This window comes from Bidens hawaiensis, unplaced genomic scaffold (assembly GCF_021521415.1).
Source record: "Bidens hawaiensis isolate Kalapana, Puna unplaced genomic scaffold, B.hawaiensis_p1.1 tig00009361_1, whole genome shotgun sequence".
NCBI lineage: Eukaryota > Viridiplantae > Streptophyta > Magnoliopsida > Asterales > Asteraceae > Bidens > Bidens hawaiensis.
The window spans coordinates 669,798-741,886 of NW_027491690.1; the positions used below are offsets into that span (position 1 = coordinate 669,798).

The window sequence follows — 72,089 nt, forward strand, 5'->3', positions numbered from 1 at the left end:
ATCATTTTCGGAGATACTGCCCCAAGCTGAACCAGGGTGCAGTGAGAAGGCAGAACCAAGCACAAGCATCAACCTCCAACTCAGCTACGGGATACGCATTTGTATTAGGATCGGGTGAAGCGCGTCATGATCCGAATGTGGTGACAGGTATATTCTTAGTTTCCGGTCAGTATGCTTCAGTTTTGTTTGATACGGGCGCCGATAGAAGTTTCGTATCTGTTAACTTCTTACCTTTAGAAAATATGCCGGTTAGTGAACTAACAAAACCATATACTATAGAACTCGCTAAAGGTAAGTCTATACTTGTTAACCGAATAGTCCGAAACTGTTCCCTTATCCTAAACGACCACCCGTTCCTTATTGATTTACTTCCAGTGGAATTGGGAAGTTTCGATGTTATAGTCGGTATGGACTGGCTATCTATGTATAAAGCTGAAATTGTCTGTAAGGATAAGACTGTTAGGATACTTCTTCTGAATGATGAGGCTATGAATGTTCAAGGTGAGAAATCTGGTACTATGTTGCCTCTCGTATCCCAACTCTTAAGGCTTTAAAGTATTTGCGCCAAGGTTGCACATTATACTTGGCGAGCGTAGCAGTCAAAGACCCCGATGAAAAGCGAATAGAAGACATCCCAGTGGTACACGAGTATTCAGATGTATTTCCCGACGAGTTGCCTGGTTTACCACCGATCCGACAAGTTGAATTCCGTACTGATCTGATACCAGGAGCAGCTCCCATTGCTAAGGAACTTTACCGACTTGCACCTTCTGAAATGCAAGAACTATCTAACCAATTGCAAGAATTATTAGACAGGGGCTTTATCCGACCAAGTTATTCACCATGGGGAGCACCGGTGTTATTTGTGAAAAAGAAAGACGGAAGTTTTCGGATGTGTATTGATTCTCAGGAATTGAATAAGGTGACTATAAAGAATAGATACCCCTTACCCCGAATTGATGACTTGTTTGATCAGCTCCAGGGTGCGAAGTATTTTTCGAAAATTGATCTCAGATCGGGTTACCATCAAGTAAGAATTCAAGAAGAAGATATCCCAAAAATAGCCTTCCGAACTCGGTATGGTCACTATGAATTTTTGGTTATGCCGTTTGGATTGACAAATGCACCTGCAGTGTTTATGGATCTTATGAACCGAGTTTGCAAACCCTACCTTGACAAGTTCGTGATAGTGTTTATCGATGACATTTTGATATGTTCGAGAAGTAAGGAGGAACACGAACAACATTTGCGGGAAATCTTAGAATTATTGAGGCAAGAAAAGTTATACGCCAAACTGTCCAAATGTGAATTCTGGCTACAAGAAATTCAATTTTTAGGACATATTTTGAATCAACAAGGAATCCAAGTCGACCCCGGTAAAATTGAGGCCATTAAGAATTGGGAAGTCCCTAAATCGCCGAAAGAAATTCGCCAATTTTTGGGATTAGCCGAGTACTACCGACAATTTATTGAAAACTTTTCAAGTATTGCCCAACCTTTAACCCTCCTAACTCAGAAAGATCAAACGTATGAATGGGGAGAAGAACAAGAAATGGCCTTTCAAACATTAAAACAAAAGTTGTGTGAAGCTCCAATATTAAGTCTTCCAGATGGAACTGATGAATTGGTGGTCTATTGTGACGCATCTTGTAAAGGTTTAGGATGCATACTGATGCAAAGAAAGAAAGTAATAGCATATGTTTCCCGACAATTAAAAGTACATGAAAAGAATTATACGACCCACGATTTGGAATTGGGAGCAGTTATATTTGCATTGAAGATTTGGAGACATTACTTGTATGGCACCAAATTTACCATCTATACTGATCACAAAAGCCTACAACACATATTTGATCAGAAGGAGCTGAATATGAGACAAAGAAGATGGGTAGAACTGTTAAATGATTACGATTGTGAAATTAAATACCATCCGGGTAAGGCCAATATAGTAGCTGATGCTTTAAGCCGAAAAGATAGAGTTAAACCGTTGAGGGTACGAGCACTTGGAATGATTGTCCAAAGTAGCCTAATCGAACAAGTTCGTGTTGCACAAGACGAAGCCTTAAAAGCAGATCACTTAGAGAAGGAAGAACTACATGGGAACGAAAAGAATTTTGAGAAGAAAATTGATGAAATATTCTATTATAAAAACCGGGTGTGGATTCCTACACTTCATGAACTCCGCGAACTGATTCTTGATGAAGCACACAAATCCAAATATTCTATTCATCCAGGTACTGATAAGATGTATAAAGATGTTAAGGAATTTTACTGGTGGCCTGGTATGAAAAAGGATACAGCCGTGTATGTAAGTAAGTGTGCAACATGTGCAAGGGTGAAGGCTGAATATCAAAAACCTTCGGGAATGGTACAACAACCCGAAATCCCACAGTGGAAATGGAAACAAATAACCATGAATTTCGTAACACATCTACCCCAAACCTCCCGAGGATATAATGCAATTTGGGTAATTGTGGATCGATTAACCAAATCCGCACACTTTATCCCAATCCGTAACAATTACTCTATCGAAAAACTCGCCCAAATTTACATCGATGAAATTGTATCTCGACACGGAGTACCTCTTTCGATTATTTCCGATCAAGATAGTCACTTTACTTCACATTTCTGGCAAGCAGTACAAGAAGCTTTGGGAACCCGAATCGACTTAAGTACGGCTTATCATCCCCAAACCGATGGTCAATCCGAACAAACCATCCAAACCTTAGAAGATTTATTTCGTGCTTGTGTACTGGACTTCAAAGGGAATTGGGATCAACACCTCCCGCTCATTGAATTCTCTTACAATAATAGTTACCATAGCAGTATACGAGCAGCACCTTACGAAGCCTTATAGGGGCGAAAATGTATATCACCACTTTGTTGGACAAAGGTGGGTGATACTCAAATATCAAGATCCGATTTGATTCAAGAAACAACCAATAAAATTTATAAGATTAAACGAAAGTTGAAAGCCGCCCGGGACCGACAAAAGAGTTATGCCGATATTCGTAGAAAACCGTTATCTTTTGAAATAGGCGACAAGGTGTTTTTAAAAGTATCGTCGTGGAAAAGAGTTATAAGGTTTGGAAAGACCGGTAAATTAGCCTCGAGATACTTGGTCCTTTTGAGATTATTGAAAAAATTGGTCCCGTAGCTTACCGATTAAAACTACCCTTAGAACTGAGCACTAATCACGATGTGTTTCACGTATCGAATCTAAAAAAGTGTTTGACTGATGAAACGGCAATAGTACCACCGGAAGATATTCAGATCATTGAAAAGCTCAACTTCGTAGAGGAACCGGTAGAAATTGTGGACGGGAAAACCAAACAGTTACGACACAACAAAATATCTCTGGTAAAAGTTCGGTAGAATTCAAAACAAGGACCCGAATATACTTGGGAACGAAAGGACGAATTCCGAAAGAAATAACCACACCTGTTCCCTAAAAAGAAAACCGATGACACATTAAATTTCGAGGACGAAATTTCTTAACGGGGGGAGAATGTGACATTCGTGACAAAACGAGGTATACTATATTCACTACGTAACAGGTAAACGATAAATCGGTTAATTCGTAGTGCTTAAACGAGTAATCGACCGATACTAATTATGACCCGTATATATACTGAGGGGTCATATACGAGTTATATATATATTATAGTGTCTAACATATTGATATTTAGGCCCAGTACGTTTAAAACTCTTTAAACGAAAAAGGTTTCGTTTATTGAAACGCTATAAGTTTAAACGCAATCGTTAACATCAAAACGAGCATTGTAGCATCCGTTAAGCCGAAAAAGATTTATAAAACACTTATATGACATGTTCAAGGCAATCTGTGAAAATATTTTGGATTTTTACAACGAGTCAGTACGTTTTTTTTATTTTACAAAAATATGCTGAAAAACACTCGTTTTCGCGCTGTTTTTCGCACTCGAACTAGTTTTCTTGCGAAAAACCAAATCCAAATTAAATTTTGGACCGATATTTACGTATGGCACGGAAACCGAGGCATTACTGGGCCAAAAGGAGGCCCAATGGGCCCCTTTATGGGCCGACCACAAAAAAAATGGGGTGGGACCCCTTGTATAAGGCTTGTTACTTGATATTTTGCACATTAACCAAACTAAGATCAAGATCAGCTGAGTTCTGCATCATCCCTTCCAAAACCCCAAAGGTAAACATTAAATTCATGAAGATTTCAAGCTTGTTTAGTAAGATTTAAACATAGAAAATTAGTTCTTGATTAGTATTAAACATGTTCAACCATCCAAAAACCATAAAAATCAAGTAAAATCATGTTTTGATGTTAAAAATGTATACAAAGCAGAAACATATTGATTTTTGGTCAAAAACACGGATTAGAACATGAATACAACGTTTTTACGGTTTGAAAGTTCGGTTTGATACCAAAACCGAAACCCTAGTCAAAAAGGCTGTTCAATGGATGATTTATGCTTGGTTTGATGTTATATGATATGTAGATACACTGAGTTTGCAACCCGAGACCCGGAAAGTCGTTTAAGGTAAACCCGTAACACTCGTTTAAGGGTTGTTTAGTATTAGGTTGTGACATGCTTGTTGTTAGCTTGTGAAAATTTTCAGGGACATTAGGGATCATATAAATGAGTCTCTGTTCAAATTTGGTAATTTTTCGATAAACGGAGAATATTTGGTGAATTTATTTCCGTTTATGAGCGTTTATTTGGGAAAAATAGCTAAACATATTGAAATATTATGAAATTTGGTTTTGGAGATTAATATGTGATGGTAAGATCACTGGTAAAGTTTGGGGATCATTGGAAATGCCTAAGTATGTTTTGTGCAATTATGATTTAACCGAATTTTAACAGCCGAAAAACGCACAAAAAGGCATTTTGTCAAAAGAGTTAGGTTCTGAAGATTTTTCAGGGGCTATGTAATAACATTGAGGCCATTTTTAAAAATTATCGGATTTTTCGGAGGTCGTTTGATATAAACGGGCCATTTATTACACGATTATAACCTATTAAATGAATTTTTATAAATAAATAATTATTCATAAAATTTCTGAAAATATTTTTATTAAATTCTCCATATTTTAATGTATTTTTACAAAAAGTTACATAATTTATATATAAGTACATATTTAGTTATGATTAATCAAAGATTTAAATTATTATTGTTTTAACGAAACCGGCAGTTTGATGTTTAACGGACTGACTGGTACGTCAAAATATCAAAAGTGGTCAAATATCATAGTTTTAGATGAATTTGATAAAAACGAACTTTTTACGAGAATTCCGAACCATGCGGATTGGTTGTACGCGTTTTGTATAATCAAATCCGTGTGAAAACGGAAACGAACCCTGCGATCAAATCATATATCGAAACTTCAAAATTCTTTCATAAATTAAATCATTTTATCAATAAATATGTTTACTTAAGTTTATGTGATCATACCTAATCCCGAAACACATAAACGATAAACTTGGCTAGGCCTGGGAAAACGGTGAAACTGAGCCAAATCTGGTTTTAAACATTTCATAGTATACAACGTCACAATCTAAGACTATGGTCATGTTCTGGGCCTAACAGCTATAACCAGACTAGTTATACAACCCAATTTGGTTTAAACATTGTACTAGTATTAACAGTACGATACCGATTATAGGATACGAGTTATAATCGAGGCATAACACTTATTGACGTATATTACCTGCTCAAACTATGATAAGGTGAGTTTCTCGACCCCACTTTCTAAACTGTTTTACGAACTTTTGGGGTGGAAAACATGTTTGCATATACTTATATACTTGAAAACGTGTGATGATGTGAATTATCTATGTACTAACACTTGAAAGTCCCCACAAACACAAGTGATTAACTTCGTGCCGGTGACGTGTGGATAGTACTATCGGTTTGACAAACCCAACTGACAGGGCCGGTGGGGTATGCCGGAACATGTTAACCCAGTTGCACATTGTCATTTAAACTTATTACATACTGCTATGTGGTGTTAGACATAGTACATACTTGGGGCAAAGTGGCTGTTAAATGCCAACGGGAGTGCATGGGCAGGGGTGGCCATGTGTTTTAGCTCGTTTCGGTTTCACTTGTGGCTTAGTATAATACATCATACACATACATGTATACATACACACTGTAAACTTTACGAACTCGTATACTGATTTCGTTGATACTCGTGAAACTTGAAACTCACCAACTAGACGTAGTTGACCCATTTTAACATGCTTTTCAGGTAAGCTGAAGTTGGAATGATTTGCTTACGTGCTTGGTGTTTGAAGGAAAGTTGAATAACTGTGAATAGATGCAAATATGTTGTAATGAATAAGAAGCCCGTGAACTGGTTATGTGATTTTCATCTAGTTTGTAAACTTAGTACCTACCTATGTAATATGATGTAAATTAGTTTTTTGAATCTCTTTATAAACAATGTGGTTGGTACCAGTGTTATCTGTTACATTCCCGTATTACGCTTCCGCAACTACCTAGTCGGGGTGTGACAAATAAGCAAAGAAGTAACCTTTTTAATATATAAATATATAAATAACTTAATTATATACTTTTTATTATGAATGTATTTTTGTTTTTATTGATTTTATTTTTCAATATAGTTTTTTATTTATTGTTATTACCTGTGTATTTCTTAATTAGTGTTTTAGTAAGTTTTTTAAGATTTACTAATTTTTAATTAGTATCATATAATGCATTTTAGTTAATATTGTGTAATACTTTTAATTATTATATAATGTATTTAGTTTTTATTATTAAAACGTAAATTCGGTTCAAGGAGTGGTAAGGAAGAGACTAGATGTTCTATGTAACCCAAGTTCGACTCATGCCTACAACCATTATTTTCAGAGGCATCTGGATGATGATGGAAGACTAAGCGAGTAGGTGACTTTCACTAATTGGATCCTTGAACTGAACGAGTTTTATCTTACCGCACTGTTGTGCCTTCGGGCGAGTGTGCATGGGCGTTGGCCTTAGGTGAGGGTTTTTCCCGGATCGAAATTTAGCCAGTAGTACATTTGAAGGATTCGTTAGGCATTTAAATAAAATGTAAATTGGTTGCCACTCTAATGGGTGATAAAGTTATTAAGGTGTAGAAATAAAAGGTTATGAATTCAGTCTCTATTTAATCGTTATAAAAAGGTAAAATAATTAATGTTATTTAAAAAACTAAAAATGGCGTAATTGTAAAAACTCAATAAAACGTGCAACTACCCCCACTAAAATAAGAAAATAATGGCCCTAGTGGGGTATACTAATAGAGTAAAATGAGAAAAAAAAATATATTAGAGTATTATAATTTTAAAAAAGTAAAATAAAAGAAGAAATGGACAGAATACTTAAAAAGAAAAAAAGTTGTATAATTCATGACAACACACCAGCGTATGGATTTAAAAGTAAGAAACAGAAGGGGCATAATTCATGACCCCACACCCACACAAATACTATTATATAGTTTTTTTATCCTTTTTCCGCTTAAGCACTGTATTATACATTTATACTTACTTTCATTGTCGACAAAATGACAAAAGACGTCCTTTACGTTTGAACGTTTTTTCAATGGTCATTGCTAACTACGGGTGACCTTAGACTCTTAAAGTATTAAAATACTAGCTTTTGAACCCGTGTGTTACACGGGATTTGTCAAGTGATAAAAATCATAAGATCATTATTTCAATTGTGATTTTTAAAATATTTATGAATTAATTTAATGATGAATTATTTCTTTTTTCAGTTCACGATTTATGAAATGTACTTTCCATATTTCACCTCGTGTACTACATGATCGAAAATTTGAACTTAATGTAATTTCTCGTGTAACAATATTTAAAACACAATAATTAATGTGTATAAACAATAATCTAGATCATAATGTCATTAAACAATATAATACAAACCTAAATATATATTTTCTATAGTGCTGAAAAACAACCACCAACCCAATAATTGATTGTATTTAGGCATCAATTGTTTTTAAAGGTGATTATAAATGTGAAATTTACAAATCGAAGAGTTAAGTGTCATTGTTTGTTTATTTTTTTTGTTAGCAAAAGTGAATTGGTTCGTTTATTTTTGCTAAAAAAGTGGCTCGATTCATTTATTTTTGTCAAAAAAGAAGTGGTTCGGTTTATTTGCATTTTCAAGCAGTTCAATTCGTTTATTTTTGCTACAAAAAGTAGTTCAGTAAGTTTATTTTTTTGTTAAAAGTGGTCCGGTTCGTTTCTTTTTGTTAAAAAAAGGTGTGATTCGATTTTTGTTTTATTAAAGTAATTTGGCTCATTGTTTTTGACCAAATGGTTAAGTAAATGAGAGAAACAAAAACTAATTTATCCCTAATGGAAAAAACAAAAAGGTTAACAAAAAGTACTAAAATATCATGATTTCGGAAACGTCGGGTGTTTATTTGCATGAAATTTAAAAAAGGTACTAAAGTTGCATAGTTGGTCAACCCCGGGTATGAAAAGACACTTAACTCAATGATGAATAAAATCCACACTATGTTATAACCCATTGACAAAATGATTTTGGCCCATGACCCATGGATATCTAGAATGAATGAGATGAGAGATTAGAAATTAGAAGACATATAAGGTTGACACCTAAGCTTTAATATTTTCTTTTCAAGTATGACTTTATATTATGGTGATACTAAGGGCTCAAAAATGTGAATTTGTCATTTTTTTTATCTAGTAACATTCTTATAATTCTGTATTAGTAAAGAATTTTCTAAAGAGAGAGTAGAGAGAGAGAATTTCCTTGTTTTGGTAACTAGTCGTAGTCGAGACGTTTCATAAATGGTTATGTGTTAGTTGATCTCTTTTTTCATTTAGGGGTTGTTATTTTTTTTTCCTCAAAAGCTATTCCCGACCTCTTTTATCTGCGCCACACATACCATACGCAAATATTGTGGTCGGCATTGTGTTTGTTTTTCGAAAGACCTTTCATTAAAAGAGATCTGTGCGCCCTCTTTTCTTAAAAAACATGGACCTGTAACTTCTAACCTCTTATCCTCATCTTTTTTTTTCATCAGACATAAAATATTACGCTCTCTCCCCCTCTAACCCTACAAACAAGAAATTGTCTTCTCCTTCCCCTCCAACCCTAACCTTCGTTGCAGCCTCTCCCCCCGCCGGCCTCTACTCCTCCCCCCCTTGAACTGTCGCCACCGACCTCTCTCTTATCCTCTTTAATTTGTTAAGGTTTGATGTTTTATTACAATCTTGATTAAAGTGATTTTTATTTAGATTACAATATTGATTCTTGATTTTCTCTAAATTAATTTTCAAATACTTGGTTAGTAATGGCTCGAGTTATAAGTGACATTAGTGTATTAAAGTGAACCCTATGAGGATGGATTCTTGATTCTTGATTTTTGACCCGTTTTGTTTTAATTTTACTTTTTGATCCAGTTTGTTTATGTTTAGGTTTGATTTGTGCCTTGAAAAATTGTTAATGTTTAGGTTTGATTGTTGTTAATTGATTTGTTCAATTAGGTTATTAGGTTTTGTTAATTGAATTCTTGATAATTGATTTGTTCAATTATGTTCTTATTAGGTTTTTAGTTGAACAAAGTTTGTAAATATTGATTTGTTAAACTTTTATTAGTTTTTAGTTCAATTATAAGTTTGCATAATTGTTTAATTATTATTAGTTTTTAGTTGAAAAAAGTTTGTAGAAAGTTTATGCCTAATGAAGATCTTGTTGTTTGTTACTTGATTGATTATGTGTTTTAATAGAAATGTTGTGAATGTTTTTCGTCTAATGAGGCTATAGATATTAAATGTTTTAGGTTTGTTTTTGTCATATACCTATTGTTGTTTTTGTTAGTTTGTTATATTAAATGTAATCATATTATGTTTTGTTAGGCGGTTACAAAAGTTCGGGTTGCAAGAATGAAGACGTCGATTCAGGTTTAAAAAATGAAGACGTCAGCTTGGTTTGCAAGTATGAAGACGTCGGTTCGGGTTGCAAGTATGAAGACATTAGTTTGGGTTGAAATAGTGAATACGTGGGTTCGGGAAGTTATTGCATATTACTGTTATTTTTAAACATACATACATTTGTTGTACTTTGATACTTCTTTTTTATACTTGAGACATGTTTTGTATATTATTTGCATTGGAGTTTCTGGAAATTATTTTGTTTCTATAAAAATGGATTATTGAAAAATCAGTTTAGTTAAATTTTTGTTGTTTTAGCAGTTTGTAACATCTCAAAAATTTCGGTCCAAATTTGACAATTTAAATAAGATAAATGACCAAAAATATTCTTCAAAGTAAATAATGAAAATATAAAAATACGAAGATGGAAACATCCCATGTTGAAGAAATGAGAAAAATAAGTTCATTCAACATTTAAAGAAGAAAGAAAGTAAAGTCATCTCACTTGTGTATAAATAGGAAAGAGAAATTTCTTTTCACATTGATAAATTTCAAAATTTGTGAGCTCCTTATAAGGAGATTAGTTTATATGATAATATTCTAATGTGGCTACACATACTCAGTGGTCTTAGTGAGGGTGCGAAGCACCCGACGTGCACGGGCTCGGGCTATGGGCATTTTAATGGCGCATTTTGCACTTCATATTTATTTTTTAACTATGTGAATTATATGTTATGTGTTTATCGCTTTATGGTGGAACATAATACATATACTCTAAGTGGGAGGGCCCGACGAGACGTACATACGCCTCTTAGTACTTCGAATTTATGTCGAAAAGAACGACGATATCATTTTCATCTATCATTAGTAATTTGGCATTGCGTCTAAGGGAACATAAATTTTCATCTATTGGTTGTTTATTTATATTATGTGAAATGGTACATCATGGCAAGTGAATTATTTTCTTTTCATATTATATATATACAAACTTATGAATTCTCACAAACTTAATTTTTGACAAAATATATTATTTTAAATACGATGCATGTTGAAGTATGACTGAGGAACGGAAAAAATTTAGTTGGACTTTTAGGTTATTATAAACTAATAGTGTGTGTCTATTTCGACGTATTGTTATTTGATTTTGAGACAATTGTGTCCTTGTAACTTGATTAAGTAAATTAAATATTATTGTCACATTAATAATGTATGCGAGCTATGGCGGCGTACCATCCCGGCATATAATCCGTCTAATAAGGATTAAACAAAGTCAGTGATCTGTTGTTAGACAGGTATTGCTATTGATAGCCAACTTGATAGTTGGAATTACCACTTGTTAGATTTTTAGTTAGGATTAACATTGCCTAGTAAATATTTTCATTATTAAAATTCAATTTTTTAAAAGAATAATGTATATTTTGGACAAATCAAATGTAACAAACTTGTAGCGAGTTTTCAAGTTGTTTGTCAACTGATGTCCAACTTCATTATTTCTCTATTAGAAGATCTGGGAAGTAAGATTCTTTTTTAGAGGTTTATGAAGATTGAGAGTAAGAGCTTTTAACGACAGTGAGTTGGAATATTTTTGTGATATTTTGAAGTATTGTTTCATCACTCTTCTTGATTTATCTTTCATTCTTCAACTTTGATAATTCAGGATTAACTATTATACTCAATCGGTGATTATATTGTTATTCCATTGTGATTGTTTAAATCATATTTCCCGTACATTTACTTTATTATATTTGTGTCAATACTAATTTGTTACCATTCCAGAAATTTTGGACCTGCATGTCATGTTGCTGATGTTAGACCACAAGAACTAATGTATAACAACATTACCATTGATGGATAATCCTAAAGGAATAGGCATCGAGCAACGAAATCAAGTTTGTGTTTAAAAGATTTTAAATCCATGAAAGCAAATTACTATTATATGAACGTGTTAAGATGTTTATTCATGAAGATTTGTATGCATATATGCATGTATGCATGGTCGTGAATTTAGACTCGGAATATGAATGAGATTTAAACTTTTGGGATAGTTACACCAATTATGGTAATCACGCCATTTTAATGAGACGTTAAAATCATGATCACTATTATCTTAGTGAGACGTATCATCTCATTCCTTATCCTTTCACATACTTAGAATTCATATCTAACTTTAAAAACTAAAGTAAAGTTGTTTGAAGCCGAAAGAAATTCTTGGTTGGTTGCGGATTCAAGGGCAAAGGAGGGTGGGCGCATGCCCACTATCCAGCCGGTGTTCAACCCATGTTCTTAGTATAGTTAATAGACCGATCTTCCTGTTTAAACCCAAGTGGCCACCCTTCGGTTAACGTATTTGTCTCTTTCTAAGTATTAAAGTGTGAAGAGAATAGAGAAAATAACATTAGTATGACAAATTTACAGAAATTATAGAAAGAAGAAAAAGAAAGATTTTAAATGATTGATGATTAATTAGTTGCTTTATTATTATTCCATATTTAATTCTTCTTTTTTGTTTACAGTTTTCCGGGACAAACATTTTTGTGACATTTTATATTTTAATAATCAATAATACGAGCATTCATCAGATATTTTAATTAATTAAACATTATTATTATCATTAGTTAAGTTTAAAATTGTATCGGAATTAATTTTTTATATTGTTTTAAGTTATATTGTATTTGACTATATTATTTGTCATTTTTATATAATACTATTACTTAATTTATAGTTTTTTTTATTGTTTTAAATTTTATTTAATAAAAGAACACTTATCATTATAAAATTATCCTTTTAAATTGTTTTTACCATCATATAGTTGTGTTGATTTTCTTTTTGTGTAAATTAATTTTTTGATTTTCATTTAAGAACTATTAACAATTTTCTAAAAACAAAGTTTCATCTCAGATTCTTAAGATTAAAAACATAAAAAGTTTTTAAGAAACTCAAAAAAAGATCTAAAAAATTCATTTTACTTTGGACCTCCATAATAATTAAACATGTTTTGCTCTTTTTAACCAAACCCACTTTTTTTACTCGTTTCATATGTTTTGCTCTTTTTAACCCAACCACCTTTTTTACTCGTTTCATTTTTGTGTTGTTTTGCTCTTTTTAACCCAACCCACTTTTTTTTACTCGTTTCATATGTTTCGCTCTTTTTAACCCAACCCACTTTTTTTACTCGTTTCATCTTATGCCGTAGAAAAAGTTCATGGATCCGGCTCCGTCATCATTCATCAACAAATTGATTTGTATGAAGAAGACTTAACTGATTTAACTAAGGGAGCTGCTATTCATACACCCACAAAGGATTTAAAGAGGGTGTGTGTAAAAGAGAAATTGTATGTAAAAAAGGCATACGAATAGCAAAAAAGGTGTTTGAACAGACAATGACTTTAACTAATTACCTTATATAAATTTATATTATTTTATATTATATTTCCTATGCAAGCTCCTAGAATAAAATAGAGGCTCTCAGACCAGGTGTAATGGCACGTTGTGCTGGACGTTATGAGCTATAACCTCGGGGGGTACACCGCCCCCATGCGTTATGTTGAATTTTTTTTTGCGCGTTGTATCTAAAACGCGAGAATGGCACGCGGATCAAAAAAGTTACCGTTGGTTTGGAGCCATTGGAGTTTTAAAAAAAAATTTAATTATATTTATACTATATAAACAAACCAAACATATATTTTTAACACATTCCTTCCAATCTACCAATTTACACAAATATTTATATCTTTTACACTAATATTTCTACCATCATGTTTCCAAACAACAACCAAAATATTCTCGATTTCGGTCAATATGCCCGTCAAGCCAACCAAAATCCACAACCGAACCAATCTACCGCCCCGACGCCAACCGTACCCGTCCCGCAAATGTATGACCCGCAAATGGCCGCGTACTTTGCACTTCTACAAAACTCTATGCCAAATGCGGTGCCCGGTTTCCAAAACCCAATGACAAACATTTTTGCGGGTTCGGGTTCCCAACCAGCCCCGGAGACCCAACCCGAGGTCGAGTTCGTGCCGGAGACACAACTCGAGGGCGGTTCGAGCCAACGCGGACGTTCGAAAAAACACGCAAAGAAGCCCGCCGGCGAATCTCGGGTTAAAAAGACGGTGATATCGTGGAGTATCGACGAGTGCGTACTATGTGCTCGTGCTTGGTGCCAAATATCGGAAGATGCCAAATGCGGTAGGTTTTTAAAATGCATACATATTTTTTTTTAAATTTCTTATAACAAACATTAAACTTGTAATGTTTTTATTTTTTTAGCGAACTATCAAAAAATGGGGGGTATTTTGGCACAAAATTATAGAGAGGTTTCACAACCTTGGCGGGGACTCGCGTCGAGAAAAAGATTCGTTACTATCGAAATGGGGCTACATAAACACCAAATGCATGGCTTTCCATACGGTTTTCTCTCGGATGAATCGAACTAGGAGTAGCGGTGTCTCGGACGCGGAAGTCATGGATAACGCATTGGTTGAGTTTCAACATAAGGTCGACGGGACCTTCAATTACTTTGGCATTTGGAAAGACCTCTTGAGGTTTCACCCAAAATGGGGCTTGGTGTTGGATGCCGAAGCCGAAGCCGAAGGCGAAGGTGGTCCGCGTAAAAAAAAGTCTAAAACATCATCTTGGTTGATCCAGACACGCCCCGTTCCGACGCTCGAAACTTCAACTTAAGCGATAATGACCCCGTGAATGCTACCGACATGCCTCGGCCGGGGGGTAGAAGAACCAAAGGCAAAGGAAAGGGGAAAGGGGCCGGTTCGTCGTCGGCAGCGGGTTCGAATCCCGAATTGGAAAGCCAATTCCAATTAATGAACTCTCGACTCCAAGATTTACACCAACTTGGAACCCAGCGACTTCAAGTAAATTTGGACGCCGTCGACCTACTTCGAAGGAATGAGATGGACAAGGATATCGAGATTTTATCAAACGAGCTATTCGAAGACGACCCGATAGTCCAATCTCTAAAAGCCAATCGACGAGCGAAAATTTTAGAAAAATATAAATGAGTTTTAGTTTTATTAGTATTATTTATGTTTTTTTTATTTTAATTTGATGTATTTTTTTAAACGAATTATTATTTAAAAAAACAAATAAAATTATAATGACTGGGCGACACGTGGCACATAACCCCTGGATGTGGAGAGTTATGACTACAGCCTGTTTTTGTACAAAAACATAAATCTGACTGGGCGCCACGTGACGCATAACCCCTAGATGTGGAGCTTTACGACTACACATGGTCTCACCACAGTAGGACCCACTGCCACTTACCAAACTAACACGTCTCGGGACCCACCACGAGCTATAATAACTCTATATATAGAGTAGTCACTTGGCAATGCAAAAGCACAAACACATTACCAAACGCTTCTTCCCCTCTCTCGTTGTTTGTCCCCAAACAAACACTAACCTTAGAGAACATGTTTATCGAGAGCTTTAAGGTAGAAAGCCCCAACGTTAAGTACACCGATGACGAGATACACTCGCTGTACAATTACGACACCACTGAGCTCGTTCACGAGGAGAAAGACGGTGCTTATCAATGGGTTGTCAAACCCAAGACCGTCAAATACGAATTCAAGACTCAAACCCATGTTCCAAAACTCGGGTTCGTTAATCTATAATCTGTGTTAATTTTTAATTCTTAATAATTATTAATTATGTTTAATTGGTTTCTGATTTTGTTAGCGTTATGCTTGTTGGATGGGGAGGAAACAATGGATCGACCTTAACTGCCGGTGTTATCGCCAATCGGGAGTGAGTATTTTTGTTTTCGGGTTCGGATCGGACCGGGTTCGGGTTTTTGCATTGTGCATGTGTGTGCACATGTGACATGAACCTTTCATTTGGTCAAAAAACAAAGTAACTTGATAGATATGATGTTTTTGATATGTTGGTGATTTGAAGAATATATTGTTATTGACCTAAAAGCAAAACAAGTGGCAAAAGACTATTAATTTAATTAAGTTGTGATTGTTAAAAGGATCTAAAATATCACAAACAAACCGTTACTTCTATAAAATTTCATTTATAGCAGAGCTAATTGTAGGGATGAGGAGACCCCGGCTCCACAAACTTAACATAGAAAAAATGTTTGTTTTTTGAGCCGGGTCTTGGTGGGGACCGTTCTCTTTCATGAGTGGTCTCACCTAGGGCCGGTCCGAGAATTGAAAAAGTATTTTGGGCCGAAGGCGAAAAATATTTTAGGCCTAAGTATAAAAATATTTTGTTGGATTAAACAATTTAATTTTTAAATGAGCTTCCTTGGTTATGATTTAGTTGCTGTAAAAAACTTTTTTATAAAAGTAGACTTAAACATGTCTCATATGATATCAAAACCCACAACCTTTTGGTTGAGAGTTATACCCCTTCACCACTAGACCTAGCTATTGTTATGTAACTGAGTTTAAACGTTAAATATACATATTGTTTTTCATAAAAATACATATAATTTCTTTTTTTTAAAAAAAAATTCGGGCCTAGCGGGGTTTGAGCCGGGGGCGTCGACCACCCAGCCCCCTTAGGGCCGGCCATGGTCCCACTTTCGTTATAAGTGGGATTATACCGGATACTTTTTTTTAATCTTTAACATGCAAGAAAAACAAGTGAGAAGGCTCTTAATGTAAGATGAACTTTTTTGTTAGTAGTATGTTACTAGTTTGAAATAAGATGTGATCGTGAAGGGATCTAAAACGTTACATAAACAAAGCAACAAAAAGTTTTTAGAGCCTGGGTCTTGGTGGGGACCGTTCTCTCTAGCTTAGGTGGTCCCGCCTTCTCTGATCCTATCAATAGTTTTTGCTATAAGACGGATTTACTTGATATAGCCCTGCTTGCGGTGCGCACATATGATGTATATATGTGTGAACCCTCGGGTGGGCAAAAGTGAAATTGCACTAATTTTGACGTTATTTTACTAATCTCGTGAAAATAACGTTAAAAGTGACGGACGGTTAATCAGGCATCATGTAGTGGCGTTGATAGCTGAAAGATAAGGGTACATGCACCGATCAGCCGGTGTCCCGATGATTGAGTGCTATGTGCCTTATGTCCAAGGCTTGATGCAAAACTACTATCGAGCCGGGGGTCTCACCGGAAGCAGCCTCTCTATCCCTATGGGGTAGAGGTAAGGCTGCCTACATCTTACCCTCCTCAGCCCCTACCATAGCTTTGCTATTGGTGGGATATACTGAGTACGATGACGACGATGATGATGATGACGGATTTACTTGATATATTTTTTTTTAATCTTTAATATGTAAGCTAAGAGCCTAAGACTAGTGAGAAAGGGCTCTTATTTAAAGGTTGAAGTTTTTTGTTACTAGTTTGAAATTAGTTGTGATTGTAAAACAATGAAGTTTATTGTTACTAGTTTGAGCAAGTTGAAATTGTGAAAAATATGTAGAATGTTACTTATGAACAAAGGTTTTTGTTTGGCATGACATGTTGTGTCATGTCCAAGTCACCTTTATCTCCACTAGTGAGTTCTTGGTCCAAACAAGAAATGTTTTTATTCACAAGAGTTATTTAAAAGAAATATAACTTTTCTTCTGCAATCAAACAAGATTTGCTATCTTTCTTGTTTTGTCTTTTTTTTTGTTGTTGTTTAATTGAAAATTAATATTATAAATGAAACAGGGGAATATCGTGGGCAACAAAGGAAAAGGTGCAACAAGCCAACTACTTTGGTTCATTGACTCAAGCATCAACTATAAGAGTTGGGTCATTTAATGGAGAGGAGATCTATGCTCCTTTTAAAAGCCTCCTCCCAATGGTATGAATAAATATTAAAAAAGTTTGATTTAAGATCTGCCATTTGCAAGTTGCAAAATCCATCCAAATAACACACCTTTATGCTTTACTTTTCTTTGCCTGTTGTTTTAGTAAAATAATATATGAACTCGTTAAAGATTCTCACACCCTTTAGAAGTTTATAAAGAAAAAGTAACAAAAAAAGTTACTTTAAGAAAAATAATAATAAAGAAAGTTTTGTGCACGTGGTCTCATTTTGGAAAAATCTTGAACTAAGGATCATGCATGTCTGGTGACTGGTATTTGTCGGGTAATTACATATCAGATATATATATATATATCATGCATACCTAAAAAAATACATGGTTGGGATTTTCAAGTATTATACTTCATGATGATATAAGATGAGTCTAGACATGTCATAAATAACTTAAAATGAAGCATATACTACACAAGGGGTTCAATGAACTGATATGAAATAATGATGATATAGGTGAACCCAGATGACATTGTATTTGGTGGATGGGACATAAGCAGCATGAACCTGGCTGACTCAATGGCTCGAGCCAAGGTCTTAGACATTGATCTCCAGAAACAGTTAAGGCCTTACATGGAATCCATGGTCCCACTTCCTGGTATCTTTGACCCTGACTTCATTGCTGCAAACCAAGGTGCACGTGCAGACAACGTCATCAAAGGAACCAAAAATGAACAAATCCAAAAGATCATCAAAGACATCAGGTCTCATTTCTTAATTATTATTATTATTATTATTATTATTATTATTATCAAAGTTAATTACACATATGGTCCATGTAGTTTGTGCAAATTAACACACCTTTAAGGTCTAATGCTTAATGGTAACAAGTTTGGGGTCTAAGTTAAACTTTTGTTAACTTTATGAAAAATAACCAGAATGCCCTTTGAGCAACTATGTGTGTGTTAATTCAAAGACTATTTTGCTAAATCATCATTTTTTGAGAGATTAATTCTGAAAAATACCTGAATTAGTTATAATTGTAATATTATATAAATAATATATGTCTGTTAAGTTAAGAGAAAATGACCAAAATGCCCTTCGAGTGACTATTTGTGTAATAACTCAGACTATTGTGTATTAACTCACCATCACTTAAGCCACAAACTTGTTACTTCAAAGGTGTTACTTTCTGAAAGCCACATGCACCATCTATATAATTAACTCTTGTTATTATCATTCTACCCACTGAAGCCTACAATTTTGACTTTTTTAAACAGGGAGTTTAAGGAGGCTAATAAGGTAGACAAACTGGTGGTTTTGTGGACTGCTAACACGGAAAGATACAGCAATGTAGTGGTCGGGCTTAACGACACTATGGAAAGCTTGTTTGCATCGTTAGACAGAAACGAGGCCGAGATTTCACCGTCCACTTTGTATGCAATCGCGTGTATTCTTGAAAGCGTACCTTTTATTAATGGCAGCCCGCAAAACACTTTCGTACCAGGTAGCTAGCTAGCTAGCTAGCTAGGTGTCTTTCATGTTTAAGTTCTGTTTGTTGATGAATATGTACATATCTAATATTATTTCATATGGTTGTGGATGCAGGGGTTATTGATTTGGCTATCAAGAGAAACACCTTAATTGGCGGAGATGACTTTAAGAGTGGTCAAACTAAGATGAAGTCTGTTCTTGTTGACTTCCTTGTTGGAGCTGGCATTAAGGTAAACATAACCACCTTTTGCTTTATAAATTCAAGACTTTTGAGTCTATTAATACCTTAACTTAAAACAAAACTTATAACCGATTGTTTGAAAACAGCCAACGTCCATTGTGAGCTACAATCACTTAGGAAACAATGACGGGATGAACCTCTCGGCCCCACAAACGTTCCGCTCCAAAGAGATCTCTAAAAGCAATGTCGTTGATGACATGGTTTCCAGCAATGCTATTCTATATGAGCCCGGTGAGCATCCCGACCATGTGGTTGTCATCAAGGTATGTATAACAAAACAAGCAAACACTATATTGTTTTGCTGTCGTTATGAGTAGTTTAACATGAACATAAGGATTAATGTTGTGAACCGGTTTTGTTTAGTATGTGCCATATGTTGGAGATAGCAAGAGAGCTATGGACGAGTACACGTCTGAGATATTCATGGGCGGTAAAAGCACAATCGTTCTACACAACACGTGTGAGGATTCTCTGTTGGCGGCTCCCATCATCTTGGACTTGGTCCTGCTTGCTGAGCTCAGCACCCGTATCCAACTCAAAGCTGAAAACGAGGTTCGGTTCTTGTTTCTTATGTTATCATTAAACGTTTTACTCGGTAAAATGTCATATCAAATTATCAATCATGAGGATGTTATAATTATTACAGGGGAAGTTCCATTCGTTCCATCCGGTGGCTACGATTCTGAGTTACCTAACCAAGGCGCCTCTTGTAAGATTCGAAATCCTTTGGTTGTTTTAAGGTATTGGTCGGTCATATGATGATGTTAACGAGGTTTTGTTTGGTTTGTGATTTGAATAGGTGCCACCAGGTACACCAGTGGTGAATGCACTAGCAAAGCAGAGGGCGATGCTCGAGAACATACTGAGGGCGTGTGTTGGATTGGCACCGGAAAACAACATGATCTTGGAATACAAGTGATGATGATTTGGATTTGGGCATGTTTTAAGTTATTAATAGTTATGCTGTTGTTTTTTCAAAATGTTATGTGTGCGATGTACTTTGTTTTAGCAAGTATTTATTCGGAGATGAACGAATCCCAAAATAAAACCAAGTTTTATGGTTAATATGCGTTCGTACCCCTGAACATGTGGGGTCTTTGTGCACGGGTTTGCCCAATGTATATTGTTTAATTTTAAATGATAAGTGTTTTATTTAAACCATGTGTAGCGGATGAGTTTTGGTTAACAAGTACGCTTTTTTATTCTCTCTTATTTTTTATACAAAACCCATGTGTTTCTTCCGGTATTTGGGGTGTACTCGGCAAACCCATTAGTTTGGGATGGTTTGACAAACTCAGTCGGGTAGAGGTGCACAAATCGGGTTTTTTCTAATACCCGATTCGGGTATGTACCGGTTTTGGGTATGATCGGGTATTGTAAAAATGGGTATTGAGAGAAATGGGGTAGGGTTCGGGTAGGGTATTGAGGAGAAAAACTCAACCCTATGTATCCGGGTAGGGTATGATCGGGTTCGGGTATTGGAACCGGGTACGACCGGGTATTAATACCCGGTTTTGAATTTGTAATTTTTTTATACATTTTTTAATTTGTTTAAAATTTAAATTTGCTTTGTAATTTATAAAAATAATTAAACTATATTACAAAACCATAAATCCACATAATTACAAATTATTTACTTAGTAATATGCATTTTATAAAAACTTAAACATAAAAGTTGTGAAGTAAACATAAAAATATACTATAAAAACTCATGTATTATTTTGGGTATTAGAAAATTGGTATCGGGTATAACCGGGTATCGGGTATAGGGTATGATCGGGTCCGGGTATTTACGGGTATAAATCGGGTACGGTTCCGGGTACGGGTATTGACTTCAAAATGCATACCCTATCCATACCCTACGGGTAGGGTCGGTTCCGGTTTCGGGTATAGAATACCAGGGTATAAAAAAAACCGGTTCCGGGTATTATTTCCGGGTACGGGTTTTTTGTGCACCTCTACAGTCGGGTAACCATTTCGGCTTGTACTACTCGAATACTTTTGAGTCTAAACCGGAGTAAAATTTGGGCCCTTTTCTAGATCTTTTTACCCGCCTCCTTTATCCGGGTATGAGACCAACAACAATAAACTTTTTTTCTTTTTTACTTAACCATTTAGGGTGGCCAAAGTGTATCATCTTCTTGCAATGTTTGATTAGTGAAGTCATATGCTATACTTCAATAATTGAGGTACTAATATAAATTTCACTTTGCAGTTGCTTTGGCTTTTTCGAAGTTGTTTAATTGGTTTCTGATTAGTATGCTCCGTATCGATTTGATTATTAAAATTCCCATAAAATCTATAAACTTAATAAGGATGATACTAGCATCAGAAAGTTCATGGATTGGAATAAGCGGGTTCCTTTAAAGGTTAAGTTATTCGGGTGAAAGGCGGAAATAGAAAGAATTGATACCTCGGACGCGCTATACAAAAGAAATGTCATTGATGAAATCAAATGATGTTCGTTATCTGAAGGAGAAAGAGAATCAACCGAAACATCATCCTTACTTGCTATGTTGCATCAACAATATGACAATTTGTTAGTAGTTGGTGCAAAATTCCCCCAATTTATGCTTTCGAGATTTAAGACCTCTTAATATTCATTTACTAGTGGCGCCCAAGGAACTAAAAAGCAAGCAATTCAATTGGTGATCCTCATGGCATGTTGGTGTTTAGAAGATGAGATACATGAAACGGGTTCTCGGTTAATCATCTAAAGGAGGAAATTAAGAGAAACAGCTTGCTATGGATTAAAAATAGAGGGAAGCGTGGTGTTCGTTCACGTTTTGATTGTAATATTTTTCAGGTGTGTTTTGTAATGGTTTGTTGCATGGTGTGTAAAATGTTCTAGTCAAGCTCCTTGCTGGACTAGTTTTTGATTACCTAATAAAATTTGTCGTTATAAAAATATAAATTAATATATAAATTTGAGCTAAAATAGTAAAATAAATAATACAATTTAGCTAAAATAGACAATAGTCTTTGCAAATGACTTTAACGACCACATAATACAAATTGATGGACACTATCCTTAAATTCAAGTTTGAAACAATGATGACAACACTTCAATGCTACCAATTTCTAATGGTACTACATTTTCAACATTTTATCTTGAACATTTGTTGGTGCTGTTCATATGTTCTTCATTATTGCTTGGTTGAGAATGTATAAAAGTTTTATTGACCTTAATAATTTAGCGATTGATGTTAACAATATAGTACACAATGAGAGTTACACCTTAGTCAAAATATATTTGTACAACTAAACAGGATAATGCTTTCTTTCTTTCTTTTTTTTTTCCGAACAATAAACTTCTATATAAAAGGCCGAAGCCAAAGCCCAAAGGCACCCTCCACAAGCCGGAAAAAACCGAAAACAACTTACGTCATATGAAACTTCGTCCAATTAGACCAATCTAAAGACTTACAATTAGATCTACTTTTTAACCAAAGAAAACCCAAAGACTTTATATTAGTAAAAGAGTAAAAATATTGCCGGTATCCACCTCTTTGCCTTTAAAGAGCGTTTTGTTTCTCGCCTTTCATAATCTTCAACAAGCGATAACCACTAAACCTTGGAACGCTTCCTTTTCTCGACCCTTTTACCCCACATTAAAATGGAACTCAAGAACATTCCTAATTGAGAAAGCAAACAACAAACGGATCTTACACCACCAACTCAAAACAGGATAATTCCACCACACATATTTGTTTGGTAAAACTTTCAATAAATGCAAACTTTATTACGATATCAATATTTATAAAACCACTTGTTAAATTATAAAGGCAAAACAGTTTGTAAATAATCTCAATCTCAACTACAACAAAATAGGTTATAATGAAAAGGAAAAAATATTATACATATTATGTATTTCTAACATTCCAAACATTATATTATACAGAACTAAAACAAAAAAAAAAAAAAAAACACACACACACACAAAAAAGGTTGTTTTCATTTATTGCGTAATTTCTCTATTTACTAACCAATTGAATCTACATCTGGTCAATAGTAAAATAATATTCATAAAAATACAATTCCATGTCTTATGAAAAGTCGTATAGAGTATGTCTTTTTTAAATAGCTTGAAATATGTTTAAATCATATTTGAAAAGACTCGAATCATTTTATAAACCAAGTCAAGCTTGATTCAACTCGTTTACAACGCAATCTGAACACTAGTTAGTCATCGAGACCGGTCACCTAACATAGAGTTAAAACGAATAACAAAATAAAAATATGTATATTTTGAAGTGAGAAAAGTCAAAATAAACGGACAATAGTCGCAAATAAATATAAGGCTGAGGGGTGTGGAGCGCGAGAAAGGGCGCAGAAGGACAGCCGTTCGCGCCCCGGGGCGCGAGCACCACACCACCGAGGCGCGAGAGGGGCGCGAGCGCGGAAAAAGAGGCAGGCGCGGATGGGCTAGCGGCTGAAAATGGCGTGAAGGTTTCTTGGGTTGCGTGAATAGAGCCGTTTGGGCTCGTTTTTTATTAAAAAAAAATTTTTTTTTCCATACAATATTTCTCTATATATTAACCTATATCCAACACAAACCCACAACAATATAACATACAATCTTTTCTCTCTATTAACCTATATCAAACCCAAACCAACACCAATATCACATACCACACCCAAAACCCAAAATCACCCCATCTTCCAAACCTTTTTTTAAAAACATGGCTGGAAATTGGTACCCAAACCTAGAATCAGATTACAGTTACGACGATTTATGGTCGGCACCGGACCAAGCGATGTTTTATTCGGGGTCGCAACAACCATCCGGCTTTCAACCATCCAACATACAACCGTCTCCTAACTTTGTAGTTCCGGAGACACAAGAACCAGAAGGTGAAGCTGCGGGACAAAGAAGACGCGTCCACCGGAAAAAACAATTTGCAACGGACGGGTCGGGTTCGGCTTCGACCGGAAGGACGAAACGGAAAATCACTCCGTGGTCATCGGATGAGAAGGAAGCCCTGTGTCGGGCTTGGATAGTCACTTCTGAGGATCGGCGTTGCGGTAATTGTTTTAACGTTTTTAAAAATGATTTTTAATAAAAAAGTTAAATAAAAAAGTTAAATGACATACAAATTTATTTATGCATTTTGCAGCGGACTACCAAAAGAGCAAGGTCTTTTGGACAAAGGTTAGGGAGACGTTCTATTCGCTCGTTGGGAGTACAGAGCGGAACGCCGATATGATTTCGGGTCGGTGGACCGAAATCAGAAAATTTGTCGGCTTGTTTACTAATCTGTTCAACAGGAACGCCGGTCGTATGAGACCAAGTGGCAGTGACGATTTGGCGGTTTATAATTTCACTGTCGAAGAGTGGAGGCAGGAGTGCCTGCGGAGGTATGGGACGGTGAAGACGTAGGACGATGTAAAGGTGTGGGAGAGGTTGAGAAGGTGTTCTAAGTGGGTTGAGCTGGTGGCGCCGGACGTTGATGCGGAAGTAGGGCCGAAACGGACTAAAACTAGTTCGTCTGGAGCGTACAGCACTTCCGCCGGGTCGGATTGCCGGGTTGGATTCGACCTAAACGTTGCGGGGGAGGAAACGTCTTCACCGCCGAGGAGGCGGCCATTGGGAAGGGACGCCAGGGGCAAAAAACCGGCTGAGGGGGAAGCCGTAAACATCAACGATCTTGTTGAATCCCTCAATAAATTCAACAAAACCATGGAGGTGGTCTCTAATGACAAAAAGGAAAAAAAAAAGAATGAGAGATTTGGAATTCCTTACAAGAGACTTCAGTAACCTAAATCCGGTCGACCAAATGCTGATGGAAAAACAAAAGGAACGTATCCGGAAGAGGTTGATCGAAGAAGACCAAGCCGAAGAATAAGAATAATGTTTTTTTAGTACTTTAATTTTTTTTTTAGATATTAATGTGTTTTTTTAATTAATGTGTGTTTTTTTAAATAATTTATGACTTTTTTTAATAATACGTTTTTTTAATACATTTATAAAACAATAAAAAAATAAACCGCTCGCGCCCCCTCTCGCGCCCCTCCACACCATGCCCCGGGGCGCGAGCACCACTACCAACACCCATCTTATCAAGTTTTCTCTCTGCCACACGTCACAATATTATTGGCTGGCGCCCCCACTCGCGCCCCCCCCCCCCCCCCCACCCCTCAGCCTAAGAATGGCATGCCGAAAGAAAGGCTGTCAACGCCAGCTCATCTTATCATTCCTACACTACACTTCCATTTTTCAAATATATATTATTATTTATTAATTATAATAATACACCTTAGTTCCTCTCAAGTCACCTGACCTAGGGTTTCACTTTCCGGCCATCGGAGCTTGCTTCTTCCTCTCCGATCTCAAACTAAAGGTTAATTCCACTCCTCATCTTCGTTACTAACTGTTTTGTTGTTTTCAGTTTCCACCGATAATATGTTGTTGCGTTAGATCTGATGATTATTGATGGATCGAATTTGTTTATTTTGATATGTGTGAACTACATGCTGATTTCACGGTTTCTGATGACTAGATCTGTTGAGATCTGTCTGTGATTTGTTGATTGATGACTTAATAGGAGGATAATGTTTAGCTTATGTAGTCCGGAATGCTAGCTCGTTAACTTTGATCAAGTTTTGGTGCTTGAAAATTGAATTGTAGCGTTTGTAGCCGATCCGGTTGATTTGTTTGTGTGATAAGAGTATGATTGCAATTTTTTTCTTTAATCATAACATGTATATGAACTATAGTATTCAGATATAAAATAATACAAGGAATTGAGGAATTAAAACAGCCACTAGACTAACAAGCACTAAAATTAATAGCTATAAACTACTGATCTTGGTTTTAAAATGTGCGCATCACATGTGACGTGGCGCCTTATGCGGTTGACCAGCATTTGAACAAATTGGACCGTTGATTGCAATAGGTTCGAGTGTGATTGAACAAATCTGACGATTGATTGACTGATGGTTGAGTATTTGAACAAATTAGATCATTTATTGGACAAGTTTGACTAGATATGATGATGATGATGATGATGATATACTGTATTTTAGTGTTTAAAAGTTAACAAGTTCAAACATAATCTATAAATAGTTTTTTGTTATATTTTAGTAATGAAAACCTCACATATGTGATGTGCACGCTTTGCCCATCGCACATCACACATCGGCTTTTTAGATCAAAACACTCCGGAGCACAACACACTTTTTAATACCAAGCTATTGATAACACAAGGTGGTGAGAAAACTATAGAACTAACATGTATATACATCATGTTTATGTGACAGATATATAAAAATGGCCGACGCAGATGATATTCTGCCCCTTGTTTGTAACATCCTAAAATATTATAATGTTAAATAAAGAAAGTTACGTTTAGTGATTTCGCGTTATTTATTAATTAACATCGAGTATAGAACGGACCATGGACTTGGATTAATTAAGATGGATTAAGGGTAATGGGCCTTAGGTCCATGGGCTTTAAGGGATATAAATATCCCCTTAACCCATCCTAAAACCCTAACTATCATTTCCATCTTATTCTCTAACACACTCCAAACACACACACCATATTTCGGCCGAGAGAGAGAGAGACGTCCAAGACCAAAATCAAGCCAACCATTATTAGATCTTCTATATACGAGATAACCAAGCAAACTGCGACCACACCGAACGTATAAAAGGTATGTTCTTGACCTTTAAAGTTTACGTTTTATTGAACGTTTAGCCTTTTGAATGTCCTTAAGTTTAAAGATCCAAGCTTTATAGTATATACGGGATATATATACGAACGAAATGGTTAGGGAACGTTAGTGGGTGATGTTGAACCATAACAAGGGTATTAAAATCGCCAAAATGCTTGATAAAAACCAAACCCGTAGCTGAACTGGGCAACTTCGCCTGCGAACTGGGCAACTTCGCCTGCAAACTGATAACTTCGCCTGCAAACTGATAAGTTCGCCTAAATTGATAACTTCGCCTAAGGCTAAGTTCGCCTAAATTGATAACTTCACCTAAGGCTAAGTTCGCCTAAATTGATAACTTCGCCTTAGGCTAAGTTCGCCTAACTGATAACTTCGCCTGACATAAGTTCGCTCAAGGTTAACTTCGCCAAACTTAACTTCGCTTGATGTTAAGTTCGCTTATTGTTAAGTTCGCTGGGGTTAGCAATTTAGAAAATAAATTAAAAACCTAATGAAAAATGTGTTAAGACAGTTAATCGACCCCAGCCAGGGGCTCTGCCCCTTGGACCCTGCTAGGGGCTGCCGCCCCTAGACCCCGCTACCAGGGGCGCTGCCCCCGGACCCCCGTTCGTTGTGGGTCATATAAAGATAGAAATACAACATGAGTAGTAGTAGTTAATTGATACGTGTAAATATTATACAGTTAGCCGTGCACAGCTCAAGAAGGGAATAACTATAAACGGAGAGCGTAACAGGATTCAGGTGAGTTTCTAGCCCCACTTCTGTGTTATGTTTTCGGGGCTGTGTGCATACTCTATATGTTTGTTAATACACTTATCCTAAGTGATAAGTGTATGCCTTATATGAATGATGTGAAATGTATGAATGATTGCTTGTTAGTACGTGAACGATCTTCGAATATTGCACGTACTGTCAGGTTGTAACGCTATGTATAAGGTAAGTATGATATGTATGCTTATATGTATGAACGTGATAAAGTTAATAAAAGAAGGAAATGATGGTTGTATGGTTGTATGGTTACGAAAAGGGTACCGAGCCCTAATAATACTCGAGATATGATGTATGGTTGTATGGTAACGAAGAGGGAATCGAACCCTACTAATATTTGAGAACTAGGGAACCGAACCCTACTAATATTCGAGGAAAGAGGGTACCGAGCCCTAATAATACTCGAGGAAAGAGGGTACCGAGCCCTAATAATACTCGAGGAATGTAGGGCGTAATGCTCTTTATAACGTAAGATGTGAAAGTATGAAAGTATGAATGAAAGAATATAAGTTATCGTGTATTGTATGATGTATGATTAACTAGAACTCACTCAGCGTAGCTGACTTTTAGTATGCACGCAGGTGAGTAGGATGAGACAGCTGGCTTGAGTGGGGACACATGGCAGAAGAATAAGAGTCTGGCATCTGAGGACATATGATGTTTTAATTTTAATGCTTTAATGTTGAAAGACAAAGGATGTTTTGAGACAAGTTATGAATTATGTAATGTTTTATGAAAGTTTTATATTCCGCGTAAAGTTTTAATTAACTCTGATATTTAGAACTGTGTTTATGAGTAAATCCAACACGAAAGTAGGGCTACCGGTAACGGGGCCTTACATTGTTTGTGACAATGGAACCGGAATGGTGAAGGTTAGTCTACTAATGCTAATACTAGCTTGGTGGGCCAGACAACGTCCTAGGCGTAGGGGAGATCGGAGCAACAGGTAACGCCTAGACGACGTTTTCATTCCTGGGCTGCAGTAAGTAGATCGAGAGGTCGTTTCGCCCCTTGTCCCCGAATATGGGTAATATGTTCTCATACAATGTTGCTCCAATCTGACCTAGCTTCCGAAGTCGAGCAGTCTCAATTTCACTACAGGATTTTATAATGAATGCTGGGCTGGGCCACCTCGAATGGCGTGAGCCGCATGCGGGGAGACCCGCACGTACGGTTTTTAGGGGGATCTGGTCGAAAGACCGGCTGGTGCCCACCCGACTAGAGGGACCGAGAAATTAATAGAGTAGTCTAGTACTAATTCTAATAGTTACTAATTTATATATTCTTTGATACACTTTACAGGCTGGATTTGCGGGTGATGATGCTCCGAGGGCGGTTTTCCCAAGTATTGTAGGTAGGCCCCGCCACACGGGGGTTATGGTAGGTATGGGACAAAAGGATGCATATGTAGGAGATGAAGCTCAATCCAAAAGAGGTATCTTGACCTTGAAGTATCCTATTGAGCACGGTATTGTGAGCAACTGGGATGATATGGAAAAGATTTGGCATCACACATTTTATAATGAACTTCGTGTTGCTCCTGAAGAGCACCCCGTGCTTTTAACCGAGGCCCCGTTGAATCCTAAGGCGAATAGAGAGAAGATGACTCAAATCATGTTTGAGACTTTTAATGTCCCTGCTATGTATGTTGCTATTCAGGCTGTGCTTTCTTTGTACGCTAGTGGTCGTACAACTGGTTAGTTATTTTCTCTCATTGGTATTGTTTGTAGTTTGTACTTTACTCGTCTAGTTTAGGGAGTTCATGTTTTGGTTCGGTCGCTTTTGACGAAAATTTAGTGTTGGATCAGTAACAAGTAACAACGGTTATGGTCGGGCCGGGTTGGTTAGGTTGGCAGAATGGGTTGGTTTTTGTAGTTTTATGGTTTGAAGGTTCAGTTTTGCTGGTTCTAGACCAAAACATGGTACTTTTTATTAAAACATAGTTTTGTATTAAATTAAAAATGATAAGGATTGTTCATTAATAATAATATACATAACTTTATATTCCTAAATTACAAAAATAATAATAAATGTTAAAACGGCTGGTATTTACAGTTTGCCGGTTCGGTTTGCCAGTTTTAGACTTAACAAAAATATTTTAAAAAAAGCATAGTTTGGTATTAAATTTTAAAAAATGATATGTATTGTTCATGATTATAATGTGTATGCATGACTTTATATTCCTTTAAAAAATGAAATATAAAATGTTAAATCACCTGTTCAAATATTTTTAAACAGTAAACTGTCGATGTGTAAAAACCAAACCGTGAACCGGATCTTGCGTATTTCAAACAGCTCGACTTCATTTGGTTCGGTCGGTTTTGTTCGTTTATGAACACCCCCAATTTACTTTACTTTTCTACTTTTACGTTGTTTAACGATATATTGTTACAGGTATTGTGTTGGATTCTGGTGACGGAGTGTCACACACGGTCCCAATCTATGAAGGATACGCGCTTCCACATGCCATCCTCCGTCTCGATCTTGCGGGACGCGACCTAACCTATTCGTTAATGAAAATTTTAACCGAACGAGGTTACATGTTCACCACAACCGCCGAACGGGAAATTGTGCGTGACATGAAAGAAAAACTTGCATACGTGGCCCTTGACTATGAACAAGAGCTTGAAACTGCTAAAAGCAGCTCATCAGTTGAAAAGAATTATGAACTGCCCGATGGGCAGGTTATTACTATCGGGGCAGAAAGATTCCGCTGCCCTGAGGTTTTGTTCCAACCGTCTTTGATCGAAATGGAAGCTGCGGGTATTCACGAGACGACTTATAACTCAATTATGAAGTGTGATGTGGATATTAGGAAGGATTTGTATGGTAACATCGTGCTTAGTGGTGGGTCAACTATGTTTCCGGGTATTGCTGACCGGATGAGTAAGGAAATTGCCGCGCTTGCACCTAGTAGCATGAAGATTAAGGTGGTGGCTCCGCCGGAGAGGAAATATAGTGTTTGGATTGCTGGGTCGATTCTCGCGTCTCTCAGCACTTTCCAACAGGTAAATTAAGTCTTTATGTGATAGCTTGTTATATTTATAGTATACGCATATTATTATTATTATTATTGTTATTATTATAAAAAATAATATAATAAAAATACGTGATAAGTGATAGGTTTGTAAATGTTTTGATTATAACTTTTATGTATAGCTAATACATATTTAGTTATTTTGGTCATAATTTTATGGGAAATCCCCAAAAAGTCTTTTTTTGGAGAGATGTTCCATAAATGCCCTCGTAAATTAAAGTTTCCAGAAATGATCCATTAAAACACGTCTTTGACGACGTGTTTGCCTCCTAACACGTCATGCACGACCTTTTTGGCTTCTTTTTTATTATTATATAATTTTAATAAAACTTTAATTTATGGGGACATTTATGGAATTTCTCTCCAAAGGGCATTTTGAGAAATTTCCCTGGTTTTATATATTTAATACAAATTTTATAAATAGCAAGCTTCTTTACGCTTGTGAGTCAGCTATAGCTTGATAAGTGAAGATCAGGCGCGGTTAATATTTATTAATAATAGTTAGTTTATATACATTTATAATTGTTTTTTGTGTATATATTGTTTGGTTAACTTATCGTAATATTATACATTTATAATGGCCATTTTCGTCCCTGCGGTTTGCTACTTTCGCCACTTCAGTCCAAAGTTTGAAATTTTGTTAATTCAGTCCTCATAGTTTTAAATATTAGCCAATTACGACCCATCCTTCTAACGGCATCTTGCTATGCCGTTAGTTTAAGGGTATTTTTGTCTTTCTCCTTTTATTTTGAGTTAATGGTCATTTTAGTCCCTGTGGTTTGATACTTTTGTCACTTCAGTCCAAATTTTGAATATTTCTCAATTTAATGTTCGGTTTATTTCAATTTATTTTTTTATTATTTTTTTATTTTTTTGTCTATAACCTTGAAGAGCATAATCCAAGCCCAAAACCATCGAGCAACCTCCAATACAGGTATGCATATACTCTGTTAACAACAATAATCGTACCCCCATCATATTTAGTTTCTAGACATTTCCTAAACTTTCCCCTATGGTGGAATTCAATGGTAAAGTGGTCAAGATAATTCCCTGAAACCAAGTTGTACAGAAAAAACTAAAAATCGTTTATTTGATTAATGTATAATACTTGATTTCGACCCAGATTTTCGTTACGATATGTTAATCTCTAAACCCTAACAATTATGCATTCATTAAATAAATGTTTTTTAGTTTTTTTTTCGTACAATTCGGTTTCAGGGAATTGCTTTGACCACTTTACCGTTGAATTCCACAATGGGGGAGAGTTTAGGAAATGTCTAGAAACTAAATACGAGGGGGGGGGGGTACGATTACTGTTGTCAGCAGAGTAAATGCATACATGTGTTGGAGGTTACTCAATGGTTTTGGGCTTGGATTATGCTCTTCAGGGTTATAGACAAAAAAAAATAAACCGAACATTAAATTGACAAATTTTCAAACTTTGGACTGAAGTGGCAAAAGTATCAAACCGCAGGGACTAAAATGACCATTAACTCAAAATAAAAAAGAGAAAGACGAAAATACCCTTAAACTAACAGCATAACCGGATGTCGTTAGACGGATGGGACGTAATTGGCTAACATTTAAAACTACGAGGACTAAATTGACAAAATTTCAAACTTTGGACTGAAGTGGCGAAAGTAGTAAACCACAGGGACGAAAATGACCATTAACTCTAATAATAATCATTCTATAAATATATATTACATAAAGATTGTATAAAGAATTGGGTTGTTTAAGCTCGCGATCCAGCTTGAGCTCTCTATGAGTGAAGCTCGGTTGCTTGAGCTTCGGTTCGTTTACTGAATTAATTATTATTATGATACAAGAAATTGAATTTTCACGCCCTTAACTTGTGGAAAACTTCAACTCATATGTTTGGTTGTTTTTGTTGATTTGATCAGATGTGGATCTCCAAGGGTGAATATGACGAGTCTGGTCCATCTATTGTTCACAGGAAATGCTTTTAAGCATGTTTTGTAGTCGGTTTTGGTTCTATCTATTTAGTATGTTTTCGTGTTTGTTTTTGTTTGATATTCTTTTATCTATTTTTGGTGTTTATGTTTCATGTGTGAAGTTGTTAATGAACAAGAGTTTGAACACTTGTTTGTCATATGGTCGTGTTTTATAATTACACATTGTTTTACCTAATTTTGCTGCTTTATGGTAATGTGTGATTCTAGGTTTTAAAACTCATGGGTTGGTCTTGATACATTAACTGCTTTCTTTTTGTGTTCATCTGGGTTTTAACAATGTTTGGGGAAACTGGGGGGGATCGGTTTGATATATTTATTCCTGTTTGTGACGGTGAATATAAGATAATAATTCGTTAGCGTTTAAGAACAAACGCTTGAACATTATCGTTCAATATTTTAGAAATTGTACTTTGAAAACAAGAGGTCCATCAAATCGGCTTTTAGTGCAAGATGATTAGGAGTGTAAACGGCCTATGACTTACAAAAGTTCGAGCTTGGCTTGTTTTGAGCTTTTTTTTAAGTTGAACTTGGCTTGTGAATCTTTTTTTTAGCTCAAGGTCGACTTGTTTATTATTTGTCGATTCATATACATTTTTAATTATTTTATATATATATATATTGAGAAAACTAAACGACCCAAATCCTGTGAGTTTGGCTATGCAATCTTAAACTAATGCACGGAAGTCCAAGAGAGTTTGACCTTAAAAATGCATCGGGCTCGTTAAGGCTCCACGAGCCTGAACGATTTTCCCATTCAAGGCTTGAGCTTAGGCTCCATAATTAAACGAACTTTATTTGAGACTCTGGCTCGGCTTGTTTTGAGGTTTTATCAATCCGATCTTGAGTAACCCGTGAGTGGTTTGGCTCGTTTGCATCCCTAATGATGAGCCTCTTGGTTTTGAACCTCTTCAGGTAATGTTAGAGGTGCTTAAAAAACCGGTTTGGATTACTAAAATGGTATGTAACCTGACCCTATGTTACTTCTAAAACCGATTTCACCTTGACCCAAACCGCTAGTTGGTATATTGTTTCCCTTATCTCGGCATCCAAACCGGTTGCCGACCCGCACCGGTTTCGAAATCGATTAAACCAGTTCTAGCCGTTAGAAGGAAGCAGCCATTTTTTGAAGTTTATTTATTATTTCTATTTTTATCTTCACCATTTTGATCCCAGTGTATGTATTGGGTGTTTTGGTTGAACAACACCACTCAAAAATGCTTCTCTTGAGTCCTGTCTTAAATATTCAAAACCTTTCGTTCCAAAGGTTTCACTCATATGGCTTCATAAAGTGTATCTTCTACTAGTTGTGGTGCTTCTCAAGCAATTCGGTGGTTCAAACTATTCCTATAAAGAGGAACCCGAAAATTTGGTGCAACTCTAATAGTCTAATTTATGGGAAACTTCGAGCGGTCCGAACAAGGATCATTGCAAGTGTTGTTATAGTTTTGCAAAAGATGCAAACACAACTTTAAAAAAACATATTGCCTTAAAATATTACAAGGTGTTGAAAGACGAACCAAATGATGGTCAAATGTTAATTAAAAATGAAGGAAATTTATAGGCTTATAACGTTTATGCGGTTCGGGAGCAAATGACACATTTCCTGGTTCAAGAAAGCTTGCAAACCCTTCGACAACGATCTTTTGACTCGGGTTGTTCAAAAAACCTCTCCAATGTCGATTCACACTTAAGTAGTACTACACTTAGAAGAGATTGTTTAAAAATGTGGAAAATGGCTAAAAATAAAATAATATTATGTTTTGAAGAACTTACAAAACGGTGTTAACTTGTGATACTTGGTCGACTCCACAACATTCACCAGACTCTGAAGATCTTTGTTACCACTTATTGGGTACAATCCAATGCATGACAAATGACAAAGCGTATGCTTGCATTTGAATTGTTTGATTATTCTCCCATCGGTGAAAAATTATCAGTCGCAAACAATATCTCCGTTGCAAAACAGGTTCTTTTCTCAATGGTTTTCTAAATACTTTTGGGATTGCCGTATTGTTTTCTAATTACTTTTGTTTCCTATGTATTTGTTGTCTCTCTGAATAAAAGTGTTCCTAATCGATTGATAGTAAAGATAAATAACTTGTAAATTGTTTATACGCATCTATCAACTACAAAAGTAGAAAGAAGAAGTGAAGTTGGATTATGGTTACATCAAGTTTTAGAAGATTACTTCTTAGCAGTAGTAAAGTCAGATTAATAGAATTCTGTTAAATCCTTTCACCACAATTTAATATATGTATACATATCAGTTTTATCTTCACCAAAATGTCCAAATATGTATAACTCCTAATCCAAAGAACTCGTTGTATCACAAACCCAAAAAATACATAAGTGGTAAACCCTAAAATAAGAAGATAAACAAGAACAAAATACAAAATGAAACAACAATAATGGTTGCTAGAATATGCAAGTAATAAGTTGAGTTACTTCCTATGTTTAGATTTGCAAATGCATTCAGGATACGGATTTTGGTAAAAAGATTCTTCGACCTTGAACCGTGCTCGTCCTCTGATTCCATCTGGTGCACCCTCTCGTTTCCTTGGACCGCCTTGCCTGAAAAAGTATAGTTAAAAGGACTGAATTACCCCTGAAAAACATACAATACTATCCCTTACTTTGACAAACAAGTAACTTGTTTTATGGACCTTTTTTCATGCAAGTGCTTTACAAGATGTTGTAATGATGCTCCTTCATTAAGTTGTCCACTTTCCAACTTATCAAAGATTTCCACAAGACCTTTCCTGGTGAATATTATTATCCAAAGCCAAATATCAAGTTTTTAATATATAATTTGAAATGTTGATAACAATTTCATACTTTAGTAAATATAGTTATCAAAGCGTTGACTAAGGGCGTAAATGAGCCAAAGCCGCTCGTGAGCTACTGTAGCCAAGCTTGAACGAGCTCATGCCTAAAAATAAGCTTGTTTAATAAGCGAGTGAAGAGGTAGGTCCCAGCAGAGACCAGTTGGTCCCGCAAGACTCACCTGGAGCAGGGACGTCTGCGCAAAGGCCATCTGCTCCCGCAGGACCCACCATGCTCATAGGATCTTACGCGCAGTACACAAGCTGAACACGCAGGGAAAGCCTCCCAATGGTGAAGTACCCCGCCTGTTCCCGCAGTTGCGGATACAAGCCATCAGGAAAGGCTACCCGCAGACAGCAGGGCTACACGCACAAGACATTAGCTACTTCAGTAGTCACATGAAGGGATGAGCAAGGCGGGAACAATCCCGCCTAAATGAGCCAGTCTGATTCTGAAAGATCTCTTGTACCATACCTACAGAAGTATGGATAGGACAGACGATCTGACCAGAACAGCCCATGAGCCAATCACAGGGTGACAGCTCATCGACAACAGGACGAGGAGGAGCACCCTCTAGTACTGTTTCACTATTAGCCGCTGCCTACTCACCAACCCTTACTGAGGAGCATGCGCGGCCTACAGTTAGTGGAATAGTGTTACTGTTGGCCGTAACCTATTCACCAACCAGCATGGCCTGCGTACAATCCACAGTAAGTAGGACGTGCATAATCTACAGTTGGTGGAATAGTGCAGCCGACTTTGTTACTGTTGGCCGTAACCTACCCACCAACCAGTATGGCCTGTGCATAGTCCACTGTTGGTTGAACAGGAATACTATTCAGCCGGCTGTACCTTCTAGAAAACCTACCTTCGGCTATAAATACTCCAACATCTTGGAATGGTAAGATCATCTGCTATCCAGTTATCTAGCAATCTCTTAATATACACTTATATTCAGAGCAACCTAGTCTGATTCTCACGCCGGAGGGTGGTCACAAGGAGGAACCCCCCCCCTTCTCAGTGACGAGCTTACGGTGTTTGTTTTGCAGGTCTCCTGAAGAACAGCCTTCTCAGCTAGACCTCATTCGTGGGAAACATTACTTAACCCCCAGATTATCTATAATCTGTACCGGGTCACTTAGTGTTTCTTCATTGGCGCCATCCGTGCATAAAAGCTAGAACTATTTTAGTTTTCACAATTTCTGAAGAAATGGTTAACGTTACTCCGGTCCAAAGGCCTGTAACTGACCAAGAAACCCCGGTAACCACCCCAGCAACTGGGGGGAACACCGGCGGTTATACAATCCTTACGAACACTACCCCGACTACCCAAGCCGGGGCAAGTGGAGTAAATATTCCATTGGGGTTCACCGATACCCAACTGGAAAAACGAACGAAGGTCCCTCGCCAAACACTAGATCAAGTGAAGGCGTGGGCCGAAGCACGGCAAAGAGAATTCCAAGCCGAATTGGATGAACGCTTGCGTTCAGCTCAACAGGCTGACGAATTCACCAGTACTCGCCAACACCTCAATATGAGCAGTGACTACGAGTACTCAGAAGATGAGTTGGAGTCTGATACCGACGCGAACCCTCGCCATAAGGCGAAAGGGAAGCGTAAGGACACGGACGTCCAACCAAAAAGGAATTTTGGGGAAGCTTTTAAACCAATCACGGAGAGAAACCCGCGTGACTTCTCCAAAACCTTTAGACCAACTGCCACAAATGCAGGAAGGTCAAAATTCGCAAGAGACATTGCGGAGGCAATCGCCCCGAGAAGTGCCAAACAAATGTCAAACATTGGCACTTATGATGGTCTATCCGACCCAGACGACCATCTGAACAGGTTCATTGCGGGGGCTACCGTCAGCAACTGGACGGAACCCACGTGGTGCTACATGTTCCAGATGACTCTGGTCGGAGCAGCCAGGGCATGGTTCGATCGTTTACCGATCCACCACATATATGACTGGGCGGACTTTCAGAACAAGTTCAGCCAGCACTTCAGCCAACAGAGGAAGTACACTGAAGAGCAGTGGACGATCCTCAACTGCGTGAGAGAGGAGGATGAATCTTTACTAGACTTCATCACTCGCTTCAACTCTAAAAAGCTTAGTCTCGGCAACATAAGTGAGGATCTGGTTCGCGCCGCCTTCATCCAAGGCGCCGAATACCCATAACTTATCCGCACGTTGACGGGTAAGGATGGCATGCCATCCACATGGGATGCCATCATGACGGCGGCAAAGCTCTTTGCCGAGACGGAAAAGCAACTGGGAAGGGACCTTCCCCAGAGTACGCACCTCTACACGCAGAGGACAAGAGAGAACAATGTCCGGATCGCCCGGCAGAACAAAAAGAGGAGGCTAGGTATTTGGCAGTCAAGGGTAAACTTTGACACCTCATCCAGCTCTCGCCCTCTTGTTGGCGGAAGGGACAACACACACCCTTCAAATCGAAAACACCGGTGGACGCCACTCACAAAGAGCGTCACGGAGATATTTGCCACGGAAAAATTGCCATGGCCCAAAGCCCCATCGATCCGGCAGAAACCTAATGCGGATCAAAGCAAATCCTGTGATTTCCACGGGACAAAGGGTCATGATACTGAAGAGTGCACATCCTTGAAGGATATTATTGAAACATTTGTTAAGGATGGAAGGCTTGCACATCTCGTGGCATCAATCAGGAAGGGAGGAAGGAATGACAACCGGTACAGAGGTAACGGACGAAAGCCCGTCGACATCAGCATCAACATGGTTCATGGCAAGGTCAGAGGAAGAAAAAGACAGGTGATAGAACCATGCGCGTGGAAGGAAGCTGAGGTGCGCTTCCCGCGAGTGCCAGGAGGCCCCAGCAAAGAAGGCCCCATCGTCATCAGAAGCCAGCTGGGGCACTACATCACCTCCCGCACTCTTGCTGACAACGGCGCTTCGTCGACAGTGATGTACAGGCAGTTCTTTGATAAGCTGGATGATGAAGACAAGGAACGCTTGGAAACGGTCTACGCTTCAATGGAAGGGTTTGATGGCAGTACAGAAACACCCCTGGGTATCCTATCTTTCCCCGTTACTCTTACCGATGGGAATCATTCACGCACAGAAGACGTGGATTTTGTCGTGATGAAAAAGCCACACCACACATACGACATCCTATTCGGAAGAGATGGGATGGCAAGATTCAACGCCGTGGTATCTTCAGTCCACGGCATGATGGGATGGCCAACAGCTGAGGGTGTAGCAATGATCTCTGGCATTCCCCAGGTATGCATTGCATCTGTCTCATCTAAACCCAAACTGAAGAAGGCTAAACCAACCATCACTGAACCGGAAAAATGGGCCTTCAATGGCAAATACCCCGACCAGGCCGTTACCATTGGACCAACAATTGTTGATCCCACCCGCACCTTACTCAAGCGCTTACTGCAGAAAAACGCTGACATCTTTGCGTGGACACCAGCTGACATGACTGGTGTACCCCGAAGTAAGGCGGAGCATAAGCTCAAATGCGATCCGGCTGTTACGCCAATCGTACAAAAGCGCAGGGTAATGGGGCCTGAACAAACTAACGCGTGTAGAACCCAAGTCAAGGAACTCCTTGACGCAGGCATCGTACGCGTTAGTAGATATCAAACATGGGTTGCAAATCCCGTAATGGTACCGAAGAATGACAAACAATGGCGCATGTGCATAGATTTCAAAGATTTGAACAAAGCATGCCCCAAAGATTGTTATCCGTTACCAGAAATTGATCTCAAAGTGGATTCGTTGGCGCCATTTCGCCTTAAATGCTTCTTGGATGCGTATAAGGGGTACCACCAAATCCACATGGCCATTGATGACCAGGACAAAACCGCATTTCGGACGCCCGATGGTACATTTTGTTATAAAATGATGCCATTCGGACTTAAGAATGCAGGGTCCACGTACCAACGACTAATGGACAAAGAGTTTCATGCCCAAATCGGGAGAAACTTGGAAGTCTATATGGATGATTTGGTCATCAAAAGCCTCGAGCCTGAGGCGATGTTGAAAGACATTGAAGAAACTTTCAACACGCTCCGAAAGATAAACATGAAGCTCAACCCGAGCAAGTGTTCATTTGGGATGGAAGAAGGGAAGTTCTTGGGAGTCATTGTTACTAAAGATGGCTTTAGAGCGAACCCTGAAAAGGTCGAAGCCATTGTTAAAATGGAATCACCTACCACCATCAAACAGGCTCAGACACTGAATGGGCGACTAGTCGCACTTAATCGCTTCTTGGCAAACCATGCGGATAAGTCGTTTCCTTTCGTGTCAACACTGAGAAACTGCCTAAAGAAAACGCACTTCCGCTGGACACCAGAAGCGGAAGCAGCTTTTCAGGAGATTCGGTCACGCCTGATCGAACTTCCAACGCTTACAGCACCACAAGCGGGAGAGGAGTTAATCCTATACCTTTCCGCAACAGATAGAGCAACCGGGGCAGTCTTGCTAGTAGAACGAAAGGGCATCCAGATGCCAATCTATTATGTTAGCCGTGTACTAACAGACGTAGAAACCCGGTACTCTACCCTCGAAAAATTGGTCTTAGCACTTATACACGCTTCACGCAGGTTAAAACGATATTTCCAGGGCCACCCAATCACCATTCTCACCAACTTCAAACTCTCAAATGTTCTAGGCAAACCCGAATTATCGGGACGTCTAGCCAAATGGGCAATTGAATTGGGAGAATATGCAATTAAGTACAAGCCAAGACCAGCCATAAAAGGCCAGGTCTTGGCCGATTTTATTGCAGAAGTCCCCGTTTCGCGGGAAAAAGAGTGCCAGGAGGAGGCTCAACCCTCCCCAGCACAGGACGTCAATGATGTCTGGCGACTCTACACTGATGGAGCAGCCAGTAACGAGGGTTCAGGCGCAGGGTTAAAATTAACCAACCCAGCAGGCCAAGAATATACTTACGCTATTCGGCTGGACTTTCCAAGTACGAATAACGAAGCCGAATATGAAGCATTCTTGGCCGGTTTGAGAATTGCGCGTAAGATGGGAGTGAAAAACTTAGAAGCCCACGTGGATTCCATGCTGGTGGCCAACCAAATAAATGGAACATACACGGCTGTGAATGACACCATGGCCCTGTACCTCGCCCAGGCAAAAACCCTTATGCGTGATTTTAGTGATTGTAAAGTCATACACGTTAAGCGCAGTGAAAACAAATCTGCGGATGCGTTAAGCAAGCTTGCATCACTAGCCTTCACCCACTTGGGAAAGGACATCCGCATTGAACTCCTCGAAGCACCATCAGTCCCGCACAAGGAAATTTGTGTCATCCAGAACAATACAGAAACATGGATGACACCAATAATAAATTACCTTGCAGCAGGAATACTACCAGAGTCAAAAACACAGGCAAGAAAACTACGCTGTAAAGCACTGAATTATCAACTCGTCAATGACATCCTTTACAGACGTAACTTTCTTGGCCCACTCTTGAGATGTGTGGACAACCAAGATGCCGGCTACCTCCTAAGGGAAGTACACGAAGGCATCTGTGGGGTACACGCAGGCCCCCGCGCTGTTGTAGCCAAGCTAAACAACGCGGGATACTTTTGGCCGGGGATGCATACGGATGCACTGGCATACATCAGAAAATGCAGGTCTTGCCAGCTTTACGCACCATCTGCGGATTCCTCAGAAGAAGATAGGATGTAAGGATTTCCAACAGCGGGTACAGCATTGAGGGGTTCGGGAAAAAATATCTCCTTACCTGGCCGCCGGTGGCTCAGGATCTCTTGGCCTGGCGGATAGACCTCCACAAACCTATCCGCCGTTTGCTCCAGGATGGGCAACTCATTGTCGTCCAGAGCACGAGTGCCCACCCGTACGGGACGGTCAGCCTCCCGCGGGAACAGGAGCGACTCCAAATTATTCCCCTCTGAAAGAAAAGAAACAGTTAGAAAAATAAACTAATATCAGCAAGAAAGACAAGACATACCATAAGGAATAGAGTTCAAACCGTATTCGAGAAGGATAGGAAACCGAGACGCATCCTTCCATACCCGGCTCATCCCCAGCAGCACCATCCCGGACTCCGCAAACCGGTAAACCGGAGATTGGACCCGGGATATCTTCGCGAACCATTCCGCCTCCTGGTAGCTGGAAGCGTGAAGGCTCGGAAGCGCTTGGCCCTTCTTGAACTTCATAGCAATGGGGATGGCGCGGGCAGAGATGTAGAAGAACTCCCGCTTCCACGATCGGAGACTGCGCTCGGTCACGCAGATCTTTAAACCCTTTATACGGGTTGTCAGGGTGTACCACCCTTGGACGCACCTCCAAGTATAGAAGGTCATCAGGCGGTCCACGTAGGGCTCAATACCCAGAATCCGGCACACCCACTCGAAGTGCCGGACCTTGGCAATCGCCATCGGATGCACCTCGGTCAGGTGCACCCCGTGCCTCTCCAGGACACGGTACATAAACTTTGTCAATGGGAACCTAAGGTTTCCATAAACAAAGAATGCAGCATATACCCCGATCTTGCCACTGGGGGCATCGTACACAGTCTGGTGAGATTCAGGAAACTCAGGCTCGAGAGACTCGAGCATGAACTTCCTGACGATGTACTGGTACTGATCGACAGGTAGAGCACACTGGCACTCGCCAGCAGTACTCCTATCGTCGGCTACAGCTTCAGCATCATGAGAAGACATTTTTGCAGAAAGAAGTGATTTCGAGAAAATGCTTGCCTGAAAAAGGGGAGTATTTGCCGGAAATCACTAAGAAGAAGAAGAGAGGTGAAAGTGTGAATTGCAAATAACCCTCTTCCCCTTTATATAGTAATCGCAATTAATGCGGTGAATTTAATGCGGAGGAGAGAGAAATCGACAGTGCAATGAAACTATGACACGTGGCAAAAAGCAAGCTGGCAACAGCTGTTGAAAGGACGTGCCAGTAACTTCGCGGCCACGCGCCCGAAAAAACACGCCCACGCGCCTGAAAAAGCGACTGGAATGACCATGTTCTGTCACGTCACCATAACTTCCTGCACGTCCTGACACAGTCAGAAGAAACCGTCACACGACGTTTCAGATGTTTGGATTGTTCTTATCCTCACCAACCTTTCGAATTTCAAAATTCAAAATTCAAAAAGATTCAAAAGTAAGCGGGAAAATACCCCTTACCTTGGCAACCAAGTAACCATAAGACGGATGCGGGTACAGTGTTATGGTCAAAACCTTCCACATACCTAGCACCCGCAGGGAATTGAAGCCAAGAATACCCCGGCAACAAAGTAACTATAAGACGGGTGCGGATACAGTGTTAAGGCAAAACCCTTCACGTACCTAGCACCCGCAGGGAATTGACGCCAGGAGTACCTTGAAAGTAAAGTAACCGTAAGACGAGCGCGGGTACAGTGTTAAGGCAAAACCCTTCACATACCTAGCGCTCGGCAGGGAATTGAAACCAGGCAGGATCTTCTGGGCAATGCTTGTGGAAACGGAAATAACATCCCCGCATAGCGGGAACGTCGAGAACTACATTGTCTGAGGCTCCAGGATGGAATTGGTGGTTTAAACATAATTGATCACTATGTTCAAAACCACTAAAACCTCAAGGAGAATCCACACAAGTGAGACTCAACGCTCCTGACTTGCGAGAAGGTTACATACCTACCCGCATCATACCCAAAGATCAAGCAAAAAAATCGGGAATTTTTGCAAGTGACATTAGGAAACCCGCGGGAAGAATCCCCACGGAGAACCTTAAAACTAGAAACCCTTTTCAAAACCCCTTGCTCAAAGTCCAAAAGTTCACCTCACTCTATTAAACATTCATGAGAAGAACATTGGACTGGGGGGACTTGAAGAGGTAGGTCCCAGCAGAGACCAGTTGGTCCCGCAAGACTCACCTGGAGCAGGGACGTCTGCGCAAAGGCCATCTGCTCCCGCAGGACCCACCATGCTCATAGGATCTTACGCGCAGTACACAAGCTGAACACGCAGGGAAAGCCTCCCAATGGTGAAGTACCCCGCCTGTTCCCGCAGTTGCGGATACAAGCCATCAGGAAAGGCTACCCGCAGACAGCAGGGCTACACGCACAAGACATTAGCTACTTCAGTAGTCACATGAAGGGATGAGCAAGGCGGGAACAATCCCGCCTAAATGAGCCAGTCTGATTCTGAAAGATCTCTTGTACCATACCTACAGAAGTATGGATAGGACAGACGATCTGACCAGAACAGCCCATGAGCCAATCACAGGGTGACAGCTCATCGACAACAGGACGAGGAGGAGCACCCTCTAGTACTGTTTCACTATTAGCCGCTGCCTACTCACCAACCCTTACTGAGGAGCATGCGCGGCCTACAGTTAGTGGAATAGTGTTACTGTTGGCCGTAACCTATTCACCAACCAGCATGGCCTGCGTACAATCCACAGTAAGTAGGACGTGCATAATCTACAGTTGGTGGAATAGTGCAGCCGACTTTGTTACTGTTGGCCGTAACCTACCCACCAACCAGTATGGCCTGTGCATAGTCCACTGTTGGTTGAACAGGAATACTATTCAGCCGGCTGTACCTTCTAGAAAACCTACCTTCGGCTATAAATACTCCAACATCTTGGAATGGTAAGATCATCTGCTATCCAGTTATCTAGCAATCTCTTAATATACACTTATATTCAGAGCAACCTAGTCTGATTCTCACGCCGGAGGGTGGTCACAAGGAGGAACCCCCCCCTTCTCAGTGACGAGCTTACGGTGTTTGTTTTGCAGGTCTCCTGAAGAACAGCCTTCTCAGCTAGACCTCATTCGTGGGAAACATTACTTAACCCCCAGATTATCTATAATCTGTACCGGGTCACTTAGTGTTTCTTCAGCGAGCCTGAGCTTTACTTATCGAGCTCGAGCTGGCTAAATAATATAATTACATATATAGTTAATAAAAGTTATATTAGTTATATAATTTTTCATTCATATATTAAATATATATTTATATAACAATTATTGTGATATACATAACTAAATAATACATATTATAATCTATAATATATATAAACGAAAACATAAAAATCCTACGTGTCGCGATGTGGTCGCTCCCCCTTTTTTTGGAGTCGCCAGATTTGCTTGATTTTTAAATGGAGGCTTCTCATGGATTTGACCCGAATTCATGGATATGGGTCTTACCAAACCCAAATATTTCTTAAACGGGTTATAACATCTCATTAAATAAAAAATTATTTTCACCAAATTATTGATGTAAAAATCCTATAAAATAGGGCATGCTAAAAATTAATACTTTTTTTATTTTTAAAAAAGATATATATATATATATATATATATTATTTAAATTAAAAAACCAATTTTATAGTAAAAAAAATAATCGGGTCTTGGGTCTCATCAAACCATAACTATATTATTAACTTTCATAAATATTATTTATAATTAAAAAAACCAATTTATAGTAATAAAAATATACGGGTCTTGGGTCTCATTAAAATCATATAGCTTTTAAACCGGGTTATAACATCTCATTTATTTGTGAAACAATTTATCATCAAATCATAAGTATATCATTAACTTTCATACAATAAAAAATATAAATTCAAAAAATAAATAAATATTAGAACAAACAATATAAAACAACCCCCGTAATACGGGGGATAAAAACTAGTTTATATATAAAAGTTATAATTTAAATATATATACACATAATTACAGATGTCTATACATTAATTAATTAATACATAATAAATGAGCCGAGCTCAAGCTTGAAAGGCTATCCACGAGCCGAGCTCAATCTCCAGCTTGAGTAAGTTAAACGAGCCGACTCGGGCTCAGCTCATTTACACCCCTAGCTTTGACGTGTTGTAGTATTTAATTACACACTCTCAATATAACTTATAAAAGTGAAAATGATAAGGTCAATGTGTAAAGTACCTGTCAGGAGTAATAGTCTTGCGGTGGCCTAAAAGTCTTCGATGGCCCTCAACTGCTCTCGCCATGTTACCCGAATATGTCGGTACGAACACATCACTCTCTAGAGAAATTATATAATCAAGTGCAGCCGTTTGCGACGCATGATTGGAGTACACCTTCAACTCTTCTTCACTTGCTACCATATCCTGAAATCATTTTACAAAATAATAAACTCAACCATCATCAACCTTAAAAAGATAAGACCAAAGTTCTCAACCTTGAATAACACGTTTGGGAAACGAGACGTGAGATCTGAAAGATGAGCATAAATTTCACCAGCAGCAATATATACAACTGTTGAAGGAGGATAACCGAGAGCCTGAAGAAATATTCCAACTTCTTTTGGAGTCAACGGACATAAACCTGCGATTCTCTGCTCGGTTGAATTGATTTTCTTTACTTTCCAGTGATTCGTATTCTCTCTGAAAAAAACATAATTCAAATATTTTTAGTTAATTACTTGGATGGTCCCTGTGGTATGTCCATATTGCAAGTTTGGTCCCTAACATTGAGAAATTACATATAATTAACTAACTCTTGTGTTTTGTTTTGTTTTTTTAATTTGTAACAGATAACACGTACCTAAGCAATCTAAGATCTTCAGATTCCGAGTCAGACAAGCCGTATGTACAACCAGAGAAAGCCAGCATGTCTTTCTCGTATCTCAGATGAAGAGAAATATATCTTCCTTCACGCGATCTGAGCCGTTCAACTAGCTTCTGCGGATTCACCAGCATGTATGTTCAGGGCCTAATATAAAACAAATCCTCATCCATGACTTCACCAACATTTGACAATACATGACATCACATTTATTCAATTATCAGTGGAGGTGACAATTTTGACACATTTATTTATGAAGACCCAGGTTGTGTTTGGATTATCATTGTAATCAATTTGCCTTTGTAATCATAAAGAGTTTGCATGTAAACCTAACGTTTTGATCCATACTAAAAAGACACGCTACACTAAGATCTTTTCCAATGGGAAGCCTAAAAAGACACGCTCTAATGCCTTAATTCTAGTCAATAGCTTTTTTAACATAACCAAATGAGTGCAAACCCAACTCTTCCCAATTCTAGTTTCTGTGTTATCTTTAAAGGCGAGTATCATCAAGAATAATAAACAAAAGTCAATGATGTAATAAAAGAATATGCTGAAAAATATTTACAGATGCGGGAATTTAAATCTACCAATATAAAAGTAAACATGACATATTGCATTAGGAACAAAAAGTGCTATTCAGTAAAAAAAATAAACAAAATTTTCTTAAACTTACATTTGAAAATTCTACACATGATTTTGATCCAAACTCTTTGTAGTCAAGATTACTTAAATTTCATTACACGCGTGTTATCAAGATGAAGGGAACAAATGAATGTATGTAACTAAAGATTATACAGGGAAAAATTATTACCAAAATGTATCAATGAAGGGAATCTCATACCTTGCCAAGGGTTTCAATAGAAGGAGAAAACCGAAGAGCATGATAAAGAGCACGACAACGCAATCTCTGGATATCTAGTGGCAGATCATTGTTTGCTAGTCGAGAATCTGATTTTGGAACATGAATCACCTGCACAACAACCAATAAATAATATATAATTGCAGGTAAAAGCATCTCAAACTAAAGAAATAACAAGAGAACACGTGCATATGATCAATAAGACAACCGACTGGCCCACTACATTGGAGGTGATGGATGGAAAATCTAGAAACTGATTCAGAAGATCCTAATTTGAGATATAAAAATGCAGCCTCTCAACATAAGTAAACAGCCAAAACCTGTACAAAGGTTGGTAGTCTCCCTACACAATGTATCTTAGCTTTGCTGGGTAATGACTTATATTGAAAAGCTTAATCCTCTTAAGTCTTAACTAAGAAGTAAGACATAAAGATACTAAAAAGATGCATAAGCAAAATCAGACATGCTAGGTAAGAAATATAGGCCTAATGCATCTTGGAACCCTTATACTAATATAAACTATAAGGAAGCCATTTATATCATTTAATCTAGTAACTGTTGGTTAAATAAACTAGGGAAAAAAAAGGAAATTCATCAGAGAAATATCTCTACTTTTTGCTGCAAGATACAATTATCTGAGAAATGTGACTTCAGCCACAGGTCTCTTAAGTCTAATGGAGGAAAATAGGATATTTTCCTGATGTTTAATGGGGTTTCCATTTGATTTATGTAAAAGTAGTTGGACTACATCTTTGAATGAATTGTGTTATTACAGTAGAGAGGGAACCCTCAATAACAGAAACTAGAAACAAACCCTAAAGGCACCTAACTCAGGCCTGTGGGCTAAACACAAACAAACCCTAATCTAATACTTAACAATTTACTTAACCTACATGTAGCAGATAGTAACTGAATTACTGATTACTATTTTGTTATTTGGGAAAGGAATACATTACTTGAAGTGGCTAATATCTCAACATAGAAGCGTATAAACCAATTCGAAGTGGGTAGTACCAAAGCAGCTAATGTAAGAACAAGGGATGTTTTGAAGCAATTATAAGCATGTATACTATAGTATTCTTATATTACTAAACCAGTAAAAGAATACGCCTTTATATACGCGTATTTCATACCAAACAAGCCAGTGTAAAAACCATATCTCAAAGCAGATGTCACCAACAATTCAAATTATTGAGTTAAGCAATGAAAAAGTGACAATTAGACTGTAGAAAGAAAGCATAACAAAGTATAGAAACAACATGCCTGATAATCAGCCCATAATTTGGTCATCTCTTCATAATAACCTAAACCACCCCAAGATGTGAAGTGTTTTCTTGCACGAGGAACATTGACCAACTCATAAGGAAGCTTCTTTATGATTCTAACATCCCGTTTTAAGCTATCAATGAAATAGTCTTCATCAAAGATATCTGAAAATATACTGCATAACAGATAATTAGGATACAGTGTTAATTAATCATACATGTAGTAAAACTTATGATTACCTTTTGTCTTGCCAGAATGAACGCTTATCAAGTTCAGGAATCACTAGTGTTGCATTCATCATGCGTGCAATTGCTACCATATCAGCAATCTGTCAAAATACCAGCCGTGTTGTATCATGCTAAACTCAAAACAGTATCTTAGAAACTAATGTACTTTTTGCTCTACAATCACAAATATATACCAAGGTTTAAACAACCATAGAAGAAATCTAAATCATAAATTAAAACCTTGATTTTAAAATGCGTGAATCTCTCCGACACGCTTTGAACCAAAAAAACGATGCGTGCGTGAGGCGTTTGTTATTAAAATATATATACTAAAAACTTGGTTATAGATAATATTTTCAGTTTTTAACTTGTTAACTTTTAAACACTAAAATAAAAAATTTACAAAAGGCTATAGTACCAACAAAGAAGTTTTACATATAACCAAGACAAGACTTAAGTTTTAACTATGTGTAGTAATCTATGTAGGTTAACTCAGAAATGCACACATCATGCATTATGCGATTTAGAGCGCATCATCCTCACATCATGACATTGCAGCGCATCATGTGCTTCTCGCATTATGCGTGCATTTTAAAACAGACAAGTATTATAAAAGAGATATGAATACTGACACCAGTACGCATTTGATTGAGTCCACCATTGCTTCTTAAAGTGATATAACGATCCCCTCCTTGAACACCTGAGAACATAAAGTCATTACAAGGCCATAGTTTTGCCTTAATGCAGTCTTAACGTACAGTTTCGTTAGCTTTATGCTACCTTATTCATGTCTCTCTCTCTCTCTCTCTCTTTCTCTCTCTCTTTTATTACATAACAGTACTATTATTTTTAGCTCTTTTCGCTTCATTGTTGTTTCGTTTGTTATTAATAATTGCAAGGCAGAAAAACAGTTACTAAAGTAATTAACAATCTAAATGCATCATAAGCTATAAGACTACCTTGATAGCGAGACGTAGGATTAACGCATGAACGTAAACCGTCACTAATCGGAGGTTTCCAAAGTTTATAATTATCATCCGGAAGCTGAAGCAATGAATCATCATATATAATAATATTACTCGAAATGGCATCTATAGCATAAGTGAATTTAAACCTCCTAATAATGAAATTGTGAAATTGAACCTGTTGAGATACGGATACCGATACGACGTCGTTGTGTGATGGCAATTGGAGATTTAGGTTTTCTTCATCCTCTAATACGCGCCTGCTGTAGAAATTGAAGACGAAGATGAAGAGGATCAAGAGGATAAAGAAGCGAAGGATGGAGGATGAGTTGGAACAGAATGATGAGATCCGAAATGAAGATGAAGATCCTCCTCGAGTGGTAACCGTTTTCATTGATGAGTCAGATCTCAGTTTCAAGTAAGTCTATGCATACCGGTAACTGTTTTGTTATTCAACCAGCTATGACTTTGTGGTCACAGGTTGGTTTGCGACAGACCTTGGGTTCCCAGATGCCACTTAACAACAGTTCTATCGTTACTAAAGTCAAAATCTTATGACATAAGACCATTCTCATTGAGGGAATCTTTTTGGATCGGTCGGTTAATTTTGATAAAAAATAAAATCAAAAGTGAAGTATATTGTCCGAACAAGTCGGTGGACCGACTCTTGGTTGGGTACTTGATTGCTATGCTGGCATCACAAAACAACAAATTTTACTCCACAAAATAGTTAATTCACTCTATATCTTCATTAGTTTCTTTTGTAATACAGTTTCATTATCAAGATCACTAAGACTATCAATATCATGTAGATATAAATCATCTAATTCATCTCCTTTATCTTCAACATCTTCAACTTCATCAAATATATCATCCACAACTGCTCTAAATGATTCCATATCTTGATTTGGCTCATCAATACTGTCTTCATTAACTAGGAAGTCTGAATCATCATCAGAACCGTCTGCCTCACTATCAAACCCATCTACATCTTCATCAGATTCAGACACCCTAACATTATGTAAATCCATGTCATCTAATTCAACTACATCATCCTCTTTAGGTGATTCTAAACTGTTAATAGGTGTCATTGTAGCCCCACTTTTTGATTCACCATCTCTTTCCACATTAAAACAATTTACCATTGAAGCCTCTTTTACCTTTGATACAATGTGTGAATGTTCCACGTTGAAGAAACACTAAGTGACCCTGTACAGATTATAGATAATCTGGGGGTTAAGTAATGTTTCCCACGGATGAGGTCTAGCTGAGAAGGCTGTTCTTCAGGAGACCTGCAAAACAAACACCGTAAGCTCGTCACTGAGAAGGGGGGGGATCCTCCTTGTGACCACCCTCCGGCGTGAGAATCAGACTAGGTTGCTCTGAATATAAGTGTATATTAAGAGATTGCTAGATAACTGGATAGCAGATGATCTTACCATTCCAAGATGTTGGAGTATTTATAGCCGAAGGTAGGTTTCCTAGAAGGTACAGCCGGCTGAATAGTATTCCTGTTCTACCAACAGTGGACTATACACAGGCCATACTGGTTGGTGGATAGATTACGGCCAACAGTAACTATGTCGGCTGCACTATTCCTCCAACTGTAGATTATGCACGTCCTACCTACTGTGGATTATACGCAGGCCATGCTGGTTGGTGAATAGGTTACGGCCAACAGTAACACTATTTCACCAACTGTAGGCTGCGCACGCCCTACAGTAAGGGTTGGTGAGTAGGCAGCGGCTAATAGTGACAAACAGTACTAGAGGGTGCTCCTCCTCGCACTGTTGTCGGTGAGCTGTCACCCTGTGATTGGCTCATGGGTTGTTCTGGTCAGATCGTCTGTCCTTTCCATACCTTGGTAGGTATAGTACAGAAGATCTTTCAGAATCGTACAGACTGGCTCATTTAGGCGGGATTGTTCCCGCCTTGCTCATTCCTTCATGTGACTACTGAAGTATATATTGTCTTGTGCGTGTAGCCCTGCTGTCCGCGGGTAGCCTTCCCTGATGGCTTGTATCCGCAACTGCGGGAACAGGCGGGGTACTTCACCATTGGGAGGCTTTCCCTGCGTGTACAGCTTGCGTACTGCGCGTAAGGTTCTATGAGCATGGTGGGTCCTGCGGGAGCAGATGGTCTTTGCGCAGACGTCCCTGTTTAAGGTGAGTCTTGCGGGACCAACTGGGTTCTGCTGGGACCTACCTCTTCACACGTACACCTCAATTACCCTATGCACACTAATATATCATATGAGGCTAAGAGCATCAGTATCATTGGACAAGGGTCTTAAACTAGAATCCAAGTCCTCTTCGAGAATCCAAAAATAGAATTTTTGGTCTTTAAGGTAGCGTTTGATTTGCAGGAATGGAGGATGGAATGGAATGATCCATTATGAGGGAATGAAAAAAAGTGTGTTTGGTTAATCAAAGGAATGAAATGACCCATTACCTAGTTCATTTCATTCCCTTTAAAACACCTCAATTTCATTCCATCTATATCTCATGTTTTTTTTTCATTCCTTCCCTCTTTCACCCTACATCACATCCACCATCTTCCTACCACCACCCACCACTGCTACCAACCACCACCAAAGCCGTTCACCGCCACCACCACCGCCACCGTTACCACCACCACCCACCGCCACCAACCATCGCCATTAGTGCCAACCGCCCACCACCGCCACCCTCGACCGTCACCCCTGCCCCTCACCACCACCACTACCGCCACCACCCACCCCAACACCACCACTAACCACCATTATCTCTCATCGCTCACCACCCACCCCACCACCACCAACCACCACCATCACCGCCCACCAATGCCACGACCGCCACCTACCTCCCACCACCACCGCCACTCACTACCGTTTTAATTTTATTTTTTCTTTTTTTCCTACATACCAAACTATGCAAAGTAATCATTTCATTCCCATGTGGTAATCAAACATGTCATTGAAATGGTAATAGCCTATTTCATTCATTTGTTCATTCCATTACCACGTTCATTCCATTCCATCATCCATTCCATTACTTCATACCAAACAGACCCTAAGAATTTTCTCTTCGTTGTAAGCTAATTGTTGTACCATATCACTTACAATAATCACTGAAAACAGTTCTGCATTATCAACAAAAGTACACATACCCCCTGGTATGTAGTTTATGAAGATTTCCTAAACTCTCCCCCATGGTGGAATTCAATGGTAAAACGGTCTGGAAAATTTCCTGAAACCGAATTGTACAAAATTAACTAACAATTGTTTCTTTGATTAATACATAATAGTTAGGGTTAGGGTTTAGGGGTTAACATACTGTATCGAACATTTGGATCAAAATCATCATCAGGAGCTCTAGTATCCCACATTTCCATGTTGTTCTTCACTTAATCGCCTGTTGTTCTTCACTTGTTCTTGAATCCGTATTTTTGAATCGCATCGTCGTTCTTGTTCATCACTTAAGATAAATATGTCACTCAAAGTAATGTCTAAAAAGACAATTATGACCCTGAGGTAATGTCTAAAAAGACATTTTTGGCCCTCTGGTGATAAAGTAACGTCATACTTGGATACCGTTAGACGGGGGGATATAATAGGCTAAAGATTAAAACTATAAGGACTAAATTGACAAAAGATCAAACTTTGGACCGAGTTGACGAAAATTACAAATCACAAGAACGAAAATGATCATTAACTCATAGTTTAACTACAAAACACATGTTTATTTAAATGTTGTTTACGTTTCAAAAAAATTTCACATCTTTCTTACTCACAAAAATTTATATTATTATTACTTTTTTACTTTTAAACACTCATAGCAAAATATAAAGGGTTGAATATGAGTCTCTAAATATAGTTTCTCTAATTCATCTTTATAATTACAATAAAAATCAACATATTTTTTCTCTCATTTTCAATTAAACAATATTTTTTTTATATATTTATCTTTACATTTTCTTTTCTCAACTCACAACAATTTCAACAAATATTAAAACGTTATATTAAGTAAATAGTGTTTCTTCAAATTTACTCATAAACGGCAACGGTTTCTATCATCTTCACTCACAACCACTTACAACTACTCTATATAATATACATAACTCCCTCACATAATTTAAAATACCTTAACTTAAAATCTTATTTCCATTCAAAAACTTAAAATCTTATTTTCCTAAATTTGTTTCACTTTTTAAAAACTTTCTAAATCGCATTCGTTATATTTATCATTATTCAATTAAATAATATTTTATTTATTTTTCTTTTTTATTATTTTTCTCCTTCTTCACACACACCAATAAAAAAGTAAACTAAATAAATAAATAAAAATAGATATGAAGGGTGATTATTGAATTGTAACAAGCAAATTTGAGGGGTTTAAGTGGTTTTCTCATAAAAGTATTAGATAGATTAAGTTTTTATATCCGTGTTCCTATTTGTTTCATAACCAGATCATGTCTGGTTTTATTTAGTCAGGGCCGGCCCATAGGGGTGGCGGGGTGGTCGACGGCCACAGGCTCGACACCCCGTTAGACCCGAATTTTTTTTAAATTATATTTATTTTTATTAAAAACAATATGTACATTTAATGTTTAAACTCAATTACATGACCATTAGCTTGGTCTAGTGGCAAAGGGATTTTACTCTCAACCAAAATGTTATGGTATCTAGTCTCATTTGAGACAATTTTAATCCTATTTTTATACAAAAAATTTTTACATAACCCAAGTTATAACTAAGTAAACCCATATAAAAATTTAATTGTTTAAACCAACAAAATACATATTTTAAATTAAGGCACAAAAAATTTCGCCTTCGGCCCAAAACTTTTTTTGCTTTTTCGGAGCCAGGCCTGCATTTAGTGTTGATCACTCGTTTATTTTTCCGTTGTGTTTATATTAATTAACTCAATTAATTATTTGACTATTATTTATTGAACCAGGTTTTTGATAAATAAAATTTGTAACTGCTTACCAATGAAACCCAACACAGAACATCGATGCATTGAGACGACACCCGGAGTTGACCAGCGCTCAAATTACTTCCAGGCCCAGATATCTTGTGTTTGGTCACCACTTTTAATCATATTCAACTCTGGTTTGGTATCGTACTTGTTCTGTTGTTCCATTCCATGATAAATGTGATGGAATTTAATCATAAATTCTCATATAGACGCTTATAGTTGAGTAGATTATCAATGAACAATTAATAAAGATATTAGTCATTTATAGAAATCTGTTACATCTTTGTAACCAGCTTATAGATTGGATAGCAATTGAGAGACCAAATCATGAAAGTTGCTGAATATGAAACATGCAAATTCCAGCGTTTAGATAGATATAAAGAGAAAACCATTACAATTAATAATAAAGATAGTAGACACGTTCATTAAGTAGAACTGACTCCACAGGAACAACTAGGACCAAATATTGTTTGTGTTGATGGTAACACACACAATCGAACTTCATTTGGATCTAATTTTCTTGAACCGCTGATACAATAACTCATTTCTTCATCGGATGTCAACAGTATCCAATCTCCAACTTCATCACGATACTTGAGCTTGTAAGTACCAAGACTCAACTTGAACTTGATACCGATTTCTTTCTCAACGATAGCAAAGGTTGCTTGCAAGATAGGGAGACTAAATTTGATCATATCATCGGCGTACTCTGCTTTTATAGTCAGGGTATTTTGGTTTATATTGATGGTTGATTGTTCCTGAAATACTCTATTATCTTCTTCATTTGTGTCAATTTGGACAATGGACAAATTCTTTGTCTTTTTCTTTACAAAATTTGGTCCTCGCCACTCCGGGATGCCATGTTTCCTCAATTTGCGTTTCAATGTAAATCTAGAAACTGTAGCACAATATCAAGAAAAAAGTTTTGTTAAATATCGCATATACGAAATCGTAGTAAGAGAAACATTTGGCATTAAAATTGCTAAAAAACTGTATTTTTAAATTAGAAAGTTATAATAAATTACCATGAAGGTTTTTTGCAGCTTCTTTCATGGTTTTTCCAAATTGTTTCTCGATGACTTCTCGTGGCAATACTTTTTGAGTTGTTTTGCAGCACACCGCCTCAGAAGGTGTTATGTCGTCCACGACCAACGATTTCGGCATTGGTGGTGATTTTTTACCTTGGAAAATCTTCAACTTTTCACTTTCACCAGTTCATCGAGTTCATCCATTGCATATGTCTGAACATCAATAACATCGAACTCATCACCTAGTTCTGCACCAGAAGCAAACTTGAAACCTGGTAAACACCTTTTTAAGGATAAGAGTAGAGCCTCCAAAAAGAAAACATAGTTTGAATGTTTGATCCGTATGAATTCAAATGCATAATCAAAGTGACCAGTTTCAATACTCCTCAAGCATATTGCTAAAGCACTAACATCAGAACATTGGCGATCCCAATCAACTAGCATATTAGAATAAAGTTTTGATATATAGCGTGATTCGTAATCTTGGAGTGTCTTCACAGCAACTTCCTCCCCGAATCCATGAGGAATTACATCACACAAACTATAGTACTTTTGAAAATCATCAATATCCAGCTTTGTCACCGGACCAAGACAACCAGTCAGTTTGAGAACTAAGCCCTTCGTTCGAGTGTCATCCAAAGAAGATGAAAAGGGCATGTAATTTTTATTCTCACTAGTGACACAAACTTGTGCTACAGCTAGGTTATGTGATCCGCAAACGATCTTTAACGCCTCTTCAATCTTGTCCTTTGAAGGTGTGAGATAACTTAGAGTCTGTTTTTAATTGTAAAGTATTTACAAACATCAAATATCTAACATTATGACAAAGAAGTGAACAAGAATTTCAAACAGCTAGCTGTAAAACACAATTTTAAGTTACTTTGCATGTCTTACCTTGTATGGTATAAGTTTTTCTCCGCGAAACAGATCCAGACCAACTTTCTGCAAAGAGAAATAGGAAACAACTTAAAATACTGAAGTAATATATATCCTAACGTGTATTCAAGAACACAAGAAAAGAGCTTTTTAATGGCCTTCTGCAACAGGTCGATCAAATTTTATTAATAATGAGACTACTAAATCACTAGTCGTCAAAAATGCACCAAGTTTACACTCGATTACAACATTAAAGTATTAAACACCAAACTGCAAAAAGGTTATTCAAAATGAGAAAATAACACCACATCAACTCATTTTGAGTTGTTTAATAATTAACTAGTTTAGTTCTAAATTATATAATTTTTCAAACAGAAGGGTATTTTAGTCTTTTTACATGAACTTAACCTAAAAAATTAATGCCCTTACTTAGGAACACAAGTGTAATATTGGAGAGTAAACGTACATACAGCATCCTACTAATTAGTTATGGAAAAGACAACTCCTTTGATATGTTCTTTTGTTATAAAAAATACAGAAAAAATAAAGAAAAATCTACAAACACATACCTTTAGTGTCTCAATCATATTTAAAAGGAAATACTCCAAATAATAAGGCCAACGGTCCAAAGTAAACTCTAGAACACCAATGCAATAGCTTTGACTTTGAGAAGGGAAACATATAGGAAGCATAATAGAAAAGTTCAATATTGTAGTGGATTCGTCTGTTGGAATCCATTGAACTTGATTCATATATGGCAAACGATTAAGGAATGCAGCGGAGTGTCCACCGCTCATGATCATATGGTCTTGTTGAGTGCCAAGCTTATTCACATGATCTATATCGTACTTATAACTTGAAGAATATAGCCTATACATGGCAAAGTCCTTGGAAGGATAACTGGTTGACCTGAAGTTGAAAGCACTCGTCTTCCGCCTACCGTTACAGGTGCCCAAAACTGGCCTATGAGCGTGTGGCAATTTAAGGTCTTATAAAATGCAGATATGATTTTCTCGTGAATTATATTTATAGGAGTACCATGATCAGCTGTGAAATTATATATATAAAGTGGTTAATTAGTTATCTATATGCATGATAACTAAAGTCAAAACCCGGCCATAGACGCGAGCAACTCACCTGAAGACAAATTATTTTGGCTCCAAAATACCCATATATTGTCTGAAGATTTAGGTTTCCTGTGATGAAGAGGTATTGGGAAAAGGTTTTCAAGGAATTTGGAGAGTTCTGCACTCGTATCTCAATTTACTTGTCCAAATGAACACTATAGTCTAGTTCTCACAAGTCTGTTTTATAACAGGCCAAATGCAAGAACATCCCTCTAGTAATTGTTAACTTACTAAAAGTCAAATGAATTACAATTATACATACCTAAATAACTTATTAATGTTGATTATTTGATATTCAAGTTTAAGACCAACATAATGTGAAACTGTGAAAGGTTGTATTATTTGATAACAGGGGTAGTGGTGTTCGCGAGCCACCTGGACCACGCCCAGCCCCACTACCCTCATCCTAATATGATTAGGATTATGTAAGCATGGTGGACCCTTTTAGGTCAGTCAAGATCCAGTTGACCCTGAATTATTTTCTAATTTTGTATTTTACATATACTGATATACTATTAAAACTTAAAAGAGAACGAAAACTCGATTCAATACCTTTACTTCTACACGATTCCATATGGTAAAAATCCAGCAAAAGAAGCTTTGTATCCGTCAATATATGTAACTAGTATTTACACATCCAATTCACTCAAAAGCATGAAGTTATCACCAACACTGCCACCGCCTTCGGTCACCATTCTCGTACCCGCGGCCCGTAACTTTCGTTAACCATTAAAAAACCGAACAAAAAACAGACGTGAAAATGTTGAACCACACACGCTTGTTGCCAGTGGCGGACACAAGAGTTTTTGCCATTGGGGTCCCAACTTTTTCGGTTTACAAAATTTTCGGGTCGTTCGTTATTCGGATCGGGTCGGGTCGGGTCAAGGCGAGGAACATGATAAAACATGGAAATATGGTGTCATCGGAAGCGAGTAAGCAGAGAGAATCTAGATTAGACTTTTAACTCGTTTTTATTCATACCCTAAAAACATAAAAGAAAGCTATATATATGGTCTTACATACATGACCAAAACATGAAAAAATAACTTTAACACAAATAAATGATTAATTATAATATACATACACAAGATAAATAATAAAATAATATGCAAAATCCATGTTGCCATTATATATGTTGTAGGGTAATAAGGACTATATGAGAGAAACTAAAGAAAAACACAAATATCCTATCTAAATAACTAATATTGACTAGGATACAAAAAAACAAAAAACAACAAAAACATAGTATAGTGAGGCTAAAACCTGCAACCTCTCAAAGACAAAGTAAGAGATTTTCCACTAGACCAATTCAATTTTAATAGTATGGGTTTCAAGTATTAATTTTTATGGGGTCCTTACAAAATTTAATATATCGCCTCTAAGTAATTTTCAAAAAACATTGGTGTCCCGGGACCCCGATCAGATGTACGTGGGTCCGCCCCTGCTCGTTGCGTCGTGTTAACACACAAAAATTAAACAGAAACACTAAACATAACATCTACGCGTCAAATATAGAAAAAAATAATCAAGTCAACTTCACATTTACGCGTTGCGATGAGACAATTAAACGCGAAAAAACTAGACATAAAAATGTTGAACCACACACATGCGTTGCAACGTGTTAACTTGTTAAATTTAGACCGAAACACTACATAAAAATTGCAAAAGATGAAAAGTATATGAGACCAAAATTAAATGTGGAAAATGTTTGGGGGTTAAAACTAAAAAATAACTTGTTACATATTTGTAAACTATGAAAAGTATTGAGATCAAAAGTTAAAACAATTAATAAAAAAGAAATTTAGAAAAAATAAAGAAAATCACTAAAGTATAAAGTATAATTGGTAAAGCATGGTGTACAACATGATGAAGCACAAATCTCCCACTATTGTATATATATAAATTGTAAAATAACATATATTTATTATGTTTACTAGCTTTTGAGCATGTGTATTACACGATATTTGTCAAATGATAAAATAAATGTCGTTCGTTATTGTAAAATAAATGAACAAAATTAAAGGTAAAATAGAAATGAAATATATAGTGGAAATTTGAGAAAATCTCTTTATAACAGTCTCAAAAAAAAATTTTGAAAATTTATTTTTATATACAACATAAAAAATTTGAAAAAATCTCTTTATATACAACATTTGTTGTTCTATCACAAGTATTCTCGTCGTAATCCAATATTAACAATTTTAAATCACATCTGCTAGTTACTATGGATGATGAAACATATAATATACATGAGAAAAATCTTGAAAATCGAACAAACAAACCAACCTATAAAAAGATTGTTCTTTGCATGGTGATGATCTATGCATTGATTTACCTTTCTCAATATACTTTCATTTCATTTTCTATCCTTTCTCAATATACTTTTTTTTTCTTAATTATCAGTTTTCTATGTTTATTTTTCAATCTCTTTTTAAGTCAATAGACGTAGACAGTTTGAGATGACATAAAACAATTTTAGTTAAATAAAGATAAAAATATGTTAATTAGAGTGAGAGAGAGAGAGTGATGTTACAAGGTCCATCCAAGTCAGGTGAGCGGGCAGTGAAATCACGTACACACTACCGCCATCCCACCCCCGTGTTTGTCGCCTCCATTATACAGTTTTACTTTTCTTTTTTTATTAATTAAATTAAATTAAATTAAATCATATCAAAACAAAAGAATTGTATGTCAATGCTTCTTCCTCCGCCGGTATTATTCTTTCTTGCCTTTCCTGTTGTATACTTGTAACAATTTCGCCTTCCCAAATATCTATGTATAATAATAATATTATTATTTTTTTGATAAATCGAATACTAAAAAAGATTACACAACCATATATTACAATAAGGGATGTGATCCTCACACACCACCTCCACATGCATATACGGCTCGTATAGGCTTATACGGTCGTATAGGGTATACATGCCTGATAAAGGGACAAAAAAACAGTTTTTGCAGCCTATACGACCGTATAGGCATTAAATGTCTCGTATTGTATTCAGACAAAACCACAAAAGCTATACGATCGTATAGGGCTATACGACCGTATAGAAAAATAAAAGCTACACGGTCGTATAGGGCTATACGACCGTATGAAAAACATTTGCAGAAACATTCAGACTGCCTTAATCGCTGCCGGAAAACGATTTAAAAAAAACCTCAAATTTTGGGGTGCATTTTTATTTTAATGTATGTTGACTAGATGTTAAAAAAACCTCAAATTTTTATTACATGTAAGCAACAAATATGCCTAAATAGTCTTGAGCTTTTGACGAGCTAAGTTTGAGCTCAACATTTAAACCCGTTAAGATAAATGAACCAAATACGACTCGTATAAATAACATATATTGTATATATGGTCATCATTTAAAAAAAAAGTGTCTATAAACGAGCCAAATACGACCCGTATAAATCAGATATATTGTACATATGGTCATCATTTCTTCTTTTAAAAAAAGTGTCTATACGGCCGTATAGGCCTATACGACCCGTATAGGCCTATACGAGGCACAATAAACGATGGCAGACAACCTCTGACACGATTCAGGTCCTATACGACCGTATAGCCTTATACTAGCCGTATAGGACAAAAAATGGTGTATGAAGATCCAGGGTGGTGTGGGAGGATCCCTTGCCTACAATAATAGGTCAAGTTATTCTATAAAGGGTAACAAAAATGAGAAGGGTGAGAAGCCATAAATAATTGACATGTGTCAAGTGGGGACCAAAAGAAAAAGGGTATAGGTACACATTTTCTCTCTCCACATGCAAGACACATGTTAATACCCTCATCATTTTATAACGTTTATAACTTTTTCGTATGATATTTTTTTTAAAAAAATTTGTATCATAATAACAAGCGTTTTTTTATCTTTAATATGGGTATAATTTTTGTTATATAAAATTTAAAACAAAAATCACGTCATTGTGTCTTAATGCAAACCATTGTGTCTTTTCGCTTATCATTGTGTCTTTTTTCGTCATTGTGTCTTTTCGCACACCATTGTGTGTTTTTGCGTCATTATGTATTTTCGTCATTATGTCTTTCAACTCATCATTATGTTTTTTTAAAAACTAATCACACCGTTGTGCAATAATAATATGTAAAAATAATGATAAAATAACAACAAATTATCTAATACATAAAACACAATGATTAATACATGTTACACAATAACTTGAAACGTAAAACACAATGGTGAATACATATAACACAATGATCTAAAACGTATGACACAATGGTGAATACGTATAACACAATGATCTAAAACATAAGACACAATGATGGATATATATAACACAATCACTTGAAACGTAAAACACAATGGAAACAAGATATTACACAATGACACAATGAACAACAAAAAACACAATTAAAAAACCCATTAATTTTTTTTATTTTTATATAACAATATAATACTCATATTAAAGATAAAAAAACGCTTATTATTATGATGAATTTTTTTTAAAAAAATAATGTCGTATGAAAAAGTTATGGACATTTTAAAATGATGAGGGGAATTGACATGTGTCTTGCATGTGGAGAGAAAGTAAACAAAGGTGGGTAATTACCTTCATGCCTTTTCCATCAATATTTATTTATTAAATTAATCCTAGTAATTCAAATCTAAGATCAATGAACTGAATTCCTTCTCACATTTCTCATTTTTGTTGTCATTTGTATTTTAACTTTACCCTACAATAATAATACTTTAATATAATGATTGAGAAACATACATGTATATATATAAATAAATAAATAAATAAATAAATATACATGACAACTTTAATTTTACACACATTTAAGTTTGTTAAATGTAGATTGGATTTTTATATTTTCAATTTTTACTTATCGGCCATGATTGATCTCAATCATAACTTGGTTATAGACGGTCCTAATTTTTACTTATCGGCCATGATTGATCTCAATCATGAAAGACACGTTAGAGATTAACATGTTGTGAAAGACGTATTGAGACCAAACATATCATGAAAAACATATTTATAGAAGATATTTCTAAAAGCTTTTTATACGAGGACACAAATAAAATCTTTATCCATAAAGAAACATTTTGTAATTTTCCTTACAATGTTTCATTAATGTCATTGTCATCCCTATGAATCAACTTGAGTGCAAGTGAAATATAGTGAAATAGGTTCCCAAGAAAGATAAATAAGTTATGAATAATATTACTCGAATTTCAGAGAAAGAAAAAAAGAAACGAGGAAGGTATGGGGGTTCGTGAAGAGTAGAGTACGAGTATCACAAGGAGTTATGGGGACTCGTTTTGCAGGAACGGAGTGGCGTGACGGGTACGTGCCATTGACTGACCCAACCCAACCCAACCCAACCCAACCCAAGCTCCAACTCCTAGAACCACAACAACAAGAACATTACCACTCTACCTTGTTTTTTTATATAATATACATGCTTATTGTTATTTGTTTCCCAAAGCAAGCGTGTAACCCGAATCCTGATATGCTAATGAGGTGATTATTTTTTCTAATGATTTTACATGTATCATTTAAAGAAAATTGAGTATACAACGTATAAATAATCTTATGTTTTTTCTATCCGTATAGCGGTATCGACATGATTTTTAAATAAAGTCATAGGATGTTGAGTCTTTGAATAAGCATAACTTATCATCTACACTTCTAAACTAAAAAAATTTGAATCATATCATCTGCATGTCAACACAACAAAACAAAATAAAAAACTCCACAAACACTTTTTCTTTACATTTTTATTTCCTAAGGTCATATGTGAAGGGTAAATGTAAATCCCTTGTAAAGCCTAAAGGTACTACAAGTAGTAACTATGTCTTCACTATGGTGCATTTGAAGGCGAAATACGGAAAACCCTTCAATGATAGAACGCAATGCATAGAAGGCGTATATATTAGGGTGAAATATAGAGACAAAATGACTCTTAGGTTGGAATGTTTGGTGCAACTTTGTTTTCTAGTCTTGGTCATTTTGTTTTGCCCTTGTAATGTTTCTAGCATGTTGCTATACTTTTGGTTTCATATATTATTTTCTTTGGTTTCTTTAAGAATTCAACTAAATCAAAAGAGTTTGATTACAAGTTGTAATCAACTAATCAAGTTGTAAATGTATTAAACGAACAAACGTAACATACTAGAAAAAGTTTAATCAAACTTTTCTTAGTGTTTAGATCAAGGCGATGTAAAGAATGTGCAACTTTCTGTAATTGTTACTAATGTTTATAAAATACGACAATTTTAAAATTTAAAACCTTTTTATACTTCAATGCATCAGTTTCTCAAGTATATCATCATGTTGCGATAATACTTGTATTTGTCAAAGTGAATACCTTTTTTTCTTTTCATTTATCTCACCAAGCTTTAAAATCCCCCTTTACCTAATATGTGTACATGTTATATAGGAAAAATTCTCAAAATATTCTAAATTTGCTCCATCAGAATCGTTTTTTTAGATTTGTCCCTCTTTTAACGCATTGCAAGTGATGTATTAGGTAGTCTAGCCGACGAATTAGCTAACACATAGTCAACAATGCGTTAGGCCTCTAAACACATGGTCAATGATATGCTAGACCTCTAAACACCTGGTCAAAGATGTGTAAGACATACAAACACATGGTTAAATATGTGTTAGCTTCTTATTTGTTTTTTAATATTATAATATCATAACTAACTTTACTTATATTTTGTTTTCTTTTATAACTTTTAATATATCAAGTTTTATATAATTTTGAATATATCATTGAGATGTTTTTTATCTATAAAACGAAATAAATTTTACACAAAACTGAGCCGTGTTAAATTAATATCAAAATGTTCACTAAAATTTGATCCGACATGGTTTTAAAAAAAATCATGTCTACATGTTGAAAAAAAACATGTCTCGACGGTATATATTTGAAATTATATAAAACTTTATATGTTAAAAGTTATAAAAGAAAACAAAATATAAGTAAAAGTAGTTATGATATTATAATATTAAAAAATTAAAGAAGAGACTAATACATTTTTTACCATGTGTTTGGATGCCTAACACATCTTTGACTATGTGTTTTGGAGGTCTAACAAATCGTTGACTACGTGCTTTTAGGCATAACACATAATTGACTATGTGTTAGCTAACTCGTCAACGGGACTACCTAACACATCGTCAGCGATGCGTTAAAAAAGCGAAAAATCTGGAAAAACGATTTTGATTAAACAAATTTGTAATCTCCTATCATTAAGGGGCTATATTGAGAATTTTCCCTAAGTAAAATTAGTTATGATATTATAATATTTAAAACATAAAGAAGAGGCTAATAAAACTTTGACCATGTGTTTGGATGACTGACACATCTTTGACTACGTGTTTGGAGTTCTAACACATTGTTGACTACGTGTTTTGAGGGACAAATATGAAAAACGATAACTATGTGTTAGCTAACTTGTCATCGGGACTACCTAACACATCGTCGTCGATATGTTAAAAGAGGGACAGATCTGAAAAACGATTTTGATGGGATAAATTTGGAATCTCCCATCATTACGCCTTGTTCTTGAGTTTTTTAACCAAGGAAAGAAAAGGAAAGGAGAGGGAATGATAAGAAAGGGAAGGGAAGGAAAATTTTTTTAATTAGGTGAGTTCTTGAGTTTGAAGGAAATTAGAGGAAAGGAAAGGATAACTATGTTAAAAAATAGTTATCCTTAGTAATCATCCCATTTTTGAGAGGATAACTTATTGGGAAAATACATTAATTTAATCCATCCTAACTCCTCATACTCCTTTCCTTTCAATCCTAAAAAAAACTCAAGAACACCCATTTTTTAATTATCCTTAGTTTTCCTTTCTTTTCCCTACTTTAAAAAAAACTCAAGAACAGAACGTAAAATGACTATATTGGGAATTTTCCATATTATTTATACCACTAAATAATTACCTTTGAATGTTATTTTTTTAAAATCTTATATAACTAACATTTTACGCAACATTAATATATTACTATCTTTTCAACTCATGTATCAGTAGTAACTAGTAACATGTCATAGTTACCATCTCATTTTAAACATATTTGTTTGACATGAGGCTAATTAATATTAATGTTAACTGTGATGGTTTTATGTGAAATGATCCATATTCAGATTTTCAGGTACATGGACGAAGATTTGGCATTATGGGACGAAATCTAGCAATGACAAATACGACAATATAGTCACAGAACGACAGGCCATGTTCAAATATACACAACCGCACCATCGATGATTAACTCAAGGAAATGCAAGGTTGACAGACCATGGTGCTTAAATATTAATAGGTACGTGTAGGACAAACATGACACTTTATACTGTTGTACATATTCTATACTATAAGCGAAAACGTCTTTAAACTTATAAATAGATAATGTAAGGAGAACCGAGAGAACGATTATTAGTGGTACAAACAACTGATATTGAAGCTAGAACCACCCAGAGTTGATGTTCAATCAGTTCTATACCTTTGTTTCCACCATTTTTTTTCTTTGCTCTTATATATGTTCTCTTTTTAACTTGGATTAGCTTGAAGTAATTAGGTAATTTCCACTAACCAATAAACCCTAGCTTTTGAAACAAATATTCTTAAATCTTGATTATCTAATTGTGTATTTTGACGTTTTAATCAGCAGGTTGATTTTCATGAGCATTTTTTTAAACTATTATTATGGATTCATGAATGCCATTTAGCAACTTTTCAGAATTATCAAGATTCAAGAACCAGACGTACAAAAATTAAAAAAGTGTACGTGCTGATCGGGTTAATTTCCACTGGGTCTTTGATATGGGCTAGTAAAAGTGACATGTAAAAGAAAAAATTCAAGTATCATTGCATTACAGCATAACTTTAAGGGAAAATTCCCAAAATAGGCGTTTATGAATACGTTTTTCAGGTTTTAGGTGTCATTTCAAACAAATTCTCAAAATAGGTATTATAAACTAGTCGTGACGAATAGTTTATGATTGTCAACGAGTAGTTTGTATAACCAATAAAAATTTGCCACGTGTCTATAAACTAACCGTAACGACCAGTTTCACTAATCATCTACTCGTAAAGATTAAATAAGTTTAAAGCCTCGTAATCGACGCCCACGAGTAAATAAGATATCCTTTAGTCGCGACGAGCAGATTATAAAACCTTAATAGTCGCGAGTAGCTTATCAAACTAACCATGACGATGAGTTTGATTACCAAATGCATCGAACCGGTTTGTTTTTCAAAACACTAACCGGATTGGTTAGTTTGTTTAGTCAACTAGTCGTTACGAGTAGATATTGGTCAACGATTACTTTACATCTATTATACGAGTATTTTATTGGTAATTAACTCATCTCGATAAGTTTACCCGGTAAACATTACTCATACGAGTAGTTCATATCTAGTTAACTCAACCTGACTAGCTTACCTTGTTTATATTCCCTATACGAGTATTTATTAGTAATTAACTCGTTCTGATAAGTTTACCAGATTTACATTAACGATACGAGTAATTTATTGGTTGTTAACTCGTCGCGTCTAGTTTACCTTGTTTACATTACCGATACGAGCAGTTAATTAGTAACAAACTCGTCTTGACTAGTATAACATAACAATCTACTCGTCTCTTTACTTTATAGTCTAAACTAGTCGTTACAATGTTGTTTTGAAGTTCTTGGGTTTATAAAAATGTCATGATCTTGTTGTTTTGAACCCGCATATCAATGGAGGAGGAAATTGATAATATTGTAGTTTTATAAAACGTAGACATAAACGACTTCATTTGGTCTTCCTTTAGCACGTTTTATAAAAAGCTTCATGTCATAGTCGTCGTGTACATACGCCGGATATGAGTAATTACAGAATTTATAAGATAATCGTTTAACATGACCTATTTTAAAACGACTAATAACCAAATCTATAAACTCACAATAACCGAACATCAAAGACAGAGATACACCTTGTCGTCCACAATCAAACAAAACATACTTAGTAGCTCCTTTTGTTTCTTCCAACTTTCCTCCGTAACAAACTACAATATTATCAATTTCCTCCTCCATTGATGTGTGGGTTCAAAACAACAAGAACATGACATTTATATAAACCCAAGAACTTCAAAACAACATTGAAACGACTAGTTTAGACTATAAAGTAAGGAGACGAGTAGATTGTTATGTTAAACTAGTCAAGACGAGTTTGTTACAAATTAACTACTCGTATCGGTAATGTAAACCAGACGCAACGAGTTAACTACCAATAAATTACTCGTATCGTTAATATAAATCTGGTAAACTTATCAGAACGAGTTAATTACTAATAAAATACTCGTATCGGGAATATAAACAAGGTAAACTAGTCAGGACGAGTTAACTAGACATGAACTACTCGTATGAGTAATGTTTACCAGGTAAACTTATCGAGACTAGTTAATTACCAATAAAACACTCGTATAATGGATGTAAAGTAATCATTGACCAATATCTACTCGTAACGACTAGTTGACCAAACAAAATGGTTCGATGCATTTGGTAATCAAACTCATCGTCATGGTTAGTTTGATAAGCTACTCGCGACTATTAAGGTTTTATAATCTGCTCGTCGCGACTAAAGGATATCTTATTTACTCGTGAGCGTCGATTACGAGGCTTTAAACTTATTTAATCTTTACGAGTAGATGATTAGTGAAACTGGTCGTTATGGTTAGTTTATAGACACGTGGCAAATTTTTATTGGTTATACAAACTACTCGTTGACAATCATAAACTATTCGTCACGACTAGTTTATAATACCTATTTTGAGAATTTGTTTGAAATGACATCTAAAACCTGAAAAACGTATTCATAAACGCCTATATTGAGAATTTTCCATAACTTTAAATATAAACCTCTAGACCAACCTTTTTTTCTTGAATTGGTCAACTTATGTGGGCATAATTAAAGAAGTTCAAGAGAAAGAAGCGTAGAAATGTACAATTACAGTTTTACAAAAAGTGGCACCTCTATTTATATTTTACAAATGAAGGAACCACTATTTTGCATGAGTTTATAAAAACAATAAATTTTGTTGCCATAAATTGTGAAATAACCGGGCAAGTTATATAAATACTGAAGAAACACAGATCCGATCTCCGGGTATGGGTCCTGGATCCAATGAGTCCACAGGGTAAAATACGATAATTACTAACACGGTATGAGTATGACTTCTCAAAGTCCAGTGACCGGAAAACCTGCAAAACAGACACCATGAGTCTCGTTACAGGAAGGACAAGAGGGGGAGTCTTCCTGTAACCACCCTCCGGCGTGAGAATCAGTAACGTTCGTAAAGGAGAAAGTACTGAAAACTAAGTAGACTAAGTGTAGTCAGAGTACATGTGAGTCAGAATGATTGTGAGTGAATGAATACCTCATATGGTTTGACAAGGTATTTATAGCCGAAGGATTAGGAAGATGATTGAGCCAGCTGTCCTCTTCTAGAAGGCCTTGATAACTTCCTGGACGCGTGTCCTTCTGTGATAGGTTGAGCTATACATCCCATGTGCATGGGTATAACAACCTGGACACGCGTCACCTTATGATATGACAGATTGCACCCTGGCCATGTGCACGGTTATAACAACCTGGCCAGGTGTCATTTGTTCATTGGTAAATAAGTCACGTATTCTTCAAGTAACAATCGTGGACATTCTTCTAGAAGGTAGTTAATTGGTGACAGCTGTCCCGTTGGCATTTTCTTCCGGTCATTTTGGCGGGCAAACGTCATGTCCTGCGGATGACTTCTGAGGGTGCCAGGATGCTTCCGCGTATGGTACGAGGACGTTCTTCCTCTACTGTGATATGCGGGTGATCCATATGTCCCGCGGGTGTTATGTGAGGAGCTCCTTTATGACCCGCGGGTGGTACTTAAAGGTATTTGAGTCTTTTTGATACTCCATCTCTATAAATACTCTATAAATACCAAGTTTGATAACTTTTAAGTAACAAACAAAGACGACGTGGTACTAGATCAGAACGCTTAGAAAACTTATAATTAACTTGGTAAGGCTTTGAAAAAACCACATACTTTATCTCAAAGATAAAAGTGAGAACTCTCGTTTACAAAGTTGCTTGAAAGTAGGGTGTCACTCGAGTTTTGGGTTCTTTGGTTTCAGGTCACTCAGATGGGCCAGTGAAGTGTCAAAATGAGTTTGGTATGTAACATGAAGCATTGTTATACACCGATTGTGCCTTTTATGGGCTAGCTGTAAATTGAGTTTGGGCTGGCTATGGTTTCTATACATACACCTGCTAAAAATAAGAACGTAATTGACTTGTAATTCTAGTTGGTATGTTAGTGAAAAGTGAAAAACAGAATTAAAGTAGATCATCTGGATTGGGCCTCATGGTATAACTTTTCTTTAGCAGGTGTTTCTTGTTGTTACATTTGTCTTATATTTCTAGCTTCTTGCTATTTATTTATAAGAGACCCCAGTGCTAAAAAAACTGTCAGGCACATTTACCAGATCAACAACAATGATTTTTTTGTTATATAATTTAGGTAAAAGTCCTTATGATACACTAACAAAAGCTTTTAAGCATTTTCAAAACTTAAATAAATGGAAAGATTTTCAAAATAGGCTAATCAACTAAAAGAATTCTCAACATAGGCACGAAGTTATTTCCTCCTCAAAATAGGCATGGATACTCACGTCTTGACATATAAGCCGCTTAGGCATCATTAGGCACCAATGGCCCGAAAAAAAAGAGCATGTAAAATGGCATGTCAAAATGGTATTCTAACATATCTCACGATAGGGTTATTAAGGAACCTAAACAGCGATGAAAAAGCTATGAAGGAGGCGGGAGAGTTTTCAAAGACGTCTAAGGTGCTCGGTTAGCTTGCTTGGATCCTACACACTGATTATTAGGCACCCGTAGCCTAGATAGTTTCCAAAAACACCTAAAAAGTTGCATTGTTAGGCTCCTCTAGACCCCACACGCTAATGATAGTGCACTCTCTCAGCCTTGATAATTCCCAAAGAGGAATAAAAAAGGCGCGCCTTGGCTCATTTGGATCCGACACGCTTAAGAATATGCCACCATGATGGGCCCCACACCTTCCTAACCTTTTCATTGTCGTGTAGGCTCCTCTGTAGCCGTATCGTGACACATATTAGAATTTCGTTTTGTCAAGTCATTTTTATATGATATTCTGGGTCGGCTCTTAATATATAGCAAACCTGATCCAGCTAAAACTAAAATTAAAACTTTGGGTCTTACTAATTAACAATTCTAATGAAACTGGTTTCTTCTTCATTTGATAATCAGGAATGATCATTGATCTAGTAGGTTTCACTTATTACACATTCAAAACCAAAACACAAGCATATATAACATGCATGCATGACAAAGAATCCAAACCCTAAAAGTAGAAACCATAAACAAACTGTAAACTAACTCTTCTTAACTGCTCAAAAATACCAAACACATAAACATCATCTAGCTAGCTGGATCATTTCTCAACCGTAAATCTTGTTGCATCCTCAAGTTTGTTATGATAAGTTCCAGTGGGAGTAACCGGCAATCTAGACATGAAGGTATGAGTATGAACAGCCTCTTGCTCAAAATTCAACGAGTAACTTAACGGATCATACGCAAAATCTGTTGAAGAACAACGCTGCCGCCGGTGCCGACGAATGATAACCTCTCCTGGGCTGCAATCCAACAGTGTTGCAAGATCATTAATATTCTTGAAAGTTGAACGTAAGAAACTATTAGATGAAGGTGATTTCTTGATGGGTGGATGATCATGAGTTGGTGTATTATTAATTGGTGAATGCAGATGAGAATCTGACTGGCGACGGTTGCAGAAACAAGCTGGGATCTTGAGTGTTGGTTTTGGTCGTGATCTTGATCTGTCACGGATAGATGGCGATGGGGTTTGGTGATCTTGGTCCATTGTTAGTTTGTTGCAGAGAGCGAGGTTTGGTTAGGGTTTTGGAAATTAATGGGAAGATGGTGTGTGTGTGGCCGTTGGATATATATGTGGAGATGGAAGTTATAATTTCTTGTTTTATAATATTCCTGATTTCTCTCCAACTATATAGTAGTTAGTATTCACTCAAGAATTTATTAGCAATACATTTGATTTCAGTTTTTTTTAGTCTGATTCATTGTATTATTCATTGTTAAAGTAACAGAAATGATATATTATCCCTGATGATTTTTAATGGCCAAATGATAAGTCTTCGTTTGAAAAGTTAGCAATTGCCCTCATATATTATGTCGTCTTAACATTGAGTGATGGGCGGGTTCCACATATGGATGCCAATTTATGACACAACCTGAATGCTACACGGAAATGATTATCAGCTTTTCGGTTAGCATATCTAACACCTTTAAAATACATGTAAAGTGTTTGGGTCGACATCCTTAATTAAATGGGTTGTGTTTAGGTTTACATGTTTAATTTAACCAAGGTCGACATCCTGATTAGTTATATAGGTCGACCCATTAACCCGTTTATGAGCAGTTTAGTTCAAATTTTCCTTGTTTACAATTTTCTATTTAACTAAAAAAGTTAAAA

The 72,089-nt window shown here is 36.8% G+C and overlaps 3 protein-coding genes across 3 annotated transcripts; 2 read left to right on the forward strand and 1 right to left on the reverse strand.

Annotated features, from left to right (window-relative positions):
* Positions 1-15,266: 15,266 nt before the first annotated feature.
* On the forward strand, positions 15,267-20,513 carry LOC143532151 (inositol-3-phosphate synthase). The gene is made up of 10 exons (XM_077027280.1): positions 15,267-15,525; positions 15,606-15,674; positions 17,556-17,691; positions 18,163-18,410; positions 18,927-19,153; positions 19,255-19,370; positions 19,468-19,644; positions 19,745-19,933; positions 20,028-20,090; positions 20,181-20,513. The coding sequence occupies exons 1-10, from the start codon at positions 15,338-15,340 to the stop codon at positions 20,298-20,300; spliced, it is 1,533 nt and encodes a 510-aa protein (XP_076883395.1). The 5' UTR covers positions 15,267-15,337; the 3' UTR covers positions 20,301-20,513.
* Positions 20,514-28,674: 8,161 nt separating this feature from the next.
* Positions 28,675-32,876, forward strand: LOC143532152 (actin-7-like). The gene is made up of 4 exons (XM_077027281.1): positions 28,675-28,698; positions 29,129-29,522; positions 30,221-30,834; positions 32,768-32,876. The coding sequence occupies exons 1-4, from the start codon at positions 28,690-28,692 to the stop codon at positions 32,831-32,833; spliced, it is 1,083 nt and encodes a 360-aa protein (XP_076883396.1). The 5' UTR covers positions 28,675-28,689; the 3' UTR covers positions 32,834-32,876.
* Positions 32,877-35,124: 2,248 nt separating this feature from the next.
* LOC143532154 (O-fucosyltransferase 38-like) lies at positions 35,125-50,009 on the reverse strand. Its single transcript, XM_077027283.1, has 11 exons — positions 49,723-50,009; positions 49,539-49,623; positions 49,212-49,279; positions 48,592-48,680; positions 48,350-48,527; positions 47,069-47,197; positions 46,204-46,340; positions 45,839-46,043; positions 45,583-45,767; positions 35,503-35,598; positions 35,125-35,410 (listed from the first exon to the last, which is right to left on the reverse strand). Exons 1-11 carry the CDS (start codon positions 49,936-49,938, stop codon positions 35,281-35,283), a joined length of 1,518 nt encoding a protein of 505 aa, XP_076883398.1. The 5' UTR covers positions 49,939-50,009; the 3' UTR covers positions 35,125-35,280.
* Between the last annotated feature and the right edge of the window lie 22,080 nt (positions 50,010-72,089).

Bases quoted from the DNA above. Each gene is read 5' to 3' on its own strand.
- LOC143532154 (XM_077027283.1), bottom strand. From the start codon at position 49,938: ATGAAAACGGTTACCACTCGAGGAGGATCTTCATCTTCATTTCGGATC. The intron at 46,341-47,068 runs GTATGAGATTCC...GTGAATCCGCAG, and splicing joins CTATTGAAACCCTTGGCAAG to AAGCTAGTTGAACGGCTCAG. The intron at 46,044-46,203 runs GTACGTGTTATC...TGTTTTTTTCAG, and splicing joins GAAGATCTTAGATTGCTTAG to AGAGAATACGAATCACTGGA.
- LOC143532151 (XM_077027280.1), top strand. From the start codon at position 15,338: ATGTTTATCGAGAGCTTTAAGGTAGAAAGCCCCAACGTTAAGTACACC. The intron at 18,411-18,926 runs GTCTCATTTCTT...TTTTTTAAACAG, and splicing joins AAGATCATCAAAGACATCAG to GGAGTTTAAGGAGGCTAATA. The intron at 19,371-19,467 runs GTAAACATAACC...GTTTGAAAACAG, and splicing joins TTGTTGGAGCTGGCATTAAG to CCAACGTCCATTGTGAGCTA.
- LOC143532152 (XM_077027281.1), top strand. The intron at 29,523-30,220 runs GTTAGTTATTTT...ATATTGTTACAG, and splicing joins CGCTAGTGGTCGTACAACTG to GTATTGTGTTGGATTCTGGT. The intron at 30,835-32,767 runs GTAAATTAAGTC...TGATTTGATCAG, and splicing joins CTCTCAGCACTTTCCAACAG to ATGTGGATCTCCAAGGGTGA.